The following is a 62,176-nucleotide window of genomic DNA, read 5'->3' as shown; positions in this document are numbered from 1 at the left end:
TCTTGAGGAATCAGTTCTTCTGTATTCTCAAAAGAGCCTCTTCAGGATTTAGTCATTCCCAACATGCCCTGGGCCGGCAATGGTCCCATCATTTTGCCCTCCGTTGATAATCAGGTGCGGCATTGCTGACTCACTAGTGAGTCTGAGTTTCAGGTAGTGGGACGTACATTTCAGTACAGGGGCCCTGATTCACAGCCACAGGGAATGAGGGAATTCCCCTCTCCTGTTCCCAGTCAGCTCTCATTTGGTAGGGAGGAGTTTCTTTTTTCACCCAGAGACTTTAAACTCTACAATATCAGACATGTGACAATAAAACCATGAACCCAAATCCCACTCTCTTCTTGGCAGAGCAGAGGGCGTGGCAACTGGGACTCCTCTCAAAGGCTCCGTATGGTGGAGTTTAGTGTTACTGGAGTCGGTGATAGCAAAGAAGCTGTGCACCTTTGGTGGGGTTGCTAAAGAGTGGGGTAGGGACATTGCACTAAACAATCCAATTCTGTGCTTTCAAAGCACAGAAGACTGCCTTCTGGAAGGCATTCTGTAGCCCATCACATCTACCTTCACTCTTCTCTTGGCTCTGGTTTATCTCTGTCTCCATCCAAGTATCTTAAAGTACCCAGGCTACAGATGATCCTAACACATTGCCTAAGCCACAGCCTAAACTGTAATGCACACTGGTTGTTGCTCTCTGTAATAGCCTCCAAATTCTAGAATCACCAAGATGGCAGGAAGCATAAAAGAATCTCACTTTCCATTCCAAGCAATGGCACAGACTTTGGCTTTGGACTCTAGAACAATTCTCCACCAAAGTATGCAGAACATCTTCTGAGTCCTTCCACAGTTAGAAGACTCTTTTTATCCTTCAAGCAAGCTGAGCACTGGAAAGTGTTCTCAAAGAAGCAGCTTTCTTTATTCCAAACTTGGATCTCTATGGGAGGCGAAGGAGGAAAAACAAAGCCCAGGAAATTATTTGGAAGTAAGCTCCCCATTGGGGCCCTCCCTTCATTCTTCTGCCCATTCATTCTGAATCTTGAGGGTCCACTTTCCATCTTCCCCAGCACTGAGAGCTTCCATTGGCTGTACAGACAAAAGAGCCAAAGAAACTACAACCACCATGAATGTGAGAGTTCAGAGTTCTGATTTCAAATCTGCTTCCCCATTGGGACAAAATAGTGGCCTGATTTTGGCTTCATGGTCAGCACCAACCAACCTATGCTGTGACTGTGCTGCTTTGAAATGAGATAGTGGATATGAACGCTCTCTGAAATAGGTGAAGTGCTGTGCAGATGGAGTGACCATCACTGCTGTTATCTGCTCTTTGTTTTCTTTGTGTAGATAATTCTCTCCAGGCTTCAGCCAAGTCCTAAGGGCAGCAAGGTGCAGGCCAGACAGGAACTAGCACAGTGTCAGGTTCAGTTTGAGCTACAGAGCACTGGACAATGTGTCGATTTCAGAAAATGAGGACTCCAGGAGTACAGAACCTTCAGGGAGCAGTGTGGCAAGAAGCTGGACTCCTGTTCAATATGAGTGATTAACCAAATGTGCTTTTCTCCTCTCCCACCCTCCACCACCCCAGATCACCTCAGGTGATCAATGACAGTGAAGGAATTTTTTAAAACATATTAATCTATAAGGTTAAGAGCTGACAAAAAGCATGGGAGTAGAGATAAGAATGGATGAGAGAGCTCAACAAAAATAATAGGAGACAAAACACTATCTCAACAAAAATAGGATGTGGGTGGTTGCTGACGCTTTGGTTATAAAGCTTTCAGTCCTATTTGATTAAATCTTAAAGCAGATTTATATACTATTTAACGAAAATATTATCATTACTTTTTTTTCAAGAAAGAAGAAAGAGCACTTGGGGAGTCAGGAGACCTGGGTGTCAGACCTTTCTCTGGCACTCCATGAGAGCAGAGCCGCATCAGAAAAACTAACTGTGCTTTGGAATGAATCAAAATTTGTCTCCAGTTTCCCATCTCTCATTTCCTAACTGTCCAGGCAGTCTGAGCCTCGATTTACTCACCTCCTAAATGAGAATGCTGCCTGTTTCATGGGATTGACAATAGGATTCAATGAAATAAATAAAACAATACCATGTCTTAGAAAATGTCATTCTTCTCTATTGCTGCATCCCCCTCCCCATCTTTAGGCAAGGATGTGGCACAATTCAGGGCACCTGGTATTCACTTAACAAAAACCTGCAGAATTCAGTAATGTGTTACTGTGTATTTATTCTTGGGACAGTGAGGATACAAAGCATCTCTTCTCTGCTGACTGGATCAAGAGCAAGGCCCAAGTGTGACTCTCAGAGCCTAGTGAAGAATTCCCTTGAGGAGATATGGCTAAGGGATAGGAAAGACAGGGTAGAAACGAGAAGTTTTTTGACCAAGTAGCAGCCCCACCCTTCACCCCTCCCCTGTCAGAATGTTCTCTTCATGTAGTCCACATGATTAGCCTCAACCTAGACTGGCCTCCTATCCAATTACCCTGGCCTTCTGTGGAAAAAGGTAAAGATGGTTTCCATGGGGAGTTCCACTCTCTTGAGTGGCTCTGGACTGGCCAAGGAAGGCCTAAGGACTACCTGCCACACTAATTTCTCCACATTGCCTAAAATTCCAGTTGCATAACATTCAAAAAGGTGATTCTATCTGGTCCCTGCCCCAGACACTGACAGCCTAAACCCCACCTCAATTTCTACAGCTTGAATCTCAGCTTTGTCCAAGCTAAGCTTGGGCCTAAGAAGTGGCTAGATGCCACGGAGGGTTAGCCCAGTCAAAGAAGAAAGGGGAAATGTATATACATATAAGGGATTTTCAGTACCAACCTCATGTAACCCCTGACTGGGAGAGCCCCAAAGTCAGGAGTAAATAGGGTTTTGGTTTTTCTAAGACAGACCAAGACCAGGGCCCTGGGTCTACCCGACATGAGACACAAATATCATTCCTTCATTCACCCTTCAGTAAATCTCTATTGAGCACTATATACCAGAAAAATCCCCACCCTTTTGAAACATATTGTCTCCTGTTCCTATGAAAGCCTTCTGTTTAAACTTTCACATATGTGCCCTTCTGCTATAGTGACTACCTCCCAACTCCCAGCTTTCAGCCCCACCCCAATCTATTCTACAGCCCTCTGTGAGCTCCAGTCCCATCACTGTCCTGCTCAAAAACATTCTGTGATTTCCTAATTCTTACTGAATCAAGAAATCTTATTCCCTCATCCAACAAATGCTTACTGTTTATCTACTGTGTGCCAAAGTTCTGTTCTAGGTGCTGGGGACATAGCAGTGAGCAAGAAAGACAAAATTTTCTGCCCTCATGGTGCTTATATTCTAGCTGGGGAGACAGGCAATAAACAAGATAAATAAGTAAAGTATGTAAGTTCATGGCAAGTTCTAAGAAGGACAACAGGGCAACCGAAAAAGATTAGGAGGGGGTGGAGTGGATCCAAATTTTAGATGGACTAACCAGGGGGAAGATTTGACATTTGAGTGGACATTTGAGTAGAGTGCTAAGAATGTGATGGAATCAAGTGGGTATCAGAGGGAAGATTATTCCAGAAAGAGGGCCTGGCAAGTAAAAGGCCCCAGGGCAGGAGTATACTTGCCCCACTAAAGGACCAGCAGGGAGGCCAGTGTGGCCAGGGCAAGGGGAGAGTTGAAGAGTTGAAGTTTGAGAGGTAACAACTTTTACTCAGAGTGAGGGGGAGCCACTGGAGGCTTTTGAGCAGAGGAGTGACAGAGGTAACTTGTTTTGCACAATTACTCTGGCTGCTGTGCTTAAGCTAGAAGGGAGAAAAAGGTCAGGCAGAGAGAGACCAGTTAGAAGGCCCCTCTCTGGCCCTAGCCTACTTTTCCAACCATATCTTCTACCATTTCGCTACCCTTCAACCATAATAAATTTGTCTTCCTTGATATACTTTTCACCTGCTGATCTACCATCTTTAATGAAGTTGCCTCCATTTGGAATATTAATAACAACAGCTGGAATAAGAGCTACTGTGTAATAAGCATTAACGACCATTCAAACACTTTTCATGATTAGCTAAGTTCATTTGCAGACTCTTTTTAGTGTTCATATTTTGTCCCCATTCATTGAGAAAGCTGAGCGTTTTTACAAATTGTGACCAGCTGGAGGGCCCCGTGCCCAATCAAACATAGGATGTAGAGCCATTGATGGCCTTTTGGTCTCAGGTGGACCATTTCCATCTTTGAGGGTCTTCAGGCCACAAGACCCTCTGGGTATTTTCTCAGCAGAAGTCTTCACAAAGGGAGAGAGGAATGTTTAAGATGATCCTTAAAGTTCAGTAACCATTTTCTAGATAGAAGAGGAGAAGCAAAAAAACATTTCAGGCAAAGAGAATAACATTAGAATAGTTCAGCAGTACCTCATGGGATAGTCAGGAAACTGCAATTTGCTGAAGTGTAGCATTTACAGGGATGAATTAGGCAGGAAACAGAACTGGAAGGAAGGCCTGGAATGTCACATGAAAGAGTTGGACTTTCTCCTGTTTACAGTGAGAGGCATTGAAAGGTTTTGGGTAAAAAAAAAACACACAAAAATATTGTTTAGGTTGAGCAAGGTAAGAGTGTCTAGAAATGGTGAGAACCATGGCTACCTGGAAAGTGTGATTTCTTCCTAAAAGCAGCAGCCGCTAAGCTCTGGCTGATGGCTGCCAGACAGAAATACAGGCCCAATGTTACCACTGGGAAATCTAGATTTTCATGTAAAATCTACTAATTTTTTATACATTTACAATTTTTTAAAAACTTTTAATTACATGAGCCATATAAAACACCTCACAGGAGCTGCTATTTGGGGGCTTCTTTCCTGGAGTATGAATAAGCTCCAAGAGGACAGAGGCTTTGTCTATCTTGTGTGCTACTGTGTTCTCAGGGCCTCTCACACAGTAGGTGTTCAACACATCTTTGCTAAATGCATGTGTGTGGGTTAGTGAATAGCATTTCTATTTTATTCTTGAGGAAACTAAGGCCCATAAAGGATAATCCCCAGGATCACATGAGAAGTGGCCAAGCTCAAGTTCAAGTCCAAATCCCTGAACTTTGAAACAGGCAAGTGGACTTGCAAGAGACATAGAATAAGAGTAGAAAGAGCACTTCATCAGACCCTTCTATCCCCCCCATCCCAGGGCTGTTCTCACATGTTACCAATGTCCTGTGCATGACTCCACCCGGTTTTAAATCCCCTGGGAAACTTTCGATCCCCCTGAGACTGTTTTATCCCTCTTATTTTGTTCGGGCCCAAGAATCAGAGAAAAGGCTGCCTACACACCACCTGTCCCTCCCCAGCACAATGGCATCTGCATACTGTTGAGCTGCTGCTAGCAGTAGCAGTTTCTCCTGGGCCTTTCGAATCCAAAGAAGGACCCACCAAGCCTACGCTGGCCAGGTGCCTTGCCAGCTTAATCCCCTGGGGTAGCCAGGAAGTTTCAAAGCTCTGTCTGCTCTAGTTCACTATTTACAAAACACTATGAGAAGAGCTGGGCATAGCTGCTGCAGAACAGAAATGGAAGGTGGTAGGGAAATAGTAGACCTAGCAAAGGGGTATTTGAGAAAATATAATACCAGCACTGGAGGCTTCTAAAATAAGAGTCAATCCTTTGAATGAAAATGGTCAAAGTAAATAAATACATAAATATTTTTAAAAGTAAAATAAGAGTCGTAATTTCTACTAAGTCCTACTCAGCTGAAATAAAATAGATTCTTCCTTTCTTCCCCCTTTCCTTTCTCTCTTCCTCTAGTTAGCCAGTTATTCAATATACATTTAATAAAGAACTTCAGTGTTCCACATTCTTTATTACTACCAGGTAATGATTTAAATGGTGCCCATGAGCTGAGTGTATTATACTTAATTCATGCACTTCTGATTTATTAAGAAAGGATAAGGAGGGAAGGAAACACTTCCATGTTTTACCAACTATGGCTATTCACAGGGGGAATGTCGTTATTGTTCTTGTTCCCCAGTACAAATCTAAGAGTAATTTACCTATGTTAGCTTTTCTGGAATTGTTCCAGAATCTTGCACTTTGAAGGAAAAGTTGTGGCTGCATATTCTGCCCCTCTCTGTTTGGAAATCCCCTGCACAGCTCTGCCAGCTACTCAGCTTGGTTCATCAGGGGATTTTTTTAAATTTAATTTTTAAGAGTTTTATCCAAGGTCTCAAAGCTGCTAAATGGTGAGTAGGAAGTTGATTCTGCCTAATCTGTCTGACTCCATGCCCTTTCCATTAGGTCATGAAGGGGAACCTGAGGATTGGAGCTTTGGAATGTTAATCGTACCCAGAGGCCTGAAGTAATATCCCAGGGTATGAACATGTGTGACCATCTGCCTATCCTGGGGGTGGGAAGAAGGCAGCATGCTCTATCCTTGACCCTGATTGAGCCCAGGGGCTGAATCTGGAGCTTTGGGGCCTGGGAACCTCTCTACTGTGTCAATGTCTGGAGGCCCTGAGAGTTTCGCTCAGGCTCAGAGCAGGCATCACAATCTCCCAGTTACTATTCTGTGCTGTGGCAAGTGCCAGCTTGTCCTCTCTTCCCCACCCAGCCCGGGAAACCGGCGGCATTTCTAGTTCAGGCCCAGACCCGTCCTGGCAGCCTGGATTCCACTGCCTAGGCAGGAAGCTCATCTCAGCCCAGTGACCCTTTCTCTCTGTTTTTTGTCACAGAGGAATTTCCATGCCAGCAGTGTGGGGCAATGGGGGTGGGTGGCCACAGGTTTCCCCCTGAAGCCACAAGAGCCATGGAGTGTAGGTAAGATAAGCATATGGAGGAGGAAGGATGGGAGGGAAGGATCAGGAAGCTTTAGAGAGTCCATTCCTGAGGCTGCTTCACCCTTAAATTCCGAGGTAAATAAAGGTGTTGGGAAGGATGTACTATATATCCAGCTGCCCAGCCCTTGAGATCCTCCCCCTAGAGAGCTGAGAGGAGTTTTCTCACATTCCCACATGCAGGAGGGAAAGAGGCCTGGGCAGGTCTAGAGAGTTCTGTTCCCCTGCCCCAGGGGGAACACGCCTAGGCTTGCTGACCTCTTAGGCAGGAGTCTGTCAGGTAGGAAGCTGGGCCTCTCACTGTGTGTGTGTGTGTGTGTGTGTGTGTGAGAGAGAGAGAGAGAGAGTGTGTGTGTGTGTATGTGTATACTGGTGGAGAGAAACATATAGGATAGGATGGCCAGATTTAGCAAATAAAAATACAAGATGCCCAGTTAAATGTGAATCTCAGATAAACAATTAATACATGAATACACTAAACAATTATTTGTTGTTTATCTGAAATTCACATTTAACTGGGGATCCTTGATTTTACTGGCAATCCCAATAAAGGGAGTCGGGTCTTGAGGGAACTGGACTGAGGCTGGCACTCCGTTCCTTTGCCTCTCTGATTTCAGAGAGGTAGAGCTAATTCCCAGACATATACCCCTGCCCTGACCTGCTCCTAACCTTGAAGCCAGAGAATCCCTTAGACATTGGCTTTTCAGGGCATACATGGGCCCCAACCCACACAGCTAGGGATCTTTTGACTTTAGTTCTCAAACTCCAGAGACTTTCATGACAATTGTGAATGCTCCATCCTGGAGCCCCTTTGAAGATGAAAAGCTCTCCTGAGAAGTGGAGTGCTCTGTTGTTGTAATTAACATAATTAAAAGCAATTTGTCTCATAGTCCCATAGGAAACTGGGGGACTTCCCTTCTTGTATGAAATCCTGACAACACTCTCCCAGGAGATGGACACCACTTCTAACCCAACCCTAGCCCCGGTCCCTGCTCCTACCCCATTCTGACTTAGATATAGAGGTTGTTTCATATTTTTTGTTTGTTTCACCTTTTCAGATGATTCCTCATCCACACAGGCCACCCAGATCTCTAGACACAGGACCCCATCTATCCTGGGACATGTTTGTGTCTGCTTTCCTGGGTTGAAAACACCTGGTGAATGGTAAATCCTGAGGCTTTACCATTTCAACCCTAGTTCTGCACCCAGACAGAAAGGATACCCGCTGCTGTGGTCTCACCTCTCAACCCACATGCCCTGACCACTAGAAGCAAATGCTTCCTTGATTCCAAGAGTCAGGTTGTGGCTGTGCAGAGTGACCAGGCAAAGAACATGTAAGCATTACTCTGCTAAAGCAGCTTGGTCATGCAATGGTAACCACGGTAGGAAAGTTAATGTCCAGAAGCCCTGCACAGAGTCTGTTGTCTTAATTATTTCTAGGAGTGCATCCTTCTGCATTCCCCAAGGAGATGATAAACTTCCACAGGAAAAGCCGTAGCATTTCATTCCCCAGTTGCCCAACATAGAGAAGATGCTGTGTTACTAATTGGGCTGGGCCAAATTAATCTATTCCTGATAGGCCAAAGAAGCATCTCTGTCTCTTTCTGAGTTTTCAGGGTTCTTACCAGACAGCTCTGGGGTTTCCTGGCATACCTACGATGTGATTAGAATTTGGCCTGTTGTGATTGTCAAAATGGGCCAGACATGGTGGCTCATGCCTGTAATCCCAGCACTTTGGGAGGCTGAGGCAGGTGGATCGCTTGAGGTCGGAGTTCAAGACCAGCCTGGCCAACATGGTGAAATCCTGTCTCTACTAAAAATACAACAATTAACTAGACACAGTGTCAGGCACCTGTAATCCCAGCTACTCAGGAGGCTGAGGCAGGAGAATTGCTGGAACTCAGGAGGCAGAAGTTGCAGTGAGCTGAGATTGCGTCACTGCACTGCAGCCTGAGCCACACAGCGAGACTCTCTCTCTCTCAAAAAGAAAAAAAATTCTAGACTATGATCATAGCAAGTTAGCAAAAGGCTATAAAATTTCTCTGTCACTTAGAATCTATTTTTTAATATCTTTATGTTGGTTGTGCTTTAGATTCTCTTGAAAAATCATGAAAGGGAAGAGTCCTAGAGTGCAGAGGAAAGCACTCTGAGGGCTTGGTCTTTGAAGTTTGTTCCTCTCCCCACAGCGTGCGCACACACACACACACCCATGCATCCGCACGCACACACACCTTCATCTGGGAACAGCAGAGCTAGCTCTTCCCCACCCATCTTCTGTTTCATTCAGTTTAACTTAATAGGAACTAAGGCTTAGACAGCAAATAGTGCTCAATGACAATAATCATAGCCCTAATTGAGCATAAATGACCTGGCCTCTTTGAGATTCAGAGTTACCAGCACATGTCAGATGAACTAGGGAGTCTCTGACAGAGGCTCAATGACAGACAGTGATGAAAAGCCCTCTGAAATAGCTTCATCATGAGAGAGGAGACTCTGGACTGGTGACGGAGGGCCTAGAACCCATCAGAGGGGGAGCTGGTTCCAGAAACAGCATGCAGCTGACACTGACACCTCCTCCCAAGCCATTCACCTGACCCTATGGGACTGCTAGGGAAATGGCTAGCACTTGTGAACTGAGGAGTTTGGACCCTAAAGAGGTGTGCCATTGACAGCTAGTCCTGGCCTGGCAGACATGAAGCAGAGTATCACAAGTTGCAGGGAGCTGGGAAAGAAGAAAGGGGAGAATGGGGGAGAATGTCTGCTTTTGCCCCCAGAACACAATCAGATTTTAACAGCAACTACTCAAGATGAGGGTAATCAGGACTGACCCTTTGGACTGGGTTAGCATTTTTGAGATACTTGGCCAAACCAGGGGAAGAATGGACTTCCTGCTAATCTAACCCTGTAGAAGCTCAGCCTCACTGAGAATCCCATATCAAAAGAAACTCAGTCCTTTTCATTAAAGACTGAAGCACAGGGACAAATTTTAAGAATGATTATTCTTCAATGGCATACCCTATTTAGGAAATAAACCTTAACTATCTTTTCTTGGGAAAAAAAGTCTAGTGTCTTCATTTTTTAAATCAGGAATACAGAATTCTCAGGGTTTCTTTTCCTTTAATGATTTTTAAAGTGTTTTTGTTTCTTGAAGAGCCAACATGGGTTCAAGGGTATATTCCTGTGTGGTTGAGAAAACAGTTTATCTTTGTATTCCAGCAGACGATGTCCAGACCTGGCCCATGCTGCCCTCATCTCTCTTTGCACTAGAACCTGTCCTGTCCCAAATACATTCACTGTCATCTACCTTAGCCATCAAAGGAACTACAGTTACAGTTACTTTAGGGCTGGAGAACAAAATTATCCAAACATATTTTTCTGGCTCCCAAATTCCTAGTTGTGGAATTTGGGACAAAGCTAGAGGAGCTATTAGTTAGCAGAATATGGGTAGTACTATTCCACTGCACTCAACACTAAATTACAACCAGTTTTGCAATCTGCCTTTGTGGAATTTCCAGTGCAAGAATTTATAATAAACTCATGAAAGGACTTTTTTTTTTTTTTTTTTTTTTTTTTGGTAGAGTCTCACTCTGTTGCCCAGGCTACAGTGCAGTGGCACGACTGTGGCTCACTGCAACTTCCGCCTCCTGGGTTCAAGTGATTCTCCTGCCTCAGCCTCCTGGGTAGCTGGGATTGGGATTACAGGCACACACCACCACACCCGGCTAATTTTTGTATTTTTAGTAGAGACAGGGTTTTGCCGTGTTGGCCAGGTTGGTCTTGAACTCCTGACCTTAAGTGATCTGACTGCCTCGGCATCCCAAAGTGCTGGGATTATAGGCGTGAGCCACTGCACCCAGCTGAAAGGACATTTTTAGTTATGAATTTTATTTCTAAAACTTTTAGTTCTAGCCAGAATGAATGCATAACGAAGAAAGTAAGAAGAAACAAAAATGTACAAGAAATTGGTAGAAAATCTTGTTCATGAGAAGTGGATATGGTTGTTAAAGTAAATATGAGAAAAGCTGGTGTTTTAGGGTCTTCACTATCTAAAGAAGAAAAGCTGCCCCCAAAATGGAAGGTAACTGCAGTTGCAGTTACTTTAGGGCTGACCCTAGTTCCAAATAAAACATTAAAATCGCTGACGCCTAGCACACCAGATGTAATAGTCTCAGGGGTTAAGGCTGGGATGTCAAAGTTACACCAGGGAGTGATTTGGTAACAGTCAAAAGGGAGAGAACATTGATTTGGGCTAATAGGCAATTATAGACTCAGTTTCATTCAATATTGTAATTCCTAACTTAATGTTTTAAAAAGCAGGACCACAATCTGTACCCTGGGGATTTTTTTATCCTTATTTCTCCCCCTCCAAAAAAAAAAAGAAAAGAAAAAATTCTTGTATCACATAAATTAATCCATGGTGCTCAGAAGAGTCGTGATTTTCTTGGGCAAAATGGCACATAACAGGCGAAAAAGAAAAAAAGATGCATCATTTGTAAGTCAGGCCACCCTAGGCTGGATTAATCACTCCCTCCTCTCTGTTCCCTCAGTGCACGGCCCACACTTTCATAAAAGAATTTATCATACTGTGATGTTGTGGGGAATCATTGGCTTCTATGACTGCTCCCTTTCTCTGGACTGTGAGCTCCCTGAGGCCAAAGACTTTGTTTTATTCTTTCATATAAATTCCCTTGGCACTTAATATATCCCCAGAGTGCAGTGGTACAGAATCAATGATTACTCCATAAACAAACACGCCCCAGGTTCTGTACTGCACCCAGTCCCCTGTATGAGGTGTAAAAGTCATTTGGCCCCTAATGCGTCACTGGTTTTTGAATCCAGATAGATGTGAGTCCAGCATCCTCAGTCTTAACTCTTTTGTAAACCTGCCTTTCCTGAGAAGAATCAGTCCATAAATGGGAGACAACACCAGCTTTCCTCTTCCCCCAGTGGCTGCTCCTCCTTAGTCACCTTGCTCATTCTTCTTCATCTGTCCTGTGTCTTAAATTCGCGGCTACCCCAGGGCTCAGTTTTCAGGCTTCTTCTCTGTATTGATACTAAGCAATCTCATTCAGTCCCAATCATACACTGACCACTCTCAGGTCATTCTGGCAGCCTGGATCTCTCTTCTGAACTCCAGATGTGCCACATACCTGGACCTTTCCACTTATATGTCTAAGGGAATCTATCTATAGCTTAATATGTGAATTGAATTATCTGGACACTGGCTGGGCATGGTGGCTTACGCCTGTAATCCCAGCACTTTGGGAGGCCAAGGTGGGTGGATCACTTGATGTCAGGAGTTCAAGACCAACCTGGCCAACATGGTGAAACCTGTCTCTACTAAAAACACAAATAATAATAATAATAAAAAATTAGCCAGGCATGGTGGTGCACGCCTGTAATCCCAGCTACTCGGGAGGCTGGGATGGGAAAAGCATTTGAACTAGAGAGGCAGAGGCTGCAGTGAGCCGAGATCACACAACTGCACTCCAGCCTGGGCAAGAGAGTGAGACCCTGTTTCAAATAAATAAATAAATAAATAAATAAGAAGAATTATCTGGGCACTTGTTGGGCAGATGGATGCAGTGTTTCTGAGCCCACAGGGATAAGGGAGAACATAAGAAGTTAAGAGCTGTGGAGAGCTGGGCCGGGTGTAGTGGCTCACACCTGTAATCCCAGCACTTTGGGAGGCCGAGGCGGGTGGATCACGAAGTCAGGAGATCGAGAGCATCCTGGCTAACATGGTGAAACCCCATCTCTACTAAAAATACAAAAAATTAGCTGGGAGTGGTGACAGGCCCCTATAGTCCCAGCTACTCGGGAGGCTGAGGCAGGAGAATGGTGTGAACCCACGAGGCAGAGCTTGCAGTGAACCGAGATCCGGCCACCGTGCTCCAGCCTGGGCAACAGAGTGAGACTCCGTCTCAAAAAAAAAAAAAAAGAGCTGTGAAGAGCTGGACTCTTGGGTTCACCCGTGTGATTCCATCATATTATAACCATATTTGCATAGTGACCAGCATGGAGAGTGTGGATTTCACGGATGTTTCTGGTAAACTGAATTCATTACAGTCTCAAAATATGATAATTATACCAGGAGAGACTTGAGATTCTGGTTTCAATAAATGCTGAGAAGTAGGAGGAAGCACTTGGTAAACATATGAAAACGTCTTCAAAGTCGCCCCAGCTGGAATGCAGTGGCACAATCTCAGCTCACTGCAACCTCCACCTCCCAGGTTCAAGCGATTTTCGTGCCTCAGCCTCCCAAGTAGCTCAGATTACAGGCGCATGCCACCACGCCCGGCTAATTTTTGTATTTTTAGTAGAGATGAGGTTTCGTCATATTAGCCAGGCTGGTCTTGAACTCTTGATCTCAATTAATCCACCCACCTTGGCCTCCCAAAGTGCTGGGATTACAGGCATGAGCCACAGCGCCCAGCTGAAAAAGTCTCCAAAGTCGTGGTGGGCAGCATCCAAAGCAAACTAATTGCTCAGGTAAGGCATCAGAAGGGAAGATTTAATAGCCTTGACACCCACACCAGACATCCTTGTGATTGCTCTAAACTCCAAATCTGATCACATAACTTCCTTGCTTGAAATCCCTTATCAGTTCCTCACATTTTATGGGATTGGATGTCAACTTCTCCATAAGGCATCCAAGGCCTTTCATGGACTGGCTCCTCACCTGCCAGGTCTCTAACCCCTCCTGTCCTGCCTGTCCACCTCAGTGACGTGGACCACTTGCAGTTATCCAAACACGTCTCTACACTTTTGTTCATGCTATTGCCTCTACCTGGAATTCTCTCTTCCTATTTATTCACCCAGGAAATCCTGACTCGGTCCATCCTCTGTGCAGCTCCCCACAAACTTTTCCCTCCTCTCCATGGCAGAATGAGTTTCTTTATCTTCTTGGTTCCTTTAAACCTTTTGTACATCTTTTAGCCCATGACAATGTTATTCTTTGTTAATTGCTTTGTCTCCCAACTAGACTCTGAGATCTTCAAGGGAAAAGTCTGATGTTTGAGTTTTTGAAATCCTTGATGCCCAGTGTTGTTATTCCTGGAACACAGTAACAGTTTAGAAAATGCTTGATAAAATGAATGAATGAACAGCTGAGCCCTTGCCGGAACAAACGAAAAATAGTATCTAGTTATACCAACATTCCATTAGGGGAGCAATGCAAAACTTGATGCCCTCTAACAGCAATTAAGGCTTGTTCTCAACTAAAGTAATAGGATAAAATATTTTCCATTTTAAACTAGACCTAATGTAAATCAATCCCTGATACACCTGATGAAACATATTTATAAAAGTTCACTATATTCCAGGTTCTGAGTTTCACAGTGGATACTTCTTATCGGTACAGATGAATGGAAAGGGCAGGGGCCATATGTACTAATATTTTGTATTTTTATGTTATGTAGCGTGCATCACAAAGCTTTGCTCTTCACAGACATAATCTCATTTCTAAAGTATGCTCCACCTAGAAAGCTTATTGCTCCACATATAATAAACGCTGTGGAATCCGATGACTACACAGCTTCCTAATTTCCTATTGTTCTATATCCATCATATCCTGTCTTGAACGCACGCACTTGCTGTTGATGAGGTCAGGAGACACAACTCATACGGCCTCATATCCATAATTCTGATCAATTTTGAGTTCAATACTAGTGTTCAATGAATGTGCCTGGCTGACACATTCTCAGCCTGAGACCAGCATCCCCCGACCTGGGTAAACATGTCCTTGCAGATTCCTTAGCATCCAGCATTGTTCAGTTCAGCATTCAGCACAGTGAATTGTAATGGTCTGTGTACTTACCTACACCCAGACAAGACTGTGAACTCCCTGAGGAGACTGGCATGATCTTATTCTTTCTCCTAGCCTCAGCTGCCAGCATGGTACCTGGCACGTACGCGTTAGGTAAATATTTTTTTAAACAAATAAGTGAGCTAATTCCATAATTTTATAAGGCTAGTGAGAGGCTGATTTCTGCCAGCACTCTCGGGAAGAGGCTGGATTGCTTTGGGTCTGTACACAGACATACGTGTATATATGTTGTAGAAGAGCTGGTCTTGTGTGTAGGAAACTGTCTAATTTAAGGCTACTAAGAAAACACACAGACATCTACACACATCAGAAGCTGAGGTGTCTGACTTTCACCATTAGAGAGTCATACCTTTGGATATACATGGCTTCCTCTCAACATATCTTGAAACTATGTGACCTTGTTATCACAAAAAAATTAAATCTCAGACATCCCCAGCATCTGAGATGTATCCTCAAGCAGTGCTCCCCCTAGCTCTGTTGAGAATCTCAGACAGACCTCTGCTTACTCTCTGTATTTTGCATTAGAAAGTGACTAACTTGTGTCTTTAAAAATATATAGCTATATGTCAAGTAAGTACTTTCAAATTATATATATCATAATATTTACAAACAATTAAAACATATCAATTTGTAGAACTCCATGAATTCAAAATGATACTAAAAATAAAAACCAAAACGTAATTGGCCACCATTAAATCTAGTAATCAACTTCTTATATTGAAATTGGCAAATGAAGGCAAAGAATCAAGCATTTATTCTTTCCTATATAAACTGTACCACTGGGTAACCAAAATGTAATTAAGGTCGAAATTTATCTTCACAACAAGAATTCAGCAAGTAAGTAAAGAATAAATGACAGAATCAGAGTATCACTCCCTGAAACAGAATTATAACATATTCATGAATTAATGAATTGACACATTGAGCATCAATGTCTGGTAACATCACAGAAAGAAAGGCAACCAGACATCATATGCCTTCTGATGGAAGTATAAAATACCAAGTATAACAAAGTCTGATCAAACTACTAGGAAAACACAAACACACAGACACACACACACACACACACACACACACACACTCCTTCGTTATAATCTTCCCAAATCAGAAGCTGAGGTGTCTGACTTTCACCATTAGAGAGTCATACCTTTGGATATATATGGCTTGATCCAACAATCAATTCATAAGAAATATAGAGAAGAGCATAACAGCATAACATGTTAAACGACATGTTAAACCAACAAATTTTTTATTTATTTATTTTTTTTTTTTGAGATGGAGTCTCGCTTTGTCGCCCAGGCTGGAGTGCGGTAGTGCTATCTTGGCTCACTGCAAGCTCCGCCTCCTGGGTTCACACCATTCTCCTGCCTCAGCCTCCCGAGTAGCTGGAACTACAGGCGCCCGCCACCACACCCAGCTAATTTTTTGTATTTTTAGTAGAGGTGGGGTTTCAGTGTGTTAGCCAGATGGTCTCAATCTCCTGACCTTGTGATCCACCCACCTCAGCCTCCCAACAAAGTATTTTTAAAAGACAACATTTATGAGACAATCAAAAATTTGAACACTGGCAGTATATATGATTATATTAAATAGTTATCACTTTTTTTTTTTTAGGTTGGATAATGCCATTGAGGTTACATTAAAAAAAAATCCTTAACTTTTAGAAATGCACACTAAAATATTTACAGATGAAATAATATGACGTTTGGAATTTGCTTCAAAAATAATGCAGAGTAGGGACAGAGCAGTGGGACAAGATGGTCTTGAGTTGATAGTTGTTGAAACTGAGCAACAGGTATATGGGAGTTCATTCTCCCATTTTGTCTACTTTTGCATACACTTAAAATGTGCCATATAAAACATTTTTTCTTTTAAATTATTAACTGATTCCGAAACATTCCTATATTCTTGTCCTAAGGGATAGCTATCCCTCTCCCACTCCTTGAGATTATCCTAGAGAATCTTCTGGAAATTGCAAATATCCCAAGGAAAGTAACTTGTTAATTCATTAACAGCTATCTGTATACTAATATAGAGGGTTATTTCCTAGACCACCTTTAACACTGAAAATACGGAGTTCCTGTGAGTAGAGGTAAAATAAAACTTTGGGGGAGGGAAACAGAAGGGCAGAGGGAGGGAAGATGAAAGAAGAAGAATAAATTTTGTCTTCATTACAGTTTTCCAAAGGCCTTCATTTGTTGGCATATACATCTTCTTTGTGCGGGTTTTAGTAAAAGAACTTTCACGGTGGGGTGGGGAGTGGGGGAGAGAAATGCTTACATTCTTGGCTCTTAGGTTAAATTTTCACAAAGGATCCCTTTTTATGTTGTCAAAGGGTAATATAAATATTTTTAGGACAAAAAGGGCTTCTTTTTGCATTACCCAGTGATCCAATGATGAGACTGCTTGGGTGGGGCTAGGGTAAATTTTTGCCTGAACCTGAGAACCGTCTAGACCTGTACACAAGACCACAAGGGTGTGGAAACCAGGAGATTAAGAGTCACTTCAACTGCTGGAGAATATAGCTTTCATAGAAGATCTCTGGAAGAACACCAAGAAAGTGGCTGCCTCTGGGGAGGGAAACTGGGGCACTTGGGATATATTGGGAGGGGGAAAAAGGATGGCTCTTTATTGTTACAGCCAAGTTATACTGTGGTCAGCACCTTAAAATATGTGACGACATCTTGTAAACAGGCTTTTGTTGACCTAAGTGACTGTACCTTTTATCTTGAAATTAGATAGAAGACAAACGGCTATTTATGGGTTCCTTGGCTGTCCCAGCTGCTGGGCACCACCCACTCTGTTTGCATGTGTTCCTCATATTCTCTGGCCCTGCCCTCCCTTCCGCACCCCAGCCTCTCCGAATCTAATTAAGAATAGTAGATGGTCACTAGAACTGACAAGAATCACATTCTAATAGTTTTATTACAACTTCTATGGTGTGACATAGTATCAGGGAAAATCCAAATTTCCCACAGTAGCACTCCAATAGCAGAGCTGTTGGATGCTCCTGTTTTACCTTAAATATTCAAGTGAATTCTGCGGCTTGTGATTTAAGCACTCCGTTTCTATAGAACATGGTATCATAAGTTACTATTAGGAAAAGGGTCTCACCATCTTTATCCTGTGGTCTCAAGCAGCCCTGCACACTTTGCAGATCCCTAGAATACTGAGTCTACTTCTATATTTTTGCTTTTTCCTGTTTATTTAGGTGTTATTTACATACATTAAAATTCACTCACTTTAACTGTACAGTTTAACTTTTCTTATTGTATACAAGGCGTAACTACCAGCATGATCAAAATGTAAGATGGTTCCTTTACCTTCAAAGGCTTTTCCATCCCCTTTTGTCCGAGTTCAGTTATGAGACACTGGATTGGGTTTCACAGCCTTTTCTAGCATTGATTGGGGTGATTTCAGCAAAGTCGCTTTACCTCTCTAGCTGTGTTTCTGCCGCTGTTAAATGAGGAATGCTGGAACAGATTTGTTTCCAGGGACTCTTCCAATACTTGCAGAAAACGCGAGAGTGGGGTGAGTGTGGGAATCACACACTTGTGGGCCCCATGATTGATACTAATGGGTAAAAGCATGTGGTTGTATCAATTAAGGTTCTTCTCTCGCTAGCGTGTTATTATTTATTTTATTTATTTATTTTTTGAGAAGGAGTCTCGCTCTTGTCGCCCAGGCTGGAGTAGGCTGGAGTGCAGTGGCGTGATCTCGGTTCATTGCAACCTCCGCCTCGGGTTCAAGCAATTCTCCTGCCTCGCCTCCTGAGTAGCTGGGATTACATGCACCCGCTACCACACCCGGCTAATTTTTGTACATTTAGTAGAGACGGGGTTTCACCATGTTTGGACATGCTGGTCTCCAACTCCTGACCTCAGGTGATCCACTCGCCTCAGCCTCCCAAAGTGCTGAGATTACAGGCTTGAGCCACCGCGCCCGGCCGTTAGCGTGTTATCTTGTCTAAGCATCAGTTTCCTCATCTGCAACACCAGGCTTATTAACAAGACCTATCTGTACACTGTTGTGGTGATGAAGTGAGATGTTCATGCACCTTTAAATGTGGGTTGATATTTTTATTGCAGTATACTGTAAAGTCACTGCATTCGGCTATCTCCGGTACTACACATTTACACAGACTGATTTCCATAACCAAAACACAAGCACAAAGCTCATGCCTCCGACCCAAGCAACGCGGGAAGCCCAGCTGCCCACGTTCTGGGGCTCTGAGAACATATGGGAACCAACGCCCGTACTTTCAAAGTGCTGCGGTAGGGGGCAGAATCGGGAACCGGCTGTTCTAAGCCTGTCGCACGAGCGCGACGTAAAGCGGATCTGCTTTATGGCACCTTGCTTTCGCCGTAAAGCGCCATCAGGGAGCCCACGTGCTTGTGTTGACTGGACAGCTTCCTGGTGAAAAACGCGACTCTTCCAAGTGGGCAAACTTGACGTTGTCGCTATGGGCAAACGCGGGAGCCGGAGCCAGAGCCAGCTACTCAACACCCTAACTAAAAAGCAGAAGAAACATCTTCGAGATTTCGGCGAGGAGCATCCCTTCTATGACAGGTCTGAAGGGGCGTGACAGGGTTCCCCAGTCGCCAGGGTCGTATCCTCGGGTTTGGTCCTCTGGCCTCCCGGATAGTGCTGCTCCGGCCTTTTCCCACGCTTCCCTGGCTCCCGCCGTGCTCGGCCGGGGAGATTCTGGCGCCATCCCGCCGGGAGATGGAGTGCTTCACGGGCCTTTTTGTTGAGCCCGTAATTTCATGCTAAGAGACACGCCCGTTGTTTGGGGGCGGAATTTTTTTTTTTTTTTTTTTTTTTTGAGACAGTGTTTCGCTCTGTCGCCCAGGCTGGAGTGCAGTGGCGCGATCTTGGCTCACGCAACTTCTGCCTCCCGGGCTCAAGCGATTTTTCTGCCTCAGCCTCCCGTGTAGCTGGGATTACACGCGCTGGCCACCACGCCCGGCTAATGTTTTTTGTATTTTTAGTAGGGATGGGGTTTCACCTTGTTGGCCAGGCTGATCTTGAACTCCTGACCTCAGGTGATCCACCCACCTCGGCTTCCCAAAGTGCTGGGATTACGGGCGTGAGCCACCGCGCCCGGCTATGAGGCCGGATTTTTGTGTGGTCAGAGATCTTCTAGGAATTTTTTGTGGAGAGACATATATATATATATATATATTTTTTTTTTTTTTTTTTTTTTTTTTTTTTAGACGGAGTCTCGCTTTGTCACCCAGGCTGGCGTGCAGTGGCGCGATCTCAGCTCACTGAAACCTCCGTCTCCCGGGCTTAAGCGATTCTCCTGCCTCAGCTTCCTGTGTAGCTGGGATTACAGGCGCCTGCCACCACATCCGATCAATTTTTTGTATTTTCAGTACGGACGGGGTTTCACCATGTTGGCCAGGGTGGTCTCGAACTATTGACCTCAGGTCATCTGCCCGCCTCGGCCTCCCAAAGTGCTGGGATTACAGGCATGAACCACCGCGCTTGGCCTGTTTTTATAATTATTTTTAACTTACATAAAATGATTGTACATATTTGTGAGATACAGTGTGATATTTTGATACCAATACATGTACCCAATGTGTAATAATCAAATCCAGGTAATTGGCATATTCATCATCTCAAACATCATTTCTTTGCTTTGGGAACATTGAAAATCGGCTCTTCTAGCCATTTGAAAATATACAATAAATTGTTATGGTCACATTATATGTTTTCTGTGTTTTTAAAGAATTTGTTGGGACATCATTGATCTATGCAATTACAATAAGGAAATAAGTGTATTAGTAGTTGTGATTTCTCTAGAAATGTGTAGGTGCAGTTATGATCTCAGTGCTCATCCCACTACTTTGGGCTGCTTTATTATCAGTTAGGGACATTCTTTTTTTATTTTTTTTCCTTTTTTTTTTTGAGACAGGGTCTCACTTCGTTGCCTAGGCTGGAATCCAGTGCTGCAATCCTGGCTCACTGCAGCCACCACCTCCTGGGCTCAAGCAGTCCTCCTGCCTCAGCCTTCCTGGTAGCTGAGACTAAAGGTGCACAGCACAACACCGGGCTAATTTTTCTTATTTTTTGTAAAGATGAGGTCTCAGTATGTTACCCAAGTTGGTCTCAAACTCCTGGGCTCAAGTGATTCTCCCACCTTGGCCTCCTAAAGTGCTGGGATTCCAGATATGAGCCACCACTCCCAGCTTAGAGGGACATTCTAATTAAGAAATTTGCTAGAAAAAGATGAACCCCGAGATCTTTTATTTAGCCAAGTTGTATCCTTCTTTTGGATGAGAGCCATGTGTAACGCTAGTGTTTGTCATGTGACCTCGTTAAACTTTTCATTTGTCAGTTATTAACCATATTCTTGGAAGCCCTGCCCAAGTGCATGTGTAATTTTTGCATGACTATATCTAAAATGTATTTATAATGTTATATTCTGCCCTTTTCATTTAATGTCTCATTTGACCTTTTCCTAATTTCTACATACTAGTAGTTAGAGTGTAACATTGCCTGTTTCTTTTTAGGGTTTCCAGAAAGGAAGCAAAACCACAGATTTGTCAACTGGTAATGCTTTATACCTTCTTTTTAATAGTTGGTTTTGGGTTGTTGCCACTAAGATTATATCTAATAATAAAGCTTGATTTCATTTCTGTTTCTTTTGATTTCAGATGCAAACTATTATTTTGGCAATATTACTTAATTTTAAATGAAGATGTCTATAAAAATGCCATTGTGATGTCTAATACAGAAGCTACAGTTTGAAATTGTCCCAGGAGACTAGCCTATTAGGCCCTGTTACAGAGGCTTACCAGAGGGTTCTTAGTGAATCCTAAGAGGGAATATCTTTTTTGGTTAGCATAAAGGAATCACAAATACAGTGCAAAATGAACAAAGGGCCTATCATATTAAAATAAACTAAAAAAGAAGAAAAACCTGTTTTCTTTTGTTGTTTTGTAATTGTCCTGTTGTTCTGTTAAACCTGTGGCCTGATGCCTGGGACATAAATTAATCTCATAACCTGAAGTTTTATGTTTTAAAAGTGAGCAGTAGCAGTTTGGAGAATATGAAGAGCTTCTAGAATCATAGCTAGATTAGCAATTTTAAGTAAATTTGAATTTGGGCTTCATTGAATAGATGTTGGCTTGATGATAGTTTTAGGGTAACAATGAGAACAATACAGTTTTTGTTCTTAAAATTCTCCTTTTCTTTTTAGTCAGAGAGTTCAGATTCTTCAGATTCTGAAAGTGAATCAGAGAGTGAGCCAGAACAAGTTTCTGGCTACCACAAACTACTTGCTACATTAAAAAATGTTTCTGAGGATGAAGAGGAGGAAGAGGAAGACAGTATTGTAGATGATGCAGAAATGAACGATGAAGGTGGTGGTAGCGATGTCAGTGTGGAAGAAGAGATGGCTGCAGAGGCTACTGAAAGTCCAGAGAGTAAGTGTCTTTAATATAGGCTCATCATCTTGCCAGAACTATAGACAGTTCACCTCACGGGCATGGTACCTTGTAAACTGTGTGAGTTGGATGAAAGGATGTGAATCCAAACCAGGGATTGAACCTTGTTAGGTTTGATTATATCTTTGAGAATCTGATGGAAACACAGAACCTTCTTAGCACAGCTATGCAGAAATAACTTTTTTGCTTGTCATTTCAGGGACTACACCAGTACTAGTGAAAGACCTCCTAATACAGAGGAAGGAGAACACAGTTCTCTCTTTGTGACTGTCTGAATTTATTGAAGAGGTTACTGTTCTTCCCTTAGGGAGACCAAGTTTGATGGAAGATAGACATAAAAACATATAAAAATTTTCAAACAGTAGATTTGCGATTGCATGGAACAGCTAGATGTAAGGGGTTGAAGAGACGCAGAGTGGTTGAACACTGCCAGCGTAAACTAGGGAAGGCTTCAGGGACTCTGTCTCACTCAGACTTCAAGGTGACTTTTTTCTTCAACTTCAAAATCACCTTCATTGAGGTATCATTTACATACAGTAAAATGTATCCAATTTAAATATGCAGTCTGATGGGTTTTGATAAAGGTATATATCCAAATCAAGATACAGAACATTTCCATTACCTCCAGAAATTTTTCTTGTCCTTTTGCAATCAGTTCCACACCCTTGGCATCAGGTAGCCACTGACCTGCCTTCTGTCACTGTAGATTAGTTTTGCCTGTTCTAGAAATTCATATAAATTGAATCATACAGTATGACTCCTTTTGTGTCTAGCTATTTTTGCTTCTCATGTTTTTCTAATTTATCTGTGTTGTGCATGTATTAGTTGCTTATTACTTTTAGTTGCTGGAATAGCATTCCATTGTCTGAATATATCTGGGTGACTTTTTACATCTTATTATTTTCATGCCTATTTTTCTTACAGACTTATTTTTTTCTATACCTTCTGGTGTTATATATCATTCCAGGTATTTTAACTGATCAGTTTTACTGAGATAAAAATTCATTGACTTACACTTAGGAATTTGTTTTGTTTCTATTTTTCTTTGCTTTTTTGGATTTTTAAAATTGAAAATATTTTTTATCATTATAAAAATAATATATATTTACTGTAAACATTTAAGAGGGTAGCATAGTTACCCACTGTCCCTGCTACCCAGAGATAAACACCTTTAGCATTGTATATAACCTTTCAGACTATATTTTTATGATTATATATGTGAGTATGTATACAAATTTATGTGTATCTGTATAATGGCCTTATACATTTCTGTAACTTCCTATATCTGTAACTGTGGATTCACATTAGCTTCTTAATTACATAGTATTCCATTGTAAAAATATGATTGTACCCCATTGATAGACCTTTTTTCCCCCAGTTATTTATCATAATCAGCACTGCTTTGAACATCCTCTCATGTACATCTTAGTGCACTATGTCTAGTTATTATTTTAGAATAAGTTCCTAGAACTAGAACTGGGTATATTAATCAGAATTCTCCAGAGAAACAGAACCAATAGGATATGTGTGTATATGAGAAAGAGATCTGGCTCACGCCTGTAATCCCAGCACTTTGGGAGGCTAAGGCAGGCAGATCGATCGAGCTTAGGAGTTCGAGACAAGCCTGGCCAACATAGCGAAACCCCATCTCTACAGAAAAATACAAAAATTAGCCAGGAATGGTGGTGCGGGCCTGTAGTTCCAGCTACTTGGGAGGCTGAGGTGGGACGATCACTTGAGTCCAGGAGTTGGAGGTTACAATGAGCCAAGATGACGCCACTGCACTCCAGCCCGGGTGACAGAGCCAGACCCTGTCTCAATATATAAATAAAAAATAAAATGCTCATCCAAAAACATCCTCGCAGAAACATCCAAAATAATGTTTGGCGAGATATCTGGGCACTGTGTCCCAGCCAAACTGAGACATAAAACCCACCATCCCACATCATGCATTGATGATTAGGCTTAATTTTGAAATCGATGTTTTCTACCTGAATTTACCTAAATATAAATAGTATCAATGAACATTATTGTTGGTATAGCCTAAGGAAATAAATTTTGTCAACAGAAGTATAATTTGTGAGTAAATAATTTGATAAAATGTTTCTCAAAACTGCAGGTGTACCTTTATCTGCTGACCCTGAGGGAAAAGAAGATGGGGAAAGGCCACTAGGCACATCACAAGCATCCCCCGAAGAGTTCACAGACGCAAAACACGAGTCACTGTTCAGTCTGGAAACCAATTTTCTGGAAGAGGAAAGTGGAGACAACTCTTCTTTGAAAGCATCTCAAGGTCATAGTGCAGTATGTGTTACTTGAATTCACCAGGTGCTTAGTATGGAATTTGTGTACTAATACACATTGAATCTATTATTGGAATGAACAGCAATAAAAACAGTTTGGTGGCTATATCTAGAGCTGGGAAAAATACTTCTAAAAGGTATTTTGTGTTTCTCAAGGGTTACTCAGTGTTTAGGGGTTGGAGGGGATGTTTAGGAGAACAAACAACTTAAGAATGATGGTAGGGAAGGTCAGCTTCCCAGGCCTCACATTTTCATTATTGGGGTCAGGGGAAGATTTCTGATTTTCTCCCCAAGCAGGGAAAGAGAAAGAAAAAGAGGAAAAATACTTCCTCTACCCCTCACTTGCTGTTCTGTTTTGGAGCAGTAATTTTTCAGGTTTGCAAGACCCAGGGGTGGCTAATCTGAGTGGTCTTTATTACAGGGAGACCCTCAAAAGCCAAAAAGCCCTACCCTGTGTCTCCTGCCTCTCACAGACTCTTGACCACTCCTGTGACCAAATGGCAGTCATGTGGACAAGACGTGCCTATGTCAGGGTTTGATGGGTTCCTGCTGTCTCAAGTCCAGTTTCTCAGCCAGTGTCTAGGTGGGCAAGTCAGGTTGGTCTTGTTCTGTATCCTGATTGCCTTCGTTGATCTCATTGCCATTCTTCAACCCAGCTTTACCTTTAATGAAACAGAAATTTTAATCCTTATTTGGCTCATTTAGTTCTGTTGGTTATTTTGCAGGAGAAGTGACAGGTAGAATTTGGAGATTTTAATACAACCTCCCTTCTGAACGATTAAAACTTAGAAACTTTGGAGGAAACATTAGGAAGCTTGACTGTCCCATAATTTCTGTGGTTGTTTTGCCCATACAGATATATTAGCATCTAGAATTCTTATGTCCTGTTGTTCACTCTTAGATATTTAATACAAGATGCTTTTTGTTTGAAATTTTACTGTTTGGATGCTTGAATGGATCATTTAACTTTGTTCTGTTTCTTGTGAGTGGGACTGGGAGAGAAGGTTGGGTGGCTAGCTCAGAATACTAAAGATTACTTGGAGTGCAGATGCTATCATGTGGATCATTTGTTCAGTTCTGTGTAGTATTGATCATTTCTATGTGTCCCAATGCAAGATCAATCAGACAAGGTTCTTAGAGACCTTGCAATCTGCTAGATAAGACATGTATATATATATATGTGTTGGAATGGGTGGGCTGGGCAGGGCAGGAGACTAGAGAAAGTGATGACTCTGTAGGGAACAAAGGGAGCCAACGTTGTGCCTAACACAGTAAGCCTGGGAAGTATTTATTGTGATTCAGTGGGTAACATTAAATTGATAACGTTTGGATATTATCCAAATCCAGCCTCAGTGAAGGAGAGGCTGGAACTTTTGGTTGAAAGAAGGAAATGCACAGAGGCAGAAGAATTTGAGGGCCATATAGTCCAGAAATGACACTGGAGATGCAGGTTGGAGGTATATCCTAAAGTGCTCTGAATTTTGGGCTGAGAAGTTTCTTCAAAGGTTTTCAAACTGGGAAGTAATATAATTAGAGAAATGTTTTAGGAAGATGAACCTTTCAGAAATTTTTAAGCTCTGGACTTGGCTAGAGGATGGGGAAAGGCAATGGAGAAAAGGATGAGTTAACACAATGAAGATCAACATGTCTTTCACAGGGGAAGACCAGAAAACCCCTCTATAGTTGCATAGTGTGCTGACATTTTTTATTTCTGAATTAGATCCATTTCTTCAACATGTGAACAAAGAACTGAAAGAAAAAGAAATTCAGGCTGTTGCCACAAATCCCAAAACCACCCACGAGCTTAAAGTAAGTGTTGCTTGGTCATCCTGGTCAGAAATAGAGAAAACTCTAAATAAAACAGTGGTCTTGGGTTTTAGTAGCCTCCCACAATGTATGATATACACCTGTGGTAGATGACTTGCTAGGGAAGCAGGGCATAGGAAGGCTAGAAGAGTCTAGTGGGGCACAGGTGTAGCCAGAAAAAGCACCAAGAAGCTGGAGTGTGGGTGCCAGATAATATAATGATGGGTAAGAGTGGATTTGGAGACCAACATCTTCAAGGAGCTGTCACATTTTGACCAAAGGCAAGTTAATGTGCTTTTTTGCTATTCACTCTTCTAGTCTGCTAGAGGGGGATCATAATACCTATTTCAAAATAGAATAGTTTACTAATACATAGTGTTCAGCAAAACGATGTTCATTAAAACAGTAGGTACTACTATTGTTGATTTGTTTGAAATTATTGGAGGTAGGTCCACAAATAAATTACCCAGACATTGGGCAGTTTTTATTTCTTTGTTCCCACCACTGATACCATTCATCAGAGTTGGTCATCCTTTTTTAATTGAAATTTTTATTGAGGAAATAATTATAGATATACATGCCATTGTAAGAAATCATACAAAGACATCTTGTACCCTTGGCCCAATTTTCCTCAATGGTGAAATCTTGTAGAATGGTAGTATAATGTCACAGCCAGGAAACTGACATTGATACAATCTACCAGTCTTACTCAGATCTGGTTTTACTCCTGTTCAACAGCGTATGCCTGTGCCTGTATTTAGTTATATACAATTGTATCATGCGTAGGTTCCTGTATCTACCCCTGCCATCAAGATGTAGAACATTTCCCGCAATGTATGGATCCTTGCTGCCCTTTTATAACCATATCTACCTCCCTCTGCGCCCTACCCTACCCCCATTTCTAAGCCCTGATAACCGCTAATCTGGTCTCCATTTCTATAATTTTGTCATTTAAAAAATGTTAAATGACTCATACAGCGTGTAACCTTTTGAGATTGTTTTTTTTTCACTCAGCATAATTCCCTGGAGATTCATCCAAGTTATTTCAGCTGTCAGTAATTTATTTCTTTTTATTGCTGAGATTGTCCTATTTTTAGATCAGCAATTTAGCTATAATGCAAAAATTCTTAAACTTGTATCCCACAAAATAGAAAATAGTATTTCTTAGGATTTAAACAAAATGGACAGATTTCTTGTCATAGAATTTGTCAACACCTTTAGTATCTAATGTACCTTGTGAATCTCCCTCAGAGGAATTAAGTTTTGTGATGTTTATCAAGGGTATTTGACTATGGAACCCCTTTGTTTCTAGAATGAATGTTGACTCTTCCCAGAATATATTCCACAGAACAGTGTGGGACAACTGATAGGGTGAAGAGCTCAGATTTGAAGTCAGAAACCTTGGGGTCTAGCCCTCAGCTTCTTTTCTTCTGTGTAAACTTTGTCTGTATCATACAACCTCTGTATAAACCTCAGCGTTTCCTAAACTATAACGTGAGTGTCATGGTAACTACCTTGCAGGGCTGTTGTGAGGATTAAATGAGATGATCTATAAATAATGAAAACATTTGCTAAATATATTATTATGTGAATATAATTTACTGTTATTCATTTCTAATTTAGCCCTTGATCTGTTTCTCCCCTAGTGGCCTCTCCTGGGCCAGCTTGTCTTTTCCTCTAAATTTCAGAAGTTGGAAACATTTAAACCCCCAAAGGATATTGACTTAAAGTCACTTCATCTCCAGAAGCCTCTGGAATCCACCTGGACTAAGACCAACAGCCCGTTCCTATCTGGTCCCCAAAAATCAAGCAGCCCATTCACCCCCCTCCAGAAAGAACTCTTCTTAATTATGAATTCTTACCGGGACCTGTTCTACCCAGAAAGCACTGCCCTGAAGAATGGGGAAGAGATCCGCCATGTGTATTGCCTGCATGTGATAAATCACGTCCTCAAAGCCAATGCCCAGGTGCTTGGCAACAATAGCAGACGCCGAAGCCAGAAGTTTGGAGTGGGTGATGATGATGACTTTAGAGACCAAGGGTTAACAAGGCCCAAGGTGAGTGCAGCAGGAAGGCTTTGCTCTCGAGAAGGAGGCTGCAAGGCACTGCCATAGAGGTGCCTGACACTTAGCAGGAACTTGGGTGTTTTAATAATTGGCATCATGAATGAGCCCAAATGTGAGCATAGTAAGTAGGCCAGGTAGTGTCAGAGCATCACTGCAGCAGTTTAGTGGGCTGTTTCTGACAGTGGATGTAGCTGGAAACTTGTGAGAAGGAGGCACTTTGTGACACTTTCCTTAAAGATAAACCCAGAGTATATAAATAAAACTCCATTATAAATCTCTTCTTTGTGGTTGTCAGAGCTGGATGGGACCTTAATGAGCCTTTTATCCAATCCCTCCGTATTACAGGTGTGGACAGCCCCAAATTTGTAGAAGTTCGTAGAGGGCCTTGCTAAAGAGAACCAGGGAAAGAGTAGCAGAGATGAGACAAGAACCATGGATTCTCTTCATTAAGCCACATACATATGTCAACCTTTGAAAACAAAAATTTATATTTGCCACTGTAAAGTTTTTGCTGCTTAAAGTGATGAGTTTATATTCATAAGTCTAAGCTCTAGTGGATTTGAGGCCTTAACAGGAAATGGCTTTCAATTATGTCTACATTATTCATGATGTTATAGAACCAGGACTTGTCCCCCTGCCCTGAACTGCATCTCTCTGTATTGAAGAGCCTCATCTTTTTATAATTTTCTCATTGAGTTTAATAGAATCCTAGAATTTTGATACTAATGTGGCTTTTGGAGATTTTTTAGTCAAACTCCCTTGTTTAATAGCGGGGGAAACCAAAGCCCTGATGCTTACTTAGTGTGACCGCTGGAACAATAACCCGGTCCTCTTAAATCCTGGTCCACCATTTCTGTACTGTATCAAGCTAAGTCCACTGCACTCCTTGGGGCTTGAACATCAGGGTTATAAGGTTATTTGTTTCCTTTTAGAATTACATAGAAGAATAAGAGGCAGATTGTCTATGAAACATATTATAATTTGGTGAATTATGTGGTTTAACTGGGGTTATGTCCATTATGTTGTTTACAATAGGAAATTAGAAATTAATCATTTATTAAGCATCTTTGGTTTTTATTCTCAACAGTAACTTTAAATATTTTTGAATATGCTTAGAAAGCTGAGTCCTGTTTTTCCCATTAATTGTGGTCATTTTTTTTTTTTAGAAATGCTTTATTGTCATTTCTGAAAGACTGTACTAGAGAATGCACTGAAAATGTAATGATGTGTTAATCCTTTTTCTTACCTGCTTTATTTCTTCTCTACTTGTTCCATTTATTTATTTGGCATGTATTTATTCACTGTGTCTTAAGGATAAAAATATTGCACTAAATGCTGTGGGAGACACAGAAATGGAGTAACACTTCTTTCCCTAAAAGAGCTCATGTGTTTATGTCCTTGAGTTTTTACTAGTAGACGTATCTGTTAGAGGTATTGGCTTATTGTAAAAGGTATTTCCAAATTCTGCTTGAGAAATATCTCAAGCAGAGACACAGGGATTCACGGGTCTAAAGTCCGCAGGTCATGGTGCTGGGGTTATGAAACGTGCTCAGTTTCTGGTGTTGAGCCAGGCCCTGTGCAAAGGGGGTAACATAAGTATGTTTCCTGGCTAGGAGCCACTGCTCTACATGGAGCTTTTTAGTTCCACTTCCTCAGCAGGTTCACCTCAAGATCTGGTTCCTTCCTCTTGCCCCTACTAAGGCTGCTGTTGCTCTCTGCACAGGTACTGATAGTGGTGCCATTCCGGGAAGCTGCTTTGCGGGTGGTACAGCTCTTCATCAGCCTCCTCGAGGGTGACAGCAAGAAGAAAATCATTGTGAGCAACAAAAAGAGGTTTCAGGGAGAATATGGATCAGATCCCGAGGAGAGACCACCCAACTTGAAGAGGCCTGAGGATTATGAAGCCGTGTTTGTGGGCAATATTGATGACCACTTCAGGATTGGTAATTCTTCCTTATCAACTTTGAGACCTAAAGTGTGAAGGTCTGCATAGCTGGAGACCAGAAGCTGGAATTAGACATTTTCCCAGTGGATCACTCACTGCGCCTCTTAACAGAACCAGTGTGCCTTTGAGACATGTTGTTTGCCTTGGGAGAGTCTTTTCTTGGCTAATGGGGTGGATATTAGGCCAGTGGAGTGGGGAGGATCTCTGAGGCCACATATGAAAGGCACATGTACATTAATAACAGAAATTTATAACAAGTGTATAACAGAAGTGTGTAAGCACACCCATAGCTGGTAGCAGATAGATGCTACAAGGGGTGCTGTAGGATGTTGGAAGTGATGGGGCTGATGGGGGCTGATGGGGTCCTTCTGGAGAGGCTGAATAAACTGACTGTCTCTACATAAAGGTGGACTTTCTCCTGTCTGCTACATAATGCCTACCCTGAATAATCTCCACACATGACTTCCACCCACATTTTCACGTTTTTGCTTGTCTCTCATTCAGCTCCCATTGACTTTGGTTGGTTATACCTTTCTAGAGTACAGTTCTTGAGAAAAATGTTCATTAGTCGCATATGCTCATTCACAAATACTTACTGAGTATTTACAGTGTGCCAGGCACTGTTAAGAAGCTGGGAATATACAAATAAATATAGAAATAAAAGTTATAGTTCCCATTGCTAAGGAAATCCAGCCTACGACAGGGAGCAGGCAGTGCAGGATACACGTGCAGTGGTTGTTCTCGGAGCGTTTAAAGCAAACCCCTTACCCAAAATGGGGGCAGGGTGGTTAGGGAGGATGTCGTGGTGGAGGTGTCATCTGTACTAGGTGGAAACCTGTGCAGGATTTAGCCAGTTTCAAAGGGAGGTGACTGAGTGGAATAAAACATTTCAGACAGGAAACTGCCTGTTGCAGAGGCCTCAGGGTGACTAAGCTTGGAATGACCTGTGATTCACACAGGCTTTGGTGTGGTGGAATGTAAAGCATAGGAGATGAGAGCCCATGTTTTGTTTGGAACATATATGACTGTCCAGCAAGCAGTTAGTATATTGTCCTGGAGCTCAGGAAAAAGATAAGGGCTGGAAATACACATTTGTGTGAAGGTGACGTTAAAGCCACGATCAGTGAGTCAGTTTACCCAAAGCTTTATGCAGCATGAGAGCAGAGCTGACAAGTGAATCCACCAGTTTGTGGAAGAAGAGTTCTTTGGATCTGGAAGGATAGACAAGGGCCAGGTCAGTGATAGAAGCAAAAGTGAGCATTGAAGTCATGGAAACGATTAGCAAGGAAAAGAACATTGCAAGGCAACTGTTTGTACATTCTGTGCCATTTGTACATTCCTCATAAGAAGCTCTCAGAAGTGTTCATCCTGTTGGTGACTGAGGACTGTGAGGACCTTAGCAAAAGTCATTTCTCTGGAGTCCTGAGGAATCAGAGGCCAGATTGCAGTGGAGTGAGAAGTGGAGGAGAGATTTGAAAGTAGAGACAATTCTCTGGAGCAGTTTGATGGTGATGGAAAGGAAGAGAAGGTAGAAGCTAGAAGGGACTATAGATGCAAGGGAAAGATTTCTCTTGTTCTTCTGTTTTAATAATTAAAGCAGTTGAGCACAGTTACATGCTAAGAGGAACATAAGAGATGTGGAAGCAATAGAAGTGGTGGACTGCTTTGAGAGGGTGGAAGGTAATGGCTTGGTAGTGACTAATGAATTGATGTGTACTTGGCTGTTTTGTGTAGGAGTGGCAATACTTCAGAGAAGCATCCGACTCTATGCCCCGTTTTACTCCTCGGATATCCTCATTGCTTCCCCCCTGGGCTTGAGGACCATCATTGGTGGAGAAGGAGAGAAGAAGAGAGATTTTGACTTTCTGTCTTCTATTGAGCTTCTCATCATTGATCAAGCTGACATTTACCTGATGCAGAACTGGGAGCATGTCCTGGTAATGCTGGCCATTCACATTCAGTGGAACAGTATTCATGTTTAGAGGGATAAGACACCCAGTGGTTTAAGTCCTAAATAATTATTTAAGTCCAGATTAGAACTCTGTTTGGAAGCAAGGACACATTCCACATTTTCTAATTTGAAAAAGTCTTTTGTCCTCTTTTCTCCCCACAGATTGTCCATAATTAAACTATCTAGAGATTATAATTCCTGTCAGTTATTTTCAAATCTCCAGAAAAGATTTCTTTCCTTTAAAATTTCTTTCTGCTAACTTTAGGGTGGGTGGATGGGTAGATGGGATGGGTTGATGGATGGATGAGTCCTCATCGGGAACATCTTTACCTAACATAATCCCACATGTGGTTTTTTCTTATGCTCTTTTGTTTGGTCTTTAGTGAAGATGGGGAAACCCCGCTCCAGACTTTTGAAGGTGGGATTTTGTTTCGTAGAGAAATATAGGATGTCTTTATTTCCCGATGTAATTTGTACTGTTATTTTTTTCTCCTTCTCCATACACTCTGCAGTGTTAATCAGTTTTAGGATTGAAAAATTGCTTTGGAACAATCCTTATTGAGGAACTATAGGTTTGTTTTTCTAAGGCATATGGGAACTCACCCCTTCTACAACCCCATGTCTTGAAGCTTGCAGGAAGTTTGGGACAAATGAAGGATAGGACTTACTTCTAAAGTAGGAAATACATTTATTGTACTCATTACCCTTCAATATATATTACAAGGTGAAAATATAGTTAAAATGGAAAAGGCATTTTGGCATAGTTGAGTTATATTCTTTGATTTGAGGAGAAGGCAGGTATGGTGACACTGCGACTATTCCCAATGTTTTGAGAACCAGGTCATTGAGGGACAGCAACTCTGTTTTCCATGTCATTTCCCTTCTTGTCCAAGCCTGGGACTTAGGGACCCATAGAGAGACCAGTGTGGCATTTCAGAGGTTCATTTTAAAGGAATATTCCTGTAGGTACCATTTTGATCCTTTGTTAAAATTCCAGGAGGTGGCCAGTTTTAGCTTATCTCCTCATTGGGCATGTTTGGCTGGCCATGGGCAAGTCACTCACCCATGTGAGCCTCAGTTTTCTTGTTATAATTTAGGAGATGATAGTACATGCTCCATGGGCTTAACTGAGTTGATAGACTTGGAAAATGTTTAGCAATGTCCAACATGTAAATGCTCAATCAACACTAATGGTATTATTATTTCCACTCAAAGCATTTGATGAATCACATGAACCTGCTACCCCTGGACTCACATGGGGTAGACTTTTCTCGAGTGCGGATGTGGAGCCTCAATAATTGGTCCAAGTACTATCGCCAGACACTGCTATTTGGGGCCCTTCAGGATGCCCAGATCAACTCAGTGTTCAACAAGTACTGTGTCAACATGCAAGGCCAGGTGGGTTCTTACCTTCTTTCCTCAGTGTCTTCATGAGCACTGTTTATTGTTTGGGTCCTAAAGTAGAAGGAGGGGATAGCATCTGGTCAAGAAGGGGATGGCTGTCTACCTAACGCTCTCGTTGACTATTGGCAGGTGGCTGTGAGGAATGTCCCAATGACAGGGTCTATCAGTCATGTCCTGGTGCAGCTCCCACATGTCTTCCAGAGGATGGAAGCTGAAAACCTAGCTTCAGTGATTGATGCCAGGTAACCCACTGCTCCCAGCAGGCCCCCGGGGACAACATAGAGATTTGACTTGGGTGTACAAACCTAGAATTGGATTCCATTTTGCTTTTATTGATTACTGTTTACCAAATCAGATGAGATAATTTAATTTAATTATGTCATTTGTCAGAGGAGGAAACTGAAGCCCAGAGAGAAATAGTGACTTGGCCTAGGTCTCCTGACTAGTAGTGGGGTTATTGCTGTAAATCAGGACTCTTTCACTCTTGACGGTGCCATTTTAAAATTATACAGCTTTATGCTACAAGGTGTCTCATGTCAGCAAGTTAATTGTAAGCCCCTCAGGGAAGGAACTATTTTTCTAATTGTATAGAAAATTTCCCCCTTTTTCTTCATTGTGTTTAGTTAGGGGACCCCAAGGAAGCTTAGTTGGGCTTAGTATATGGTAGATGTTCAGTGATTATTTGTTGACTGACTGACTGACTACTGACTGAATAGTGTGGTGTGTACTTCCTAGAATAATTCTCTGGGATATAATGGTATTACATCTGTTTTTTACAATGAATAGTGTTGACACTTACTTTTTTAGTGTGCTTATCAAGTTTTATCCTTACATAATCTGTTTGAGAGGAGGGAAATCCTATTGGCCTCTGGGGAGGTAATCTTTTAACACGAGATTGTGATTTGCCCAGGGCCACACAGTTAAGAGACACCATAAGCTTAGCTCTAGACATTAACTTTGCCCTTTGCCATTCCAAATCAGGTTTAACTTTTTTGTGAACAAGATTTTGCCGCAGTATCGTGATGCAGTCATGTCTCACACGCTCATCTATATCCCCTCCTACTTTGACTTCGTGCGTCTTCGAAATTACTTCAAGAAGGAGGAACTGAATTTTACCCACATCTGCGAGTACACGCAGAAGTCCGGTGTCTCCAGGGCCAGACACTTCTTCCTTCAAGGAGAGAAACAGTTTCTGCTTTTCACAGAGCGCTTCCATTTCTACAAAAGGTAAAGTGGTGCCAGGTTTCAAGCCTCCTGTCTGCAGGGGACGTGCAGGACAAATCATGGCCTGCTCTGAATGCATGGCAGGCTTCGTGGTGTTGTGAGATCATCCCTCACTCTCCCACTCTTACAAAGTAGCGAGAGTTTTTGGCCTGGACAGACTCTTCTTAGTTGGTTAGTTGGTTTTTTCCCAAAATGGGCATTGCTGAAGAAGGATGTAGAAACCAAAGCATACCCTGTGTATAACCCTGGAGTGAAGCTGTGGTTGTACACTGCAGGAAGGACATTACAGGACAGCTCCGATGAATACAAGGAAGGGGAGGGACCTTCCCTGTGTTCACTTGAGTTTTCCCTGTCTAGACTTTTTCCCTCTGTCTTCCCCCAATGCACAGACAAGCATTGAGAGCTGTGTTTCCTGGGGAGATGGAGGCTGAGTACAGTGTCAGTTTCCAGACACTTGCAGTGCTCCTGAGGTATGCACAGATACTCCCTACCAAGGAGAACTAGGACCATGAGCTCCTTGACATTCGCAGGAGGTAAAAGGGTAAGGGCTTCAAGTTGAATGTTGAAGGGTTTCAGTGTTTGCTTAGCTTTCCTACTAGGTGACTTTGACAAAATAAGTTGATTGGCCTTTTTGTTATTTTTTTAAAAACTCAGGCCAGGTGCGGTGGCTCATGCCTATAATCCCAGCACTTTGGGAGGCCAAGGCAGGCGGACCACCTGTGGTCAGGAGTTCAAGACCATCCGGGCTAACGTGGTGAAACCCCATTTCTATTAAAAATGCAAAAAATTAGTTGAGCGTGGTGGCGTGTGCCTGTAATCCCAGCTACTTGGGAGGCTGAGGCAGGAGAATCGCTTGAACCTGGGAGACAGAGGTTGCATTTAGCTGAGATGATGCCATTGCACTCCTGCTTGGGCAACAAGAGCGAAACTCCATCTCAAAAAAAAAGAAAACGAAAAAGAAAAAAAACCCCTCTAATTAGGATAGTGGCGGCCCTTTTGGCCCTAGAGCTCATGTATTTTATTGTTTTGCTGAGTCTCTCTCTGTTGATAAATAGAAAAAGCTTTTTTATTTTATTTTTAGATTTTTATTTTCAATTTTCATAGGTACATAGTATGGAAGAGGCTTTTCTTAACCCTTGCCTGCAGAGATATGTAAATTATATTCTGTTACCTCATCCTGATTTCGCAGTAATGTCCAGTGGATTTAAGTTCTGACTTTACTGTTTTATTAACTCACAATGGGTGCATTTTCTCAGAGAATCCCTAACAGATACACCAGAAATCTCCCAAGGTTTGGAGCACATTAGACGATGCACTTTGGATTGCATTACCTTTTAATTTATGCTAAAACGATTAGGATGGTGCTCCCCAAATAATGTTCTTGTTACCAGGATGGGGAGGGAGGAGTCCCAGCAGCTTGCCTAGGCATAGCAAAGCTGGCATGGCATGACCTCTTAGAGAGTTGAGGATTGATTAAATTTGTGTTTCCCAGGCTCCATTCTTGGCTACCCAGAGAAGGCTGCTTGGCCAAAGAGTGTTAATGAATGCTTGCTTGTTGGCCTCATTATTTGCTCTGTTCCAGTAAGTTGTCGTTTCCATTCATGTTGGAAAGTGTCTGGGGGAGTTGCACTCATCAGGTCTTAAAAGCTCTTAGCTTTCTATCGTCTTGACAAATGAAAGCAAGCCCTTTAAGTGAAGTGGATGGATTGGAAAACTTCCCAGTGTGATTGTCTATAGCAACTGTGAATTAAGCTGGGATGAGGACTGCTCTTAAATATCTCAGCAGCTTTTCAAGGACAGGGCATGGCGCCCTTTGTAAGCAGGACAGTCCCCTGTATTATACTGTCTGTTTATTAACCAAGCTGTGTTGCCCTCAAAGTCACGATAAGGACAAATCTCAGCATATGCCATTTGCTTTATGCCCTGGGCCAGGTTAATTGGTGTTTCTTTTGCAGAAGATGAATGGAAATAATGTGCTTTAGAGTTCTGTAACAGCTAATTATCTCAAAGTTTCCAACTATAGAATTTTTTGCTTGAGAGATCACCAAGGTGATGATGGGTGTTTTCGTGTACAGTGTCTCTGTGATTTGTTTTTTTTTAATTTGACCTTGGAAAAGGTACGCTTTTTGGAGGGGGTCTGGGTTGTGCGTTTGTTTGTTGTTTGTTTTTTTAGACAGTCTCACTCTGTTGTTCAGGCTGGAGCGCAGTGGCGTGATCTTGGCTCACTGCAGCCTCTGCCTCCTGGGTTCAAGCAATTCTCGTGACTCAGCCTCCCGAGTAGCTGGGATTACAGAAGTGCATCACCACGCCTGGCTGATTTTTGTATTTTTAGTAGACAAGGTTTCGCTATGTTGGCCAGGCTGGTCTTGAACTCCTTGCTTCATGTGATCTGTCCACCTCAGCCTCCCGAAGTGTTGGGATTATAGGCATGAGCCACTGTGCCCGGCCAGAAAATGTACATGTATTTCACATTGTAGTATCTGACTCTGTTTTTATATTCTCTATGACAGCTGGCAGTGTTAGGAAGATTCAAATTCATTTTTGAGTTAGCAAAAATTTTTTAACCTGAAGATTTGTTTTATTTGGGGAAGATTAAACTAGCAGAATCTTAGAATTAGATGAACATTTAGTCGTGATAGCCCTCCCAACGATGGGTCACAGCTCTTTTCCAGTGTGTTATCAGTGGGTTTCCACGGTAGGGAGTATCTCAACCAGGAGGCAAGTCAGAAACTGGAGGTGGGATTTGTGGAGTTTGGAAAGGCTGCTGGGAGTTTCTGAGTACTCCCTTCCCCTACATGAGAATCCCTGTTCTAGAAGTAGTAGACTTGGTCTTTATGGACCGTAGGAAGGAGCCAGCCTTTCAAGTTCGTTGTGGTTGCCTCATTTGTCTTTAACAGTGGCTGGTGAAATAGACATCTGGAAGGTCCTGTCAGGGTGATTAGGCTGTGTTTGTAGGAGTCACTGAAGACAAAGCATATGTAAGGGAGGAGGAAGGCAGGGGAAGGGGTGCTCAGGCTATGGAGACTTGGCACTAACTGCCCCTTGGAAAAGGCCCTGGCCATGTTCTCTGTTGCCAGGAGATACTTAGTCTCTATTGTGGTTGCATTGGGACTGAGACAGATTTTCGTGTGTGTGTGTGTGTTTGTTTAATATAACTCTTAACGGTTTTATTGTTTTGCTTTTCCTGATTGTGAGGGTATTACACAGTTATTGTAGAGAACTTGGAAATTTTAGGTTAAAAATCTCACTGCCGTAATATAAATACTCTTTTTGGTATTTTTTTCCATCTTTTTTATATGAAAAATGTGTGCGTGCATGTATGCACCTGCACACATGCACACACAGGTGTTTTTTAAAAAAAAAAAAAAACTTAAATGGGGATCTTTTTTTCTTTTAGGGATTTTTTTCCTTTGTCTGAGATGTTTTATGTGCTCACTGAAAAAGATTCAAAGATGTTAACATTTTGGCCTGTATATTTGTATATCGTGGATTTTTTGTGTATATTTTTAAGTTACTATATATAGCTCTACCACATCCTCTCTTCCCCCAGGTTTTTATTTGAAAAGATTTCATTGTGAAAGAAAATTGTTAAGAGACTAACAATAAACATCTGTTTATTTATAAACCCTTTTACCCCAGATTCCACCAGCTGTTCTCATTTTATCACATTTGCACATACCCATCTTCTCTCTATCCCCACTCACATCTCTTATTTTTTCTTCCTGAACCACTTGAAAGTAAAGTAGCATGAATCTTCAGTGACACTTTACCCCTAAATATTTTAGCATGTAGCTCCTAAAAACATTATTTTATCTAACCATAGCACCACTATCATGCTACCTGATGTTACTACAACAATATCATCCGATATCTAGTCTATATTCAGATTTTCCTAGTTGTCACTGAAATGACCATTATAGCCCTTTCCCTTCCGGCCAAAAAGGATTCATTAAGGATCATACGTAGCATTTGGTTAACTTATTGCTTTTGTTTCTTTAATCTAGTTTAGTTCTCAATTGGGGGACAATTTTGCTCCCTCAGGGACATTTGGCAATATCTGGAGACATTTTTGGTTATGACAACTGGAGGATTATTCTGGTGGTTCTAGTGGGTTGAGACCAGTGATGCTGCTAAACACCTTCGTTCACAGGACAGCCCACAACAACAAAGAATTAACTGTCTCCGAATGTCAGCAGTGTTAACACTGAGAAACCCTCATCCAGAATAACTCTCTTGCCTTTTTACTTTTTCATCACATTGACATCTTTTTGAAGAGTCCAATCTGGTTTCCTGTAGTATGTCTCACAGTCTAGATTTACCTAATTGTTCCCTTATTATTTAGATCAGTGGTTCCCAAACTTTGCTGTACGTTAGAATGGAAGCTTTTAAAAATCCAAATGCCCAGGTGGCATCCCAGTACCAATTAAATTGCAGTATCTGGGATGGGGACAAAACCTAAGTATTAATAAAAACAAAAACAAAAACAAAAAAAAACCAGCCAGATGATTTCAATGTGCAGCAGTTTGGGGACGACTGATTTAGAATAAATATCTTTTGATAAGAATCCTACTTAGGGAATATTACTTACTTTCTACCTCATCTCATCAGGAGGCACGTAATGTCACTTTGTCTCATTCTTGGTGATGTCAAATCACTAAAATCACTTAGTCAGTGTGCGTATGTAATTAAAAAGTAATGTGTGAGGTAAACATCACATTGTATTTAATGGCTACGTAGTATTACATTGGTTAGTTAAGCTAGCTTCCTTTTAGTGGCATATAGTGTTTTTTTTTTCTGTTTTCTGCTGTTGTATATAGTAATACGCAAAACATCCATATGCATATATTTTGATGAACTACTTACCTAGTTATTTTCTTGGGATAGATTTTTAAAGGAAAACTTGTTAGCACAGAGGCTGTACACAGTTAAAAATGTGTCATGCATTGCCACTTATTTGCTCCTTCACATCTTTTCCGTATCTTCTCCCGAATTCATAGACAAAGTAATTTATGCTCCATTGACCTATTTCTCCGAAACCCCATAGACTGAATTATTGCTACTGATGTGATAGTCAGAATGATACCTCATTGTTTAGATGTCTTTTTCTTGCTTTTTTATGTCTTCTGTAACTTTCAATGGAAGGTAGAGGCTGAGGTAAATAATGCTTATGTCTGGCCACACCCCTTCCGTAGGCCAATGGTGTGGGTGCTGTCAATCTAGTCAGGATTTGATTTTTATAGATACCTTCCCAACACCACAGACTTCAAATACCTCCAGCAAACAGTGGGCTTGGTGTAGGCTCTCGGGTGCTGGCGGGTTTTTCTCAGTGTCCTGATCGCTCAGCTGTCACTAAGGCCTCGACACTGAGTCCAGAGGAGGGTCTCACTCCACACTCAGACCCCTCCTCACAGGAGGCCTCTTGCTTGTTTCTCCTTGCAAGGCATCAAGTCGGGAGGAGGGGGTTCTCCTGGTCCAGCTCAATTTTTGGCCACCCTTTTTATTCCACGCTTTGGGGGTGAGGCTTTCTTAGGGTTCCTGCCCCGCCACCTCCGTGGCAGCCAGACTCTACCTTTTATCTGTGAGAGATCTTTGTGGTGAAGCGTATACAGCTTCTTCCCCAGTCGTGGCAGAACTCTGTTTGTATCAGTGCAGGAACTTGGGCTGAACAGGTTTCTTACCCCTTCCCCTAGAGCAGAATGCTTTTTACTGGGTGCAAGTCTTGTGTAGGGGAAAATGGAAGGGTAGGGGTTTACTGCCCTTCCATTAAGGGCAGACAACTTTTGCTTCTCCTCAGCCGCCTCCCGCCGTGAAGTGGCTTGCCTGTCCCTGCTTGCAACTAGGGGTAGGGGACAGGGTGGTTCCTTCCCTCTTTCCCATCTGCTTCAGGTGTTTGCCATGGGTTTCACTCTAATGGGCCTGGGAAGTAGGTGGGCTTTCATGTCCCTACCACCAGTGGGATCTCCCTCGGGTCTTCTGCTTCCTCCAGGGCTCCCAGTGCAGGCCTCTGGAATGAGCTCTTGAGTGGATGTGAACTAAAGGAGCATCCAGGGATCCTTGGGGTTCTGAAGTCAGGCAAGCCTATTCTTGCCCTTTAAGAATTTGTTAAAAGCGTATCTATTTTCTTACTACCCACTTTTTTGGCAGAGGCCGTCTTTCTCCTGTGCTCCTCCTAAGGTGCAGTAGTTCCTGTATCCTGTTTTTCCTCAGAAGGGCTATACTCTTTGGAACTTAGTCCATGGTGGGCTGAAGCTGGCTCACACTGGCTCTTGAGACCTGGTTGCACGTCTCTGTGTCAGCAGCGTGACATTGGTAGCTTGAAACTGACAAATCCTTCAAATTAGCACCCTCCCTTTCTCCCACTGAGGACCAATTATTAAACATACACCAGCTCACCACCTAATTCAGGTTACCTGATTGCCTCATGATGGTAGCTCTCTGGGCTCAAGAAAAGGAACATTTTTGTATAATAGATTATCTGACTTTTTCTTATTAGCATAGGAGCAATATTCTCTTGAGTTTTATACATTCTAAGCAGAAGTAGAACTCAATGTTGTTTTTATTTTGAGAACTAGTGAGGTAGAACAGTTTATTCAAGTTTATTAGCCATTAGAATTCCTTCTTTACGGAAAGGATGTTGAAAAGTGAACCACATAATAGATCACAGTCATGGTTTGGGAAAGGAAGGTCTCCAGAGAGATCAGGATGAGCCATGAGGGAGAAAGACAAGGAAAACTTATCTTCTGTGAAAGTAATACAATCCCCAAGGGAGTCTAACGTCTTCAGTGTATGAGAGAAACTTAACAGGAAAAATGAGAAGCTTGTCAACATATAAAATCTTTTGTTACGGAATCCCACAGGGAACGGTTGACCTCAGCCTGACTGAACCATACTGTGAGTCAGTCCCTTGGGTCTACACCACCCCCCACCACAGGGCAGCACTGTGCAGCCGGGAAAGAGGTGGCAATGCATACGCTGTTGAAACTAATTGCTTTCTCAGGATGCCTAGTGGGTCCTTGCGCAGGGTTTTGACATCTGCCATGGAGTTAACATGTCTCCAGAGTGGCAAGAAAAGACTTACAGGAGTGTATTTACAATTTGTACAGCTTATTTTATGTAATGGGTCTGACTGGTCTCCATTCTTTTTTGCCTGATTATAATAAGGCTAATGTTCCATTTTAAGTGCCTGCTTTTTAAGTTTTCTGTGACAGATTTTTAAATCCTGATCTATTCTTTCCCATGATACCTCAGCCTACCCAGAGTAGGATCAAGAAATGTGTATTTATTTTATCATTATCTTAAGCCAAATATTAGGACTTTGAATAAAAGTCATAAAATGACTTTGTCATAAAAGTAAGTGCTGCCACCTCAGAATAACTTTTGTTCTGTTATTTGTGCCACTGTTTTTCTCCATTAGCAGGAAGCAACAAGCATGAACTATGCCTCTGTACAACTCCTAGGTAGTTTTTCTAGAACTTGTTTCTCAAGTTGACATAGCTCTCTCTTTCCAATTCTAACAGGTATACAATAAAAGGCATCAGGAACCTGATTTTCTATGAACTGCCGACATATCCACACTTTTACAGTGAAATCTGTAATATGCTGAGAGCCACCAACAGAGGAGAAGAGGCCACATGGACCTGTACTGTTCTCTACTCCAAGTATGATGCCCAGAGGTTAGCTGCCGTGGTTGGTGTGGAGCGGGCGGCACAGATGCTACAATCCAAGAAGAATGTCCACCTCTTCATTACTGGAGAAAAATGAAATTTTGTTGGACAGGAAGTGGTATTTGGCATGATACGTAATGTTTGATTCTATGCCACTCCAGAATTGGACCCAATTCTGATTACTTACAGAAGAAGGATTGATACAAAGAAAGTGCATGAGTCAATGTCAGTATTATCTGACATTTCTTTCTTTTCAGGTTATGTGTCCCTGAAAAGTTAAATGTAAACCAGATTTTGGTAAATCACATTTTTCAGAAGTGAAGAGGGGGCTAGAAGGACTCTGAGAAGTTGGTAGAAGAAAACTTCCACTTGTGAATATTTTTATGAGACATAAATTCTTTTATTACAATTTACCTCTAATTTATTACACTTAGTAAATTCTTCCAGATTTTTCTATTTGTTTGACACTTTCTTAAAGTAAGAATACGCATCATTGCTTGTGAGAACTGGTTATGAGACATTGGAATACTTCCTGCTGCTACATGTCATCTTAATTTTGGATGGCATGGGTTTTGTAAAACTTACTTTCCCCCAGCCAAACTTTTTTGAAACCTTAGATAATCTACCTTAATTCAGCCTAGAAGAGTACATTGATTCACTGATCTTTTTTAATGTTCATAATAGTAAATGTTTTAGTTTTGTTCAAATATATGCTTAAAATCATGTTATTTAAAAAACATATCTGCTCTGTCTCAAGAAGTAATTTTGTTGAAACTCCATGTTAAAATATCCATCTTCAACAGTAGGGTCTTCATAATAGCTGGTCATTTTTTGAGTCATAACAGATGCAAATAAAAAGAAAATTACATTTTTAACAACATTTTTATTTTGAAACATTCTCAAACAGAAAAATTACAAGTACAGAACCTGAACCATTTGAGAGTAAGTTGCCAACCCAATGGGCCTATCACCTTTAAATACTTTAGTATGTATTTCCTGTAAACAATTAAGAGTATTGTTTGTGACTAGGAATGCCCCACCAATAAGGATCATGTGAACATTCCAAAATCCAAAAATATTCGAAACACATCTGGTCCCAAGCGTTTCAGATAAGAGATATTCAACTCATCCTAGTATGGACTTGTAGTTTCTTCTTTTATTCATGGGTTACAGTTTGTTACATCATTATTTCTTTAGACGCGTAACTGGTCTCAAAAATGGCCGGTAGGAGCACCTTCAAGTTAGCCCCTGTGTACTTTTGACATGTCCCCCCTCTACTTGGGCACCGCTGTATTTTTTGACAATGAGACATTGCAGGTTTCTCTACTCCAGCCCTGCTTGCTTTTAGTAGGAAATTAGTTTAAAAGGTTAGATTGGAGTGCTTACTGTTGTGGTGCCACTCATCCCAGGCTCCGTGGTCAGAACTTGGGAATTGCGTACACATATGCACATACATATGTACACATGTTATCTAAATTTGCTTCACATTAGTATCTAAATTTACTTTCATATCCATATATTGAAAACCATGAAATCACACCAGTACCTCCAATTCTAGTCCAACAGCACAGGGTTGCTTCTCATTTTCTTTCCATATTGATAACTCCTTTCTCAGACAGTGGCTCCCATTATCCTCAACATAATAACCCGTGATTGGTACAGACTTTTTATCCTTGGGCACATTTAAAACTGCTTATCAAAAAAAAAAAAGTAAAATCACTTTTGAAGTAGTATTTCTGCTAAACATTGAAATAGACATTTTTACTTCTGTCTTTTTCTCCAGCATGGTAAATAAAACCATTTATTCCATATTTAGATGGTTTTCTAAATTTCAGAAAATTTAGTTGGTAGATAAAAGCCAACCAAACCCATGCTACAAATAACTTTATATCTGTAGGCATGTCCTGTGGCTATTGGCATAATTGTACTGCTGTTTATCATAGATCCTGTATATTGTGAGAAAAGAAATGAGTTTATTTACCTCGTTCAGAAATGTGAGACAAAGGGACTGGGATTACCTGGATCTTTCTTTTTTTTTTTTTTTAGATCAAGTCTCGTTCTGTTGCCCAGGCTGGAGTACAGTGGCATGATCTAGGCTTACTGCAATCTGTGCCTCCTGAGTTCAAGCAATTCTCATGCCTCAGCCTCCCGAGTAGCTGGGACTACAGGCACATGCCACCATGCCCAGCTAATTTTGTGTATTTTTAGTAGAGATGGGGTTTCGCCATGCTGGCCAGGCTAGTCTCAAACTCTTGACCTCAAGTGATCCGCCCGCCTCAGCCTCCTGAAGTGCTGGGGTTACAGGCCTGAGCCACCATGCCTGGCCGATTACCTGCATCTTTTTCTACTGCCATATTCTTTTGCCTGTGAATTGTAGTTCTCATGGTTTCCATTATCACTATTCACAAGACTCCCAAATCTCCAGCTTCTCTGGCTCTCCACTCACATATGAGCCTGGATTTCAAATCCATGATGTAGCCCCACAAATAACCATTTTATTAAGCACCCCTAGTGATTTTCCTGCTGGCGTAGAGCCAAACCCAGCCAACTGCTTCTTGCCTGCAGAGAGCACTGAGGATTTCAAGTGTGAACAAAGTAGTGCTGCTTTGTTCCTGGCTCAGCACCTGGAAAGAAGGTAAGCCTCTGCAGTTGGCCCTGGCTCCTTAGTGCATTGCAAAGAGTGGAGACTCTGGAATGGTTTTATTAAAAGGATGCCTTAACATCTGGTCTCTCTCACACATAATAAGGGAGAGGAGAGGCTACTGAAATACAGATACATGAGCTGGAATTACACACTATCTGGATGTTAACAAGGCTCATTTGCAGGAAGCAAGTGCCTATATAGGGTCTGTGGAATATAGACAAAGGAGTGGTCCCAGTCCTGGGAAGAGTGGAATTGAAAGGTAGGGAAAGGAACTTACCCAGAAAGTAACACTTTTAAATGTTTTTTTCTTTCCCCATAGTTAAAACAACCAGCTTAGCACTTTTCTTTTTGAGAGAGAAAAAGCTTTGAATCCTGGATGCTTCTCACAGCTGGCTGCACCATGTGCAATGTTCAAAAAACAAGAACAAGCTAATCATAGAGAACCAGCAGCAGCTAAACAGCCCTCTGCTGGCTTCCAAAGGGCTTATAATTGAGTGCAGATGGTCCTGGCGGAGATGGGGAATGTGTCCCTGCTGACTCCTCATACCCCAGAGGACCAAGGGGGGCTCATGAAGGCTCTCAGCCCTAATGGTGCCCTCGTGAGGGCCAGGAGCTAGGCTGCTGAAGGAGGAAAGGGAAAGGCAGGTGGGGCCAGACCCTGTTGGCCACCTTCTGACCAGCCTTCCCAAGGCCACATGAGTAGATCTAGGGTCTCAAGATTACAGAAGGCCTGGGGTGAGGGAGCGAGAGTTGGAAGTTCTTTATAGTTGTCTGAAGAGCCTCATCGTCCAACTGCAGGTGGCTCTGAGGTGCCAGAAGCTTGATGGAAAAGGAATGTCAGTGGAATGCTCAGAAGTGGCTCTTTTCAGAGCATGGCCTCTGAGGAGGGTGGGGCCACCCCAGCTAGCCCTCCCTCCCTCTAGCCATCCTCTCCTTCCAGTCCCTTTCCCATGTTTTCTCTCAAAGGAGCATGGTGGTGATCTTCATTACCAAATTTCTACTCCACACTTATTTTTAAAAGCTTTTCTGAAAGCCTGGCTACATAGAATTCTAAACAGATTTCAGTCAACTTTTAATTACAGAGTCAGTGAATGGAGAGTAAATACACATATAATCCAAAATTGATGTAAGCATTGGAAGGTGAAAGAGGGAACGCTTCTTTCCCTCTGGGCCTGGCCGTTTCCTCCCAAGTGAACCCCATGATGTTCAGCCGTCTTCCTCCTATACCGCATTCTCCCACCAGAATGGCAGCAAAACTACATTTTGTGTCCTGTGTCTAAAGCTAAACACTTATTCCTGTCTACTCAAGTTTGCTTTGTTTCTGTTTCCCTTCTATGAGGACCTTCCCCTCCTCAGATGTGGGGAGGAGTTGCCTCCACTTGCATTACATGTATTTCAGGGTAGGTCCTGGGCTCCCCTTACACCTCTGGTCATGTTGCTGTTATTCCTATGGTAGGTAAGGGGATGAAAAAGAACAGAGCTCCAGGCCTTTTTCAAGCAAACTGGTTTTCTCAATAGTTACAGCCCTATGCTCAAAAGGAGTCAGGACAGAAATGTGACTGCCATAAGGAGCTGTTTGCTTTGCACAGAGAAATCGAATCTTTTTCCTGCTGGGCAGCTCAATGCAGATGTCCCCTCTCTGCTGGGAAAAACAGCTGTCCTTGCTTGTTCTCCTGATGGCCCCTCACAGTCAGGTGTGGGATGGCACATTCCTAGGTGCTCCTGGCCGAGCTGTCATGGGCTTCAGTCTTGGGCCTCTGCAGCTGGCTGTGACCAGGTGGAAACTGTATTCTCAGCTGACATACAGAAGGAAAGGCAGTCTGCCGCTTGGCTGATTTGGGAATTGTGCTGAATTCCTGCCCATCTGTTCTCCCAGCTGAGCCAAGGCCAAAGATGTCTACCTTTTGCCAACCTAGGGAATGACACAGAGCACGGAGTGCCATCACTGAGACATCTGCCCCAGTGCCCTGCACCCCTCGTCCTCACTGACCTCTGCAGCCCCTCTCATCTGCCAGCTTGATTCCGCAGGGAGAGGCGCCCCTGGGCTCACAGCTGGTGTTTGTCCACAGATGTTCGTGGGTTTCTGTCTTTGTGTTCTTTCATTTTTCAAAGCTGGGTGTTGGGACCAACATCATCACCGACATTCTGTGGCTCTAAGCAAGTCCTCACGACCACTTCTCAGTTTTCTCATCTTTATAAAGCAGGGAGTAATCCCCACTCTCCTTACAGAGGGACTGCGCGAGGAGGGAAGAGACTGCTATTGTTTGCCCTATGTCCACCTGCTTCCCTAGTTCCAGAACGCTGGATTTTAATGAGATAACAAAGCACCTAGTAAAAACACTGCATCATTTTCCATCCCCCATCCCCCACCCCTTGCAGTAAGATGTGGCCCGTGAGACAGAAGCACTAACTACTGAGCAGGAATTCTAGGGGAGTTCTTTGAAACTCAGAGGAGTACCGCTTTTACCTTTTGCTCTTCTCTTTTTCCTGTCTGGAACGCAGAAGTGATGGCCAAAGCTCCTGAGGCTGTAAGCTCCGTACATAGGATAGTGGTGGAGAAAGACAGAAGGAGCCTGGTTCTCCAAGGACGTTGTAGAGCTGCCATACCAGTCCTGCATGGTATTCCTGTGCGCCACTCTTATGTGAACACATAAACGCCTAATTTGTTTAAGCCACTAAGCCAGGCCTCTATTAGCCGTTCCTGACTGATACAGAAGACAAAAATGGCACCACAGACTCCTGACCTCCAAAGACACTGCCTATTCTTTCGTCTGCTCTTGGTAGGCACCAACATGGGGACTGTACTTCAGGGTTGATGCTGGCCATTTGGTGGCAGTCAGGAGTGGCACTCAGGAGTCTCTGCTAGCAATTCTGATGTGTCCATTCCACACTGGATCCATAGAATGAGGGAACACAAGTGTCTTCTCATAGGATTTGTGCAAACAGTGATCGTTGCAGGAAAATACTTAGCAAGAGAACAGACTTCAGCTCTCTGAAGGCTGATGACCACCTGTTTTTCATCTCTTCTAGTGTATGTCCAAGCTAAATTAGGTCAAATAGGAAATGAGTCAGAATCCCCAATTCAGTAGTAACTTACAGGTCTTGTGATCCAATCTGCCACGATCCGTTAATTACCTATACGTCATCCTTGAGAGGTGGCCTCCAGCTTCTGCTTGAATTCCTTCAAGGATGGGGGGTGCTCACTGTGGCTTTTCTAATCATCTCTGACTGTTAGAGACACTGTGAAACTTTTATCCATCAGTCCTGTTTCTGAAGTTCTACAGTACAAATCTGTTTTGTTTTTTTTTTCACTTGTTAAGCCTCAACTATTTGAAGACATCTACCATGTCTTCTATGAGACTTCTCCAGGCCAATCATCCTTACTTCCTTCAACTCTTATTAATTTTTTTTTCCTGAAAGGTTATTCTTTTAGTCTTATTTATTTAAAAAGCAACCTATGTCCATTCAGCAAAGACAAGTAAAATGGTGAAAAACAAAAATCAAAACTACATCTATTTGGTGATCATTATTAATATCTTATGTTTCCTCACAGATTCTTTTCTGCATGAATGATAATAATAGCCAACAATGTGTGTGTGTATGTGTATATATATATGTGTGTGTGTATATATATGTGTGTGTGTGTATATATATATGTGTGTGTATGTGTATATATGTGTGTGTGTGTATATGTGTGTGTGTGTATATATATGTGTGTGTGTGTATATATATATGTGTGTGTGTGTATATATGTGTGTGTGTATATATATGTGTGTGTGTGTGTGTATATATATGTGTGTGTGTGTATGTATTTGCATTAAAGGTGGTTTTAAAGGTAACACTTTTTGGAGTACTTATTAAGTGCCAGCAACTCTTCCAAGCTCTTTGCATGTATTAAATCAGTTAATCCCCCCACCCATTTGAGGTAAGCATCCTTATTTTTCCCCATTCTATAGAGAAGGAATCTGACATTTAGAGGTATGAAATAACTTTCTTAGCAGGACTGCCAGCATTTGAACACAGGTAGCATGACCCTGGAAACCTACATTGTTGTTCACTAGATAATTACTTTTCTAAAAACAAAACAAAAAAGCCCTCAATAAATAGTACCTATTATTACCCTTTTTAAGGGAGCAATCTTCTTAATTATTGAACTCTTAAAAGAAGGACTAAGGGATGGCTCAAACCTGTAATCCCAGGACATTGGGAGGCCGAGGTGGGTGGATTCCTTGAGGTCAGGAGTTCAAGACCAGCCTGGCCAACATGGCAAAAACCCATCTCTACTAAAAATACTGAAATTAGCTGGGCATGGTGGCAGGTGCCTGTAATCCCAGCTTCTCGGGTGGTTGAGGCACAAGAATCTCTTGAACCCAGGAGGCAAAATTTGCAGTGAGCCGAGACCGTGCCACTGCACTCCAGCCTGAGCAACAGAGGGGAGACTGTCTCAAAAAAAAAAAAAAAAGAACTGAGAAGGGAGAGATGAGTAATATTTTTCTTGGGAGGTTCATTTATAAACAGTGAGTGAGATGTTTGTGTGCTATCCTTCTGGATGCCATCAAGTGACATTCTTTTTTTTTTTTTTTTTTTTTTTTTTTTTTTTTTGAGACAGAGTCTCAAGCTCTGTTGCCCAGGTTAAAGGTGCAGTGTGTGATCTCGACTCACTACAAGAAGCCCACCTCCAGGCTCACGCCATTCTCCTGCTTCAGCCTCCTGGAGTAGCTGAGGACTACAGAAACCTGCCAGCAGTGCTGATTAATTGTTTTGTTTTTAGAGATGGGGTTTCACTATGTTAGCCAGGATGGTCTCGATCTCCTGACCTCGTGATCCGCCCGCCTCGGCCTCCCAAAATATTGGGATTACAGGCGTGAGCCACCATGACTGGCCACCACCAAGTGACATTCTGAAGGAGAATTCAAGCACCTGAAAAGCATAACGTCTCATATGTCAGGATTATTTAAGGCATATTTTTCACTCCTTTGCTGCCCCATTTATCCTTGGTCCATTGAGCTTTACCCAGAGAGACTAAATTCTTAATATCAGTTCAAATAAAAATTAAAATTTTTGTTTCTTGAAACACTCATGCACAGAGAAGCAGCATAAGAATGTGTGAGCACTGAAGTCAAGCTGCCTAGGTTCAAATCTTTCCTATTTTCTAGCTGCGTAACTTTTGGCAAATTCCTTAAACTCTCTGTACCTCAGTTGCTATCTGTAAAATGGGGATGGTCATCATAACACCTGTCTTGAGAGTTATAATAACTAAGTTACTTAATCCATGCAGGGCACTTAGAACAGGACTAGACCTTCTTTTCCACGTTACAAAGCTTACTAAAGTTTTAGAGAATTAATTCTTACTTTGGATTATTCTTACTTACATGCCTCATACTCTTCAAGTGAAAGAAAAGAGATTTTGAGAGAGAATAGTTCAGAAAAACAGCTGTAGGGATCTTTTTTACTTGGCAAATTCCAACTCTTAGGGGTGAGGAACGCTTATGCGTTATGAACACCAGGTGGCGCTGTAAACAAGTACAGTAAGGAGAGCTGCACTTCCCCCTCGGGTGCTGGCCTTGGGTTGTGCTGCTTGTGCCTGGCAGCTCTCAGAGCTGGAGAAGACAGAGATCTACGCCTCTTTTTTTTTTTTTTTTTTTTTTTTTTTTTTAACAACTTCAATACATAGGAAGTTGAGAAATTCAAAGAGTTACAAAAAACTGTGGTAGAATTTGTTTATAAGTTAACACCTTATTAAAATGATTTCACAATAGTGTATTTATTTCAGGAAATAATTTTATGGAGTAATGAACATTACCTTTTAAGAAATGGAAAATCTCCAATAGGTGGTATTGCATATTTAAACTCACAAATAATTTCTAAAAACTAACTTAACAAACCCTAAATTATAATGACTATGAGTAGCCTCATTTGGTTATTCATAACCCAATTCACAACCAAATTTACATACATGAGGCCCAAGCCCAACAGCCCCCTGGCTCCCCATAACCACACTCTGGCTACACCTTTCTGCAGAGAAGAGATTGACCATAATCCCTTTAGAATTGTGGTTTCTTGTCTAACCTTTTTCCAGAGGGGTTAGAGTTTCTCTCAGAGAGAGGGAGATTTTCTCTACTGGGTACCTCCCTAACTTCTTTTCCATCCACTGCTCCCAGACCTAGGTTGTCACTTCCTTCCTTCTTGAGACTATCCACTCCCGTACCTAGGCCAGGGTGGATGTCCTCACACTTGCCCTTTGGTCCTCCTCTTGGGAACAATACTTCCCAAGCCAAAAGACATCAGGAAACTGTGGGGAAAGATAAGTGAATTAATATTTATGAAACACCTACTGTGGGCCAGGCACTGTCCTGGGTGCTTTATGTACATCAGTCATCTCACAACAACCCTCAAAAGCCAGCTGATTGCTTATCACCATATAGCAGGGGAAAACCATGCTCAGAGAAATTGGGCAGGTCTCCCAAAGTTAAACAACTGGCTAGTGGCCAATGCCACATGTTTTTTCTGAATCCCCATGTGATTGAATCCAGTGGAGAGGGAGGTCAGGACCAGCCACTCAGATGGTGATGAGTCTGCAAAGGGATTTCTACCTTCCCATCTGTGCCCGAGTTTTGTCAGTTTTATCAACCCACTGCCTCAAACATGAGCTCACTTCTCTAACTTCCTTCCCACAGCTTTGCTTAGTTCAGACCTTCATTAGACTTCATGGCATAATCTACACTTTACAAACTGATAAACTAGGCTTTTAATCCCAGCTTTACCTTTTACTGGGAGTGTGACCTTTGGTAAGTTACTTACCTTTGCTTACCTCAGTTTCCTTATTTGTAAGGTAGAGATGATTATGTCTTTCTTGAGTGGTATTGTAAGGATGAAATGAAACCACATACATTAAAAAAGAAAAAGAGTCTCCTTCTCTCCCTTTTCCTTGGTCTGAGCGTTGATGTATCCATTCTGTGAATGTACTGAGCACCCACGATGTGCCAGGAATTATTTTAGGCACTTAGGACACAGCAATGAATGAGGGACACATATTTCCTGCACTCATAGAGTTAGAGTGCATGATTTAGACAGAAAAGAATTAGAGGCTAGATAAAAGTATAATTTCAGATGGTGCTAAATGTTGGAAGAGAGTAAAACAGGGTCAGATAATAGAGATCTTTGACCATCCTGTTTCCTTTGCCCAGAATGCCCAATCACTACTCCTCCTCTGCTGAACTTACTCCTCTCTCAAGGCCCCCTTCAAATGATAATCTCTGTGAAATCATCACAGCTCACTATGAACTTTAATCGTGCCCTCCTCTAGATTTTCCCACTGGTTGTCTAAATCCACCTGCAAGGCTGAGAACATTCGCTCATATCTTACTCATTGTTCCATTCTGCGCACCTTTGTCCCACCCTCAAGCAAAGCTCCTTGAATATACTGAAGAGGAAAACAGACACTGTAACCCCAAACAACTACCTGATACCTTGGTCTGCGAGTGGCAAATCCGAGAGTGGGCAGAAAGGGGACAGGCATCCTGGTCCCTGTAGATGGGGACAAAGGAACAAACTTCCAAACAAAATGAACGATTCCCCTGGGATGTGTGTGTGTGTTTGTGTGTGCACACACCCATGTGCTCATGACTGTGTGTAGTGTGTGTGCCTGTCTGTCATAGAGGCAGGGATGAAGGCTGATAGGAGGGAAAATCTACATTTTCTAGCAGGAGGGATACTAGTTCTTTTTGTTTTTTCCCAAAAGGCTTAAGAAGCCTTCCTGCAAAAGGCTGGATTTCTGGGAGCCACTTAAATGAAGGGATTTTGCACATGAAAGACATGTAGAGTCTGAATATGGTCACCTGCCCCTCACTGCCTGCAGTGAGCCGTCGGCCACCCACATCACCCCAGCTCCAGCACCACAGTAGCAGATTCATCGTTTTTAATGAGATACTCAGAGTCTGAGCACTCCTCCTCCCTGGGGTCCTAATCATTTCTCAGACAGTAGCTGCCCTGCACCCTGGAATTCAAGTTTTTGATTTGTTTCCCTTTCCAACTCCAGCCACAGCTGGGTGAGGAGGTGTCGATGGGAGGAGAATGGCTGTGGAACACCTGTCACAGAGTTCTTCCCAGCCCCTGTGGGTGGGCAGGGAGATATCCCGGTTTTGTTCTGTCTGTTATGAAACCTGAGGAGAAAGCTAAATCTGGCGGTACTGACTGAACTCCCGGGTCGAGAAAAGCTGCTTGAGAGTCTTGGGCACAGAAAGGAATCCAAGCCAGCAGCCATCATTTGTAGAGCTGCGTTTGTTCCCCACAGGAACCTGAACTCAGAGGAAATGCCAGCTGAGTTCTTCTTGCCCCATCTGTGACAGAATTCCAGCTGTTCCACGATAGCAGTCTGGCTTAGAGAGTGTAGTGGCTTCCCTATACTCCATCAAAACAAAGCAGGGTGACGTGTGAAGATACTAATTTTGGCTCCATTTTTATTGCTGTAAATGTATCTGCAAATTGCCACCAAAAAGTTAACCAGGTCTTGTGTTCCTTGCCTGGGGGAGCTTTGGGAGAGAGGTGAACAGCATTTTCCAGGCCAAGAGAACTTCGCTGGCGTGTCATGTAAGTAGAGGACATTGAAGCTAGGGTGGAGGAGGGGGAGACAGAAGCAGCCAAAGGAAAAGAGTTTTGAGGGTTCTCCTAGAACAGGAGGGAAGGATATTGACAAGACCTTCCTGTCCAAGCATGGCACAAAAGCCATGACATTGCTCCCTTGAAGCACTCACAGAAGTTTGGAAAATAAACGAGTAAACACGTTGATGGCGGTGAATCCATAGTGATCCGCAGCAACCTCAATTCTTGCCTCCTCAGAGGAAAGAATTCGACTGAGGGGCATCAAGCAGAAAAGGAGACCAAGGCAAGCTTTAGGGCAGGAGTGAAAGTTTATTAAAAAGCTTTAGAGCAGGAATGAAAGGAAGGAAAGTACACTTGGAAGAGGAACAAGAGGGCGACTTGAGAGATCAAGTGTGCAGTTTTGACCTTTTGACTTGGGGTTTTAGACGCTGGTGTACTTCTGGGGCTTTGCGTCCCTAATCCCCTGATTCTTCCCTTGGAGTGAGCTGTCCACATGCACAGTGGCCTGCTGGCACTGGGGCAGGGAGCATGCACACTGTTTACTGGAGCTGTATGCATGTTCACTTGAGACATTCTTCCCTTGCCAGTCAAATGTCTCTAAAGGTCATATACCAGTTAAGCTTTGCCATTTTGCCTTGTAGTGTGCATACTTGAACCCACTCACCCAGCTCCTGGGATCAGGAAGCTGCTGATCACCAGTTTCAGGTGTTTCTGTTTATTGGGAGACCGCCTTCCCCTAGCTCTGGCTAAAACCAATTATTATTTTAATGAGATATTTAACAGTCACCTGACCATCACCTAATAGTCGCCTAACATTCCTGGTGTGTGTGGGGGTGGTGGGAGTGGGGGTGGAGGGGTGCTTATCCTGCCCTGCTCATGTCTGACTAGCAGACATGAGCTACCTACCTTTTGTTACCTACTGTAACAAAAAGAGACCAGAGTAACTGAAGGCCAGGTCAGAAGGCCTTCCCTAAATGCTGTAGCCTCTATAAGACCTCCAGGATTTTTGCACAAATCTGAAAGGAGGAGCCCCAAGTATGACTAAATTGACTCTCTGGTCAATTAGGAGGGATGAGGTTTAGAGCAGATTGCATCTGTTTTAAAGATATAAATGAGGCCAGGCATGGTGACTCATGCCTGTAATCCCAGCACTTTGGGAGATCAAGGTGAGTGGATCACCTGACATCATGAGTTCGAGACCAGCCTGGCCAACATGGTGAAACCCCATCTCTACTAAAAATACAAAAATTAGCCGGGCATGTTGGCGAGTGCCTGTAATCCCAGTTACTCGGGAGGCTGAGACAAGAGAATCGCTTGGACCCAGGAGGTGGAAATTGCAGTGGGCTGAGATCGTGCCACTACACTCCAGCCTGGGCAACAAAGGGTGAAACTCCATCAAAAAAAAGAAAATTAAGAAAGAAAGAAAGAGAATGAAAGAAAGAGAAAGAAAAAAAGAAAGAAAGAAAGAAAGAAAAGAAAAGAAAGAAAGAAGAAGAAAAAGAGAAAGGAAGGAAGGAAGGAAGGAAGGAAGGAAGGAAGGAAGGAAGGAAGGAAGGAAGGAAGGAAGGAAGGAAGGGAGGGAGAGAGAGAGAGAAAGAAACAAAGAAAAGCTAATACTGCTTATACTCCTAAGTTTTATGAAACAGATTATATACTTGGAACAAAACATTAGCAAAGCATCCCAAATGCTCTTCTTATGAGTAAACAGTAGGGCAGAGCTGGGAAGCAAAACCCCTAATTCAAGGGACTTTGCTCTCAACCTTGTAAAGTCACGAGTTGCAGGAGAAAGGTGGGCAACTGACATCCTGCAAGGAGTAGTGTGTTAGTTTGCTGGGGTTGCCATAACAAGGTACCACAGACTGAGTGGCTTCAAAAACCAAAATTCGGCTGGGCATGGTGGCTCATGCCTGTAATCCCAGCACTTTGGGAGGCTGAGGCAGGAGGATCACTTGAGCCTAGGAATTTGAGACCAGCCTGGACAACACAGTGAGATCCTGTCTCTCCAAAAAAATAATTTTATAAAATTAGTTGGGCATGGTGGCGCATGCCTGTAGTCCCAGGTATGTGGGAGGCTGAGGCAGGAGGATTGCTTGAGCCTGGGAGATTGAAGCTGCAGTGAGCCTGGGAGATGGAGGCTGTACTCCAGCCTGGTTGATAGAGTGAGCCCCCGTCTCAAAAAAACAATAAATAAGTAAATAACCAAAATCAGTTTTTAATTCTGGAGGCTAAAAGCCAAAGATCAAGGTGTTAGCTGGGGTGGTTTCTTCTGAGGCTTCCTTGTGTCTTCACATGGTCTTCCCTCTGTCTGTCTGTCTGTCTCCTTCTCTTCTTACAAGGATGCATATTAGATTGGATTAGGGCCCACCCTAATGACCTCCTTTTACCTTAATTTACCTTTTTTATAAAATATATTTTTTTCTTTTTTTGAGACTGAATCTCACTCTGTTGCTCAGGCTGGAGTGCAATAGTGTGATCTCGGCTCACTGCAAGCCCCTCTTCCTGGGATCAAGGGATTCTCTTGCCTCAGTCTCCTGAGTAGCTGGGATTACAGGTGTCTGCCACCATGCCTGGCTAATTTTTGTATTTTTAGTAGAGATGGGGATTTCACCATGTTGCCCAGGCTGGTCTTGAACTCCTGACCTCAGGTGATCTGCCTGTCTTGGCCTCCCAAAGTGCTGAGATTACAGGCATAAGCCACTGTGCCTGGCCCAACTTAATTACCTTTTTAAAGACCCAGTCTCCAAATATAGTCACATTGTGAACTACTGGGGGTTAGGACCTCAAGATAGGGATTTTGGGGAAACACAATCCAGCCCATAACATGTATTCAGGTCCCCTTTCTGCCCAGACTTTAATGCAAATATAGATTCACCAATCTGTCAAAAAAAGGCCACTGAGAAAGGAGGCCACACTTCCAGGAAGAAATTACATCAGGGAGGAATAAATACAAGCCTGTGGAGGTGTGGTTACTAGAAGGGGAAGCTGAAATCTGTTTCTTATCTGCCTACACTCTTTGTACTTCCTCCACATGGGCTGCAAAAGGATGGTACCCCACACTTCAGCCCTGTTTGTTCCCTTTCACGCATTCCCACCCTCTGTGTATAGCCTGAAGAAAGCATTCTGATGTTTTAGTTTTCTTTCTCTAACCAGTCTAGGATAAAGTCTGTAGGGTGTCTTTGCAGAAGCCTGCAAATATTTTGCTACAGAAAAGTGTTGCAGGAAGTCAGGGACCCCGAATGGAGGGACCGACTGCAGCCATGGCAGAGGAACATAAATTGTGAAGATTTCATTTTAATACAGACATTTATCAGTTCCCAAAATTAATACTTTTATATAATTATTTTTTATGCCTGTCTTTAATCTCTTAATCCTGTTATCTTTGTAAGCTGAGGATGTACATCACCTCAGGACCACTAATGCATTAACTGTACAAATTGATTGTAGAACATGTGTGTTTGAACCATATGAAATCAGTGCACCTTGAAAATGAACAGAATAACAGCAATTGTCTGGAATGAGGGAAGACAACCATAAGGTCTGACTGCCTGTGGGGTTGGGCAGAATAGAGCCATATTTTTCTTCTTGCAGAGAGCTTATAAATGGACGTGCAAGTAGGGAAGATAACCCTGAATTCTTTTCCCAGCAAGGAATATTAATAATTAATACCCCGGGGAAGGAATGCATTCCTGGGGAGAGGTCTATAAATGGCCGCTCTGGGAGTGTCTGTTTCATGCAGTTGAGATAAGGACTGAAATACGCCCTGGTCTCCTGCAGTACCCTCAGGCTTGTTAGGGTGGGGAGAAAACTGCTCCCTGGTAAGTTTGTGGTCAGACCAGTTCTCTGCTCTTGAACCCTGTTTTCTGTTGTTTAAGATGCTTATTAAGACAATACGTGCACAACTGAACATAGACCCTTCTCAGGAGTTTTTGATTTTGCTTTTGCCTTTTGATCTTTGCTTTGCCCTTTGCCTTGTGATCTTTATTGGCCTCAGAAGTGTGTGATCTTTGTTCTCCTTTTTACCCTTTGAAGCATGTGATCTTTGTGACCTACTCCCTGTTCGTACACCCCCTCCCCTTTTGAAGTCCTTAATAAAAACCTGCTGGTTTTGCGGCTCAGGTGGGCATCACAGACCTACTGATACGTGATGTCACCCCTGGTGTCCCAGCTGTAAAATTCCTCTCTTTGTACTCTTTCTCTTTATTTCTCAGACTGGCTGGCACTTAGGGAAAATAGAAAGAACCTACATTGAAATACTGGGGGCAGGTTCCCCCGATAGAAAAGTACCCAAACCTCTTAGTAAGCAAACCTCTTAGTTAAGAACCTACCTTATTGGACCATTTGGTGGGAAAAGCATGGACCTAGAAGATTGGCCCTAAGGTGGAGCTGTTAAGATGTGACAAAACAAGTGAAGGCTAAGCTGGTGCACATAATAATAACAGCTTCCGCCCCAGGAGACATCTGTGGGCTCCTCAATGGCTCTTCAAACTCTCAGATAGGTCCAGCCAAGAGGAGCCCCACCAAATGATGTCTGATCATGTGGAGGCCTTGGTTCCCCTGGCTCTCCCTGCTGGGCTGCAGGTGGGTGGTGGCTGCTGTCTCTATGAAAGCCACAGCTCCTGCTGGGTCACCTGCTCTACTACCGCCCAGCCTCCAGATTCCTCCCCTTGCCCTGGGACACTCCAGCATCTCCTGCTAGTTTCCCCTGACCCTGCCCACACCTCTGTGAATAGATACTTCATAATGTCTCCTTAATAACTCATGTCAATGTGCCATCTGTTTCCTCTCAGGTCCCTGAGCTTTTCTATGTGCTAGGTACTGTTATCAATATCAATATCAATATAAATATACATTTCTTCTTTTAAAAAAGCAGTTTGTTGAGATATAATTCACATATCATACAATGTACCCATGTAAAGGGTACAGTCGATGGCTTTCAGAGTATTTGCAGATATATACAAACAATACCACAGTTAATTTTAGAACATTTTCATCACCTCAAAAGGAAACCCCCTGTCCCTTAGCTACTACCCTCCTCTTCCCCACACCCCACCCCTCAGTCCTGAGCAACCGCTCATCTACTTTCTGTAGATTTCTCTCTTTCTTTTTCACATGAATAGAATGATACAGTATGTGGTCTGTTATGACTGTGATATAGTATGTGGTCTGTTACTTCTTTTACATAGCACAATGTTTTCAGGATTCTTCCATGTTGTTACAGCTTATGTCAGCACTTTGGTCTTTTTTGTAGTTGAACAATATTCCACTGTATGAATTTAACACATTTTATTTATCCATTTGTCAGTTGATGGACATTGGGTTGTTTCCACCTTTTGGCTATAATGAATAATGCTGCTCTAAACATTCAGGCACACGTTTTTGTGGACATTGTTTTCATTTCTCTTTGGTATACAACTAAGAGTGGAATCGCTGAGTTCTATAGTAACTCTGTGTTGAACTATTTGAGAACTTGCCAAACTGCTTTTCAAAGCAGCTGCACCATTTTACATTTCCATCAACCACATATAAGGGTTCTGATTTCTTCACATTCTCACCAACACTTGTTATTATCTGAATTTTCTATTCTGGCCATCTTCATGGTGGTGGTATCTCACTACGATTTTGATTTCTGTTTCCCTGTTAACTAATGGTGGCAAGCATCTTTCAATTAGCTTATTGGCAATATCTATCTCCTTTTATTCTCATAACTACTTTATGAGATAGGTGGACTATTAAATCCGTTTTACAGATGAGAAGAATGAGGCATGGAGAGGTGAAGTGGCTTACCTAAGGTATACAGCGAGTGAGGGTTAGACTAGGATAGGAACTCTAGCAGGCAACCTTCATGCTCCTGTTAGAACACACTGCCTTTGCACAAAAGAACAAGAAGATTTGGGGGATGGCAGAGCAAGAAGGCAGGGCGGCCAAAGGACTTTTAAGAAGAGGAATATCTGCTGTGCCATTTAAAATAGCTTATGTTGCTGCATAGAAATCTCCTTCATTTCCATGTGTGAATGGTTATTTTGTGGAAAGCAAGGAAAGAGGGCCAAGTTCTTTAATGTTTGGGTTAAAGCCAGAGTGAAAATAAAGGAACAGCCACAAGCAATAGGGCAGGGACCAAGAACTCAGCTGGGGCAGAAAGTTGGAGCCAGAGCTAATAAGATCATATAGATCCCTTAATAATTCACAGAAATACGGGAGAGGGCTGTAGCTTTTCTACAGTCCAGACAGTTCAAAGAAACCTTATCTGGATCTGAAGGGCCTGGGAGACCCTCAGCTGGGTTTCATTTATAAAGTACTTTAGCACAAGTATGGCCATCCCCTCCCCAGTCCACTCCCACTCCCAAGTTCTTAGCCTTGTATCCAAATGAACATGTGGGCACCAAAGCCTACTCTTTCCTCCTTCTATCTTTGTATAAACACTGAACACACTGGCCTTTGTTTCTGACCTTGAAAAGGCAGTAAAATCAACATCATTCTCCAAAATATCCCTCAAAGATGGGCCTATAGGAATTCAGAGAGTTTAGAGAACCCCTGCTTAGAAGCTTTCTCCCCTCAAACTCATCCCAGGAATCTTCTCCCTTTTACTCCCACTCCCACCCTCAACACCACACACACACACCCTTCCCAATTCACTGCCAGACTGCCTGATGGTTCTCTCTGGTGAGAGAAGCCAGGGTAACAAGGAGGAGGGAATGAGTCTGCAAATCAGGTATATTTTTGAATTTCCATTCTGCATCCCCAGCATCTGTCTGCTGATTTATCAAGAGGACCAGAGATCGTTTAGGAATGATGGACAGTCCTCTGAGGAAGCAATGCCAGAAGCATGATGAGCAGAAATGCTGAACAAGATGCTGGCTGGAGGGGAAATCAATCTCCCAGGCCGATTAGTTTGGGTGGGAGCCAACAGAGGCTGAAACTTGTTACAGCTACAGTCATCCTTCTTGCTACTTTTTTTTTTTTTCTGGATCCTGGAATAAAATCAGATTAGCCTTAGCGCTCAAGGTAGTTAACTGTTCTGCACATGCCATGGCAATGTCTCAAAACAGATGACTATTATTAAAAAATTATGGAAAGATGACATGATGCATCTCTCCATTTGGTCTGTAAGATACTCAAGGACAGGGGCTAAGACCTTTCTTCTATGATTTATGGAGTAACCAGCACAATGCTGGGCCCAAAAGATCACTAAGCGACTTGCTGAAGGGAATAGGCTTAAAGTAGACATGAAAGGAACTTTCTTTTTTTAAAAAAAGTAAAACAAAGAGACTTTGTCTAATCTGCCAGCTAAGAAATGAAAGCCAGATGAGTCCAATTCATTATGATGCATAGAGAATAAGATGGATAATTATAAACAGAGAAGCCCACGGAGAAGTTTGGAGAAGGGGGTTGCTATTCAATTTTAAAAACATGATTCTCATACAGATATAGTCGAAGATTGATCTAACTCATTAGTGAGGGAACCAGTAGGAAGACAAATCCAAATCAAAGGAGAATGCAAGAGGCTGTTTTCTATGATCATTGAAAGTAAGAATGTAGGTGTGGGTCTGCAAAGCTAGGCAAAACTGCTTCATGTCCTACATAGCAGTAAGATCAGACCCTTTGGGGTTGTGTTTTCTATTTGACAGAATTCATTTGCCTTTCTACTGAACAAGAGTCATTTGCAATGTAGCAATATTCTCAAGTTAGCATCTGATTTTACAGAGTCTGGCCCCTAATCATGAGTAACTGGAACCAAAAGAATGCTCTCGGCGCTCTCTCTCTCTCTCTCTCTGTCTTAAAAAAAAAATCCTGGGCTGGTATACCAGGTGACAGTAGCAGTTACAAGTGTTAATCCTCTCAAAGGCCTCTGCGAGTTTAGATGGAAAAGTCAGGGAAGGAAAAGTAGGCAGGGTATGCAATGTGCCTAGCGTCACTCTTGGTAAGCTACCACTTGCCTATAAATAAAACCACAATGCATGATCACCTATAAACCCAGAAAATGGTTTTCAGAGTGATCTAATCCAACCTGCAAACCCTGGCTTCTTTTCCTCCCCTGACATTTCCATCCACATTCTTTAGGTGGAAGATGGAAATAACCACCTACCTGAGGTGAACAGACTTACCTCTCCTTGTCTGACAGTTTAAGTCCTAGATTTATAAGCCAGTCTTTCCTATTAGGAAGGGAATTAAATCGTTGTTAAACAAGTGGTTGTTTTCTTTTGCTTTTTCCTTCACAGGCCAGGAGTCATTTCTCTGGATCCCACTCAAGTTTAGGTGGCTGTGCCAATAGCATCAACAGCATGGGCTGTATCTATAGACAAGTGGTATCTGACAGTAAGGGAATTGCTTGTTGAATGACTTGGAGGATCTCCCTGCCCTGTTGAACCAGGATTAATAAACTCAGCAATGGAGATTTGGAGGCTTTACTGTCCACCTCAGGGGATATGGCTTGGGAAGAACTCAAATTCACCTCTATGACATTCTAAAACTGGCAGAGGCAAATGAGAGGATTAACA

General features: G+C 42.5%; 1 protein-coding gene across 1 annotated transcript; it reads left to right on the top strand.

The window, feature by feature from the left end:
- Positions 1–18,975: 18,975 nt before the first annotated feature.
- Positions 18,976–43,311, top strand: UTP25 (UTP25 small subunit processor component). Its single transcript, XM_003893151.3, has 12 exons — positions 18,976–19,185; positions 21,138–21,177; positions 21,827–22,052; positions 24,193–24,366; positions 26,097–26,185; positions 27,829–28,239; positions 29,972–30,191; positions 31,928–32,130; positions 33,360–33,542; positions 33,678–33,790; positions 34,530–34,775; positions 42,290–43,311. The coding sequence occupies exons 1-12, from the start codon at positions 19,079–19,081 to the stop codon at positions 42,531–42,533; spliced, it is 2,256 nt and encodes a 751-aa protein (XP_003893200.2). The 5' UTR covers positions 18,976–19,078; the 3' UTR covers positions 42,534–43,311.
- The last annotated feature ends 18,865 nt before the right edge of the window (positions 43,312–62,176 follow it).

This window comes from Papio anubis, chromosome 1 (assembly GCF_008728515.1).
Source record: "Papio anubis isolate 15944 chromosome 1, Panubis1.0, whole genome shotgun sequence".
Classification (NCBI taxonomy): Eukaryota; Metazoa; Chordata; class Mammalia; order Primates; family Cercopithecidae; genus Papio; species Papio anubis.
This window is presented reverse-complemented; position numbering and strand designations above follow the sequence as displayed.

What these genes read in the sequence shown, in the direction of transcription:
- UTP25 (XM_003893151.3), top strand. Translation starts at nt 19,079, where the DNA reads ATGGGCAAACGCGGGAGCCGGAGCCAGAGCCAGCTACTCAACACCCTA. An exon ending in GAGCATCCCTTCTATGACAG is followed by an intron (nt 19,186 to 21,137) that starts GTCTGAAGGGGC and finishes GTTTCTTTTTAG; the next exon opens with GGTTTCCAGAAAGGAAGCAA. An exon ending in AGAACTGGGAGCATGTCCTG is followed by an intron (nt 32,131 to 33,359) that starts GTAATGCTGGCC and finishes TTCCACTCAAAG; the next exon opens with CATTTGATGAATCACATGAA.